Here is a 72,089-nt window from a genome sequence, read left to right on the forward strand (position 1 = left end):
GATGTCAGATTTATGTCCATTTATCCTTTGGTGTAGGGTTTGGCCTGTTTGTCCAATATAGAGGGCACTGCTGGCATTTGATGGCATACACAATGTTAGAAGATGAGCGTTTAAATAAGCCTGAGATGGTATGTTTTTGGGTCCAGTGATGTTTATGGTCCAGTGATGGGTGTATGTGGTAGCAAAGTTGGCATCTGGGTTTACTGCAGGCCAGTGTCCATGTTAAGCCTGGTTGCTGTAATATTGTGGGTGAGGAGTTGTTTAAGATTGGGTGGCTGTCTGTAGGCAATGACAGGTCTTCTTCCCAGAGCTTTTTCTCTTTTGGGTCTGTCTTACAGCAAGTTAAGACAGACTCAAAAGAAAAAAATAACAGAACACCACTAGTAATCATATACAGCTCCCAAGTTAACATCAGAGATTTACAACATCAGAGATTTATAACCTCTCCTAGACAACGAGAGTTCTCTTTCTCAAGCTCTTTTATTGCCTACAGACAGCCACATTCAGATGATCACATTCAACATTTTGATAGCTATGTTCTACATATGGAATTGCTGGGCCTGGCACAATCACATGGAATGCTGGGTCTATGCTGCTTGTGATACATACAGTGTCAGGAAGGAGACCATTGCCCGAGTGTCCTTCTCTAGTCCTATTTGCTGAATGGGTTTTTTGCCTCCAAAATCTCCACTTTCCAAAAATGCATTGCAAACAATATTCTGGTTCTGATGCAGTCTGGGTAAAAAGAAGTTAGCAATGCAAGTTCCTGTATCACTTGCTGCCCCAATGAGGAGAACGGGAAGCAATGTCCGCTGGGATGTGATAAGCGTGTTTTCCTCTGCCATTTCTCAGAGAACCTGCAATTCTGAGTAAGATGTTATCTCCTCTGTAATGATCAAGTTAACCACAATTTTTTCCACTTTATTCTCAAATCTCAGAGGACCTCTGATAACCACAGGAAAACAACTAGCAGGACATAACACAACCATTAATGTAGACTTTTCCATGAACCAGGGCTAGTGAGAATCAGCAGTTTATAAGACAGACTACCCCTGATACTTTTCACTGAATAAGCCTTCACTGCAATAAGTCCAATGGATCTCCATTCAAATCAGACTGTGCTGCTCAAGGACATGTGAATGTTGATATGGAAATAGAGAAAATGACACTCATGAAGACATTTTCATGGGTGAAGATACTCTTCTTTGTGTGGCTATCAGTTTTGCTGCCTCTGTTGTCATGCAATACTCCTGTTAATAAATGCAGCATCAACAACCCTCTCTCTGTTCGTCACAAGTATTATCAGTCAGGAGACCTCATCATTACAGGCATCGTTTCTCAGTTCTACATTTTTTCGGATGAAATAACCTTTGAACGACATCCTTCTGATGAACGCTTTAATGATTATTTGTAAGAATTTCATTTCTTCTTCTTCTTTTTTAAAAAACCAGATATACATCTGTAAAAATAATTCTTTTTTTTACAATTCCACCTTTCCACGGATGCAATCTATGTTCCCAGTATATCAGCTCTGTATTCTCCCTTATGAATGGTCACTGTACCCCCTCCTATTAAAATCAAACAGAAGCATCCAATTTTGATACTTTGTAAGGCAACAAAAGCATTTTAATTGTATTTATATATTTGTAAGAATACTTATAAACTGCCAACTCATAAAAATATAAAAACAGTGTGCATTGATATATTTAAAACATCCTAAAACTATAAAAATATTTATGCTAGTATATGCATTTTTATGCACATTACTCGGATGCAGAAGTACACTGCAAAATTTGGGTATTATCAAAATTCAAATTATGTCGAGTTTTCAGTCCATATACTGTTTTGGAAACTGCAGATTAGGCATATAAATAAGAACAGTATTGAACTCATTCCCCTTCCTTATAAGTGTTTCTTCACCTCTGAACGGTGGCCATATAATATTTTTGTGCAGTACACCAATTAAACGTATTGTTATAGATTTAGGGGGGACCCCCACTAAACCCAAAATTTTTTAAATAGTAGGATTTTTATTATTTGGGATGTGAAGCAAGAAATACAAGCTGCAGAGGAATTCCTAAACCAGCCTATGCAAAACGACCTGGCCAAGTTAGGGTCATTAAGGAACAATACAGGGTCTCTCCGGGTTGATGGTTTTCCGAGATTGATGGAACTATCTCTAGCGGCCGAAACCGGGGAGGGAAGTTGGTGAAAGAAAATTGGGAATTTAAAATGTATATATTATAATTTGTTTCCCCCCTCCCCTTTTATCTTTTAATGAGAGATGGGGAAATCGTGGAATGGAATTTTTTCTGACCCTAGGGGAAACATTTAAGAATAAGCTTAGATATATAAGTTTTAAGAGAAATAAGATTAAATAAAGTAAAAGTGGATGATTAATTGGTGAAAGAAAGAATGGGAAAAGACTATTTACAGAAATACTGCAAAATTAATGAATGTTAGAATGATGTTGGATAGAAATTAAGTGGTTTTTAGCTGTAATATTATAAGGGAATATGAAAAATGGATTATTAATAGGTAAAAATTTAATGTTATAATATTTTAAGATTAAGGACTAGGATAACAAGAGGGGAAGGATTTGCTGAACTAACAAACTGAATTGGAATACAAAAAAGGGAGGTGCGAGGAGGTCTGGGAAACAAGCAAATGAAAGATAAGTAACGGAAAGATTGAATTGTTTTTAACTATTTTTATTTTTATTTTGTATTTTTCTTTTTTCATTTTGTAATATTTTGAAAATCTTAATAAATATCTTTTAAAAAAATAAAAATAAAGAACAATACAGGGTCATTGAGGGTCATTGGCAATACAAGAGAACTTTCCCCATCCCCCCACCCTGAGGTGTGAACAAAGACAGGGTGTGTGTGTTGGAAGGTTGTCCGGGTAACTGGGTGTGAGGTGACAGGAAAAGAGAGCTTTTAGCAAGGTGTGCTGTGAAGAAGAAGGCAGAGAAAAGGACTGGAGTCCATCTTGGGGAGGCTGGCTGAAGGCCGGCTGGGAAAGATGCCTTGGACTCCAGGGCTGCAGTGTTGTGGGGGACAATCCCCTCTGCAAATGACCATGCTGTAAGATCTGGACTCCCTCAATGCACACTGAATGTTTAAATGGGGGGGGAATAAACTATATTTATGAAAGCTATGGCATTCTCCTCCATATTTCAGTTCTCCAAAGGAACACAGACCCTGGGTGAGGGCATGGAACCCCCTTTAATCTTCCTACCGCTTGGCAGAGAAAGAGGGAGACACCCAGCTTTTGTAACAATAAAGAGATATGATACATACTTTTGAATGCCTTATTCTGGAGGAGATGAGCTATGACACACACTTTACCTTTCTTTGCAGAATGTTGCTTCAGAGCTACCAGCACATTGTGGCCTTGGTATTTGCTGTAAAAGAGATTAATGACAATCCACAGCTCTTATCTAATATAACCCTGGGATTCCACGTCTACAATAGCTATTTCAGTGCAAGCTGGACTTATCATGCCTCAATGCAACTTCTTTCTGCACATGGAAAATGCATCCCTAACTTCAAGTGTGACACCCAGTACAATCCCGTAGCAGTCATTGGGGGACCCAGTTTTGATGTTGGTGTTCACATGGCAGCTAATCTGTGCATTTACAAGATTCCCCAGGTAAGATGTGCTCATGGGAGTTTATTAATACATCTCTTTTTGGATATAAAATTGTATTATACAAACATAAAGGCAGAGCTTTCCAAATTTTCCACATTGGAAAGTTCATCATTTTGCAACAAAATAATTCAGTTTTATGAGGAAACCGGAGGTAAAACCAACCCCTTATAAGAGATATGGACATATATCACACAACACACCTATGCAGTGCAGCCAACTCACTAACCTATTGTGACACACAGTTTGGAAGGCTCTGCAGAAAGGCATAACTTGCATGCTGCAGTTAATCATGAAATGTTTATTGATTCATATGATTTTTTATTTAAAAAATATCCTGTATACATATGCTACTGTTTAACAATGGTCAAACAGTTCTGTCTACAACTTCCCCATTCACTGACTTGTTTGGAGGAACCCCTCTTGGTGGCTACATGTTCTGCAATGGTCTATCTTCATGTTCTCCATAGTAGAACCTTTGTTGTGGAATCTATTTCATTAAGGTAAAAACATACGGGTGACTTTTTACACAGTGTATGATATGGAATCATTATTAATATGGGACATGTGCAGCCAACCATAATTTTTTTCTGCTTTCACTGTTATCAAGAAACCATATCTGTATAATTTAATGTGGAAATAAATGCACATGCTCTCCTTCTCAGCCACACTTTTTCTTTTACTTAGCTTACCTATGGTGCTACTCCAGAAATAAATGATGTAACTGAAGCTGTTTTCTTCCACCGGATGTTTCCAAATGAAAACCATCAATATAGGGGAATCCTCCAATTGCTGCTGTTTTTTAGCTGGACGTGGATTGGAGTGATTTGCTCTCAGGATGATGAGACTGGAGAAAGATTTGTAAACGTCATACTTCCCCTCTTTTCCTTGAATGGGATCTGCTTTGACTTCATAGTAAGATTCCCCAACCTATCCTTTTCCAGTGGCATTATAAATATGTCAAAAGAGGTGAACAAGGGTAATCAAGTTATAATGGAAAGCACTGCCAGCGTGTTTATCTTGCATGGTGATGTTAAGAATATTATCATGTTGACAACACTGCTTTACATATTTGAATTGAATATACCAGTGAAGTTAAGTGGTCAAGTCTGCATTATGCTAGCCCAGATGGACTTCTCATCAGTTGGGCATCAAAGTAGATGGAAAGCAAACTTCATTGATGGCTCTTTATCCTTTGGAATTCATTCTCAAGAGTTGTTAGGATTCCAGAAATTCCTTCAGATGAGAAATCCAGTTGTAGATTCAGAAGATGGCTTTATCAGGGATATCTGGCAATATGCATTCAAATGCCTTTTCCCCAACTCTGAGACAGATGGTCAAGATATGCAATTATGCACTGGATATGAGAAGCCGGAGACTCTTTCTGAGCCTCTTTTTGACCCAAACATAAGTGGCAACAGCTATAGCATCTACAATGCTGTCTATGCTTTGGCCCATGCTTTGCATGACATGCATCCATCCCAAGTTAAACACAGACCAATGGTGGGTGGAAGTAACTGGAAGCTTCTGAATAACCATCCATGGCAGGTAACTGTTTGAACAGGTGAAAACAAGAGCACTCACTATTATATTGATAGACCTCAGTATGTCTGTCTTATATGTATCACTCTTCCTCTCTGTTAAATCTGCATGTGATGGCTGAAAACTGTTACCTTTGATTTATCACCCATTTTACAACATTGTGGATTTGATTAGCTGGTCATTCTGGAAGGGTATAACTTAATGGCAAAATTGCATGTTATTACAAACACATGATAACATTTACAATTAGTGTTTGTTTGTTTGTTTGTTTGTTTGTTTGTTTTAAGCAAGTTATCAAAACCTTGGGATCAGGTTGGGAGTTGCAGCATGTGGAGTGGGCTTAATGCTAAATTTGTTCCTAAGTATTTCTTGTCTTCTAAATGCATAAAATGAACTTTGCTGGTGTATGTAGTTCAGCATCCAATATCCTACAATAGCCAATCAGATACCTACTGAAAGCCTGCCAGTAGATCAGCAGTCCACTCCTACTGCTGCCCATGATATTCTGAGGCACTGTGACTCTGAACCCCAAAGTAGTATATAGCTATTATGAGAAGACTTATTTGAAACCTTATGCGCCACAAATTTGTCGTGTCCCCTTTTAAAGCTTTTCCAGTGGTGTCAATAACCAAAAATTATGATTATGAATTCTTTTGTATTTGCAGAGGAAATACTTGTGCTTATCTGTCCTGAATATCACAGCATTCAACTTTATTAGCTGACTCGGGCTTTTAATAATATGAATGAGGAAGGGGGGAAGTATCTCTATCTTTTTTAAAATAAATATTATTACTGTTTCTGTTGTCCGAGATCCTCAATAAAGGTTGATTACAAGTAATAATAAAAATATAAAAAGACAACACAGTTAGTGGTCAAGGTAAACGCAAACCACTTGGATCATAATTATGCATGTGTTTTTTTAAGGTCCACCAGTATCTCAGGAGAGTCTCATTTAATAACAGTGTGAATGAAAAAGTTTATTTTGACCAAAATGGGGAAATAGGAGCTGGATTTGATATTAGAAACTGGATTGTATTCCCCAACCAGTCCTTTCGTAACGTCAAAATTGGAAGGATAGACCCACAGGCTGCTCCTGATAAAGTGTTCAACATTTGTGAAGATTCTATTGTGTGGTCTAAAAGTTTCAACCAGGTAGGGTCTATGTTTCTTTTGGGGTGCATTGGACCATTATTTAAATATTCAATCGGATCTGCTTGTTGTTGTTCTTGTTGTTGCATTTTCAAAACAGAAAGGCAGATACATACTTTCTGAATCCTTAAACATTTATCTCTTTCATCTATGAACAGGCAGTGCCCCTTTCCACATGTAATGACAATTGCCATTTGGGCTATCGTAAGACCAAGAAAGAAGGTGAACAATTTTGCTGCTACGATTGCCTCCCGTGTCCAGAAGGAAAGATCTCCAATGAAAAGGGTAAGAGAAGACTTTTCCAAAGCTTATCAGCTTATAGTCACCTGCCTTCTATCAAAAAGGTTGTTCAGAATCCTAAAGGGGTAGTGTGTGCTGACAAAAGGTTACAATAGGATACACCTAGTGATATGTTCATGCTTAACAAATAGTGGTCAGTTCAACAGCTTGGAGGAAATAATGAAAAATATCATACTCTAACCAAACTAAGTGGAAATTTATCTCTTCAAATCCCTATATGAAATTATCTGACACCTGGTTTCAAACTAATGAACAACTATGCATAGATTCTGGGTGTTAATTTTATTTATTTTATTTGCATATTTATAACTACACTTTCAAAGAAAATATAACAAATCAGTGCGCAACATACAACACATTAATAAACACCAGAAACATATTAATAAGAGATGGTTGGATTGAAAAATAATAATAATAATATAACAATAATAATTTATAAATTATATCCTGCCCATCTGGCTGGGTTTCCCCAGAAACTCTGGGTGGCTTCCACCAAGAGATTAAAAATACATTAAAACAGCAGTCATTAAAAACTTCCCTAAACAAGACTGCCTTCAGATGTCTTCTAAACGTCAGATAGTTGTTTATTTCCTTGACATCTGATGGGAGGGTGTTCCACAGGGTGGGCGCCACTACCAAGAAAGACCTCTGCCTGGTTCCCTGTAACTTTGCTTCTCGCAGTGAGGGAACCGCTAGAAGGTTAGTCTGAGACATATTTGTTGGTGTAAGATAACTCAGTGAGCTTCAAGGCTGATAGGACATTTCTTTTAGGATAGCCACAGTTCTAAACACCTCTAGTCTAACACGTCTACAGTGCATTTGCTCTCCAATAAGAGAGGCAGCTTCAGTGCTTGGTTGAATTTCCTTTGATTGAAGGAGATCTACACCATTGGTTGCTTTTGGAACACACTTGCTTATAGAGCCATATTGAGATGGCACATCTCTCTTGCAGATTTTGACCAACCAGGTTGATTAGTGTAGTAAGCTACAATTTGGGATTCTATGTACAATAAAGATTTCTATCTTTTTCAGACATGGCGGACTGCTTTCTATGTCCAGAAGGACAATATCCAAATATCAACAAAGATTCCTGCATTCCCAAAATTATTAGCTTCTTGTCTTATGAAGAACCTTTGGGGATCAGTTTGGCCATTCTGACACTTTCCTTTTCTTCCATCACAACTTTGGTGCTTTGGGTCTTCATTCAGCATAAGGACACTCCTATAGTCAAAGCCAACAACCGGGACCTCACCTACACTCTCCTCATCTCCCTCCTGCTGTGTTTCCTTTGCCCTCTGTTTTTCATTGGGAAACCTCAGATGGTGATGTGTCTCCTTCGACAAACCATGTTTGGTGTCATCTTCTCAGTTGCTGTCTCTTCCGTTTTGGCCAAAACCATCATAGTGTTTCTGGCTTTCATGGCCACCAAGCCTGGGTCCAGGATGAGGAAGTGGGTGGGCAATAGATTGGCTTTTTCCATTGTTCTTTCCTGCACTCTTAATCAAGCCACAATGTGCAGTTTATGGCTTGCAACCTCTCCTCCATTCCCAGAATCTGACATGAACTCCATGCCTGAAGAAATTATAGTGGAATGCAATGAAGGTTCTGTCACCATGTTTTACTCCGTCCTGGGTTTCATGGGTGTACTTGCCTTTGTCAGCTTCACTGTGGCTTTCCTAGCCAGGAAATTGCCAGACAGTTTCAATGAAGCCAAGTTCATCACCTTCAGCATGTTGGTCTTCTGCAGTGTTTGGCTGTCCTTCATTCCAACCTACTTGAGCACAAAGGGAAAATACATGGTGGCAGTTGAGATCTTCTCCATCTTGACCTCCAGTGCTGGCTTACTGGGCTGCATCTTTTCCCCCAAATGCTATATCATTATCCTGAGGCCTGAGCTGAACAGCAAAGATATGTTAGTAAGAAGAAAGTAGCACACAATAAACAAATTCTAGTAGTTGACCTCGCCTATGATATAAAAACATGCCCAATTTCTTTGTAAGTTTCCCAGAAGCCGAGGGGTGGAAGAGGATTCCACAGAAGGTGGATTCTACAGTGGATTCATCTGATTTAATTGGATCCTGAGTCCACTTCAGAAATCAGAGCCCTGTGGATCTATTTATGAGATATCTGTGGACTGCCACATTACCCCTGCCTTGTAGTGTTTTGTCAGATTTAGTACATCTCCCCCACACAAGACACAGCACACTGGCAGCTTTATTACTTTCAGATTTATTCAGCAATTACAGAGCATCCTTAACTCAGAGCATCCTTAAGTCATCCATCACTGTCAGAGTCAGTTGACTCAGCTACCTTCCGTTTCCTTCCAAGGCAGGGTACTTTCCTCTTGCTACTCCACCTTCTTCCAGTCTAACGCTGTCCTCCTCCTGGTCTTAGGATGGCCAGTCCTGGAGTGGAGTCTACCCCCACCTGTTCTCCTCCAACCAGTTCTGTTATTTTTGTCAGCTCTCTGTTGCTTTGAGAACTGACAGGCAACATTTCAGAGCGAGAGAGGCTTATTTCGCTCTTGCTGTGTGAAAGGCTCAAGTTTCTACTCCCCTCAGCTTGCCCTTCCTTCTCTTTAGAGCCCTCACTGTTTGTCAGAATGGGAACGTCCCTGACATGTTTTTTCTTGTGTGTTTTTTTTTTTTATTTAAAAGATGCCGAAACAGGTCATCTAGACATTCATAGCCTGAATCAGTTAGTGCACAGAGGTCCATGCCTTTATGCCCAGGCCGGAGCAATTTTTCACTGTGGTGAAGAGGACAGAGTGACACCTCTTGTGCTTCCCCACCTGAGGCAAGTGCTTCACCCGGCCTCATGGGCTCTGGTCATCAGCATACTGATGTAATAAAACCCCGTGAGGTACGTTAATTTGATAGGAAGTGGCTCCCCAAAGTCACCCAGTGAGCTTCATGGCTGAATGGGGATTTGAATCCTGAACTCTCCCAGGTTGTGTTCCAAATGTACACTACACTGGCTTTATTAAAATAAAATAAGATAGTTTGATGTGTATGAAAGCTCGCTTCTCTGTCTGTTATATTAGCTTGTGCAGGGATGGTTAACCAGAAAGGCAAACTAAGCTTGCATTGGGTCCCAGGGTGGGGTATCTGTGTTGGGCTTGGGCAGTGCACACCCTTGAGTAGCCCCCCCCCAAAAAAAGCACAGGGGATGGGGATTCTGCCTGCAGTTTTGGATAAAGTGCCTAGGAAATCCAGGGATTAGGTCAAGCCATATAACACTGGTCCTGAGACCTACATTGGCTCCCAGTATGTTTCCGAGCATAATTCAAAGTGTTGGTGCTGGCCTTTAAAGCCCTAAATAGCCTCAGCCCGAAGGAGTGTCTCTACCCTGACACTGAGGTCTTCTGGCGGTTCCCTCACTGCGAGAAGTGAGGTTACAGGGAACCAGGCAGAGGGCCTTCTTGGTAGTGGCGCCCGCCCTGTGGAATGGCCTCCCATCAGATGTCAAGGAAATAAACAACTATCTGACTTTTAGAAGACATCTGAAGGCAGCCCTGTTTAGGGAAGTTTTTAATGTTTGATACTTTATTGTGTTTTTAATATTCTTTTGGAAGCCGCCCAAAGTGGCTGTGGAAACCCAGCCAGATGAGGGAGGAATTATTATTATTATTATTATTATTATTATTATTATTATTATTATTATTTACAGTTGGGTGAAAGCTGCCATCATAAATTAAGAAGTAGGGAAAAATATATCCTAGTTAATTCCGTATTTCTTTATTTGTTATTATTAAACTTTGCATCATATAAGAGCTAAGATGGTTTTTACCTAGGTCATCAAAATAGAGTATGCCATAGATATGCAGATTTAAGCATATACAATTTATTGTGCTCCAGAGTCTGGCCAGATATGTATTTCGGTTTTGGTTAACAAAACTTGTATCTCTACTATTCTATTGACTCCTTCCCACCATATGCTGATTTTCAGAGCTTTCCTATTTTGGGGCCAATAGTGACTCTTCCAGGATGATGGTGATAATTGTTGTTGTTCTTCTACTACTACTACTACTACTACTACTACTACTATTACTACTGCTACTACTGTAACAGAGTTTAATGCTGTGCAGTTCTTGAAATGGCTGTACAGCATGAAAAACTTTCAGTATGACATAGAATCATTGAATTGTAGAGTTGGAAGGGATAAGGAAGATCATCTGTTCCAACCCCCCTGCAATGGAATCTTTTTCCAACCTGGAGCTTTTTCCAGCCTGGAGCTTGAACCCACAACCCTGAGATGCTGTACCATGTGAGCTACCACAGATATCCCATGACAATTAAAATTGATGACTGAATGCAGAAGCATTCTAGATTTGAAAAGCTGAATGACAATCTGGAATGTGGGACCACTGCTGGGTTGTTGTTTTTTAAAATGTACATTCATTTGCTAGTTTTATTAGATTTTTATGTTACCTGATTATATAGTTGTGACCTGCCCTGTGAACCTAAGGTCAAGGGCAGCCAAGAAATTTCATAAATTCATAAATAAATGTTTTACGCCACCCCCAGAAATATAGCTCTTGCACACTGTTTTCTATTTTGGTCTCTCTGCATACTGTTTCTGTTCCTCTAGGTGGAGATCAGAGGAGAATTTTAATGAACTATGAAAAAACATGTTTTCTTTGGCAACGTCTGGACAACTGGGTGGGTCTAGCTGTCATTTTCATTTCCTGCAATCCTCTTACGCAGTGTTTCTCTGAGGCCTTGTAGGTTAAAATGGTGTCCCATGAGATGGGTTGTAACAATGTAGGAGGGTGCCCAACAGTAGGCCCTGCCAGAGGGCTGTTTGCCAAGGAACCTTCCAACCCTACCACACCCTGCCACCAGGGATGAGATCAGCATCCTGTTGAGATATGAGAGGTCTGTGTTGACTGCAATGGCTCATAGAGCATGCTATAGCCAAGAGATGATTATCCTCCCTGTAATTATTCAATCAACTAGGATTGTGCCTAATCTTCTCCTCAGATAATTCCACTAGCAACTAGCAAACTATAAGTAATGAACTGATGCCTAGAGGCAAGATTTTCATGCAAGATGGTGGGGCTTGTGATGGTTGCCTTAGTGCTGATGCCTCAGGTATCATGCAATATTCACCTTGCTAACTGTACCATCAGCAGCCTTTCTATACTTCACAAGTATTATCTGCCAGGAGAGTTCCTCATTGCCGGCATCCTTTCTCAGATCTACATTTTCTCCAATCCAATAAGCTTCACTAAGCATCCCTCTAAGGAACTGCTTGATCAGACTGTGTAAGCACTTATTTTGATTCTTTCACCATGTCATCCTTCCAGATACTATTATCTAGCGAGTGAATACTGGCTTTACTTTCAATGTGATGCAAAATCACTTTAAATGCAACGCTACAGCTCATTGTCCCCTCTTGCCAGAAAAACAGTGCATTATAGCCAACTAAGTCATAGAGCAGAGCATCTGAAACCAATAGAGTGAAGTCTACTCTGATGATGACTAATGTTGGCTATTAACCTATTCCATCCACCCTGAAGCTATATCACTGTTATTATTACAATTGCTGCTAGAAGCAGGAGTACTAGTGCTACCAGAGAAGTGGTGGTGGTAGTAGTAGTAGATTTAGCTAGCATCCTGCAATCATAGATCAATTTACCCCATTGATTCCCTTGAAACCCTGCAGTCCATAGTTACATTTCATGGTAGTTTTCTTGCTCAGTGCAGGTATGAGGTTTCCTATAATAAATGATATATACTGAGTTCTAACTATCACACCAAAACATGCCACACACACACACACACACACACAGCCTTGAATAGTAATATTTATTTATATATTGAATTGAAATGCAGCAAGTAGCATATTCTAAAAGTGATGCAGCCTGCAACTCTTCATTCTAGGATCTTGACGCAGAACTACCAGCACATCTTGGCCTTGTTATTTGCTATAAACGAGATCAATGAAAATCCCTTGATTTTACCAAATGTCACATTAGGCTTGAACATCTTTAATAGCCATTTCAGTCCAAGCTGGACCTATCTTGCCTCACTGGAGCTGCTCTCCGCACAAGACAGGTCAGTCCCAAACTATAAATGTGATGGTCAGGACAATACAATAGCAGTCATTGGTGGACCTGAGGCTGAGATAGGTTTCCACATGGCAACCATCCTGAGCAACTACAAGATCCCCCAGGTAAGATGTGTGCATGAAATGTGGGAGCTGAACAAGCCATTGACTCTTCTCTTTCCTTTTAGTTATGGCTCTGTAACACTGAGCTGGTTAGCTGTGCTGGTTAGCGTGTGATGTTACATGTTCAATCTCATTAGGAGCCAACTGAATCTTAGGGGAAGGATGCCAGCTTAGTATCTGTTTTCAGGCAGAAGGTTTCAGCCATATCCAGGTAGGGATGGAAAAGGACTTATGCCTGAAACCCTGGAGAGTTGCTGTCAGTCAGTGTAGACAATACTGTGTTACATTATTGGGCACTGAGTTGTAAATTAATTCCAAGCAAGCAGCTCTGGTTTTATCTATACTGTCATTTGACATGGATAGTAAGCTTTCTGTACCTTCATTAATTCCCTGTTGTCCATATCACATTCTCCTCCAAATCACTGCCTTCCCACAGTTTCCCTTCCCTACATTCATATTTTCTCATGCCATCTCCTTTTGGAGTATCCCTTGTGTGAGAAAATATGGACTAAAGGAGGGGAATGTGTTGTGATGAGAAAGAAACAGCAGAGGTTTATTGGAGGTACAGGAAGTTTGCTATCCACAATAAATGACAGTATGGATGAGCCCTCAGTGGTGTTAGGAAATTATTTTGACTTTGTGTCTGTGGAAATCTGGCTGAAGAAGTTCCATGATGATATAGGATTCAATCCCCTTGGGTCTGTACCATCTCATCAAGCAGACCCTGAATGCAAGTATTCTCAGAATCTCCTACTGTAAACTTGTAAGAACCACACGGAGATTTTATGAAAGGCAGTACAGAAATGTTTTAAGATAAATAAAATAGTCAGTCAACACCTGGTGAGCACTGATTTGGGGATGACTGTTTATGGAGTAAAGGACATATTTGCCAAAACTGTAGTTTTCGGATCTCATCACAATAAGAGAGATGAAGAAATGTTTGAATTCTCCTTATTACATAAGTTGTTATTAGCCCAAAGAAAATATAGCCACGTTCCTTGCTGTGGCCATCAAAACAAGGGAACAATTACTGAAGGCAGTATGAGTGCTGAATCAAAATAGTATGCACTTCTTAACTATGGTTGTTCATGGATTTTCTTATAATCCCATTTTAAAAGGCACAATTTGTGTGCTTGTACCTTATATTTTTTCCTCTGCTGTGTTAATTGAAATGTGGATTGGAGCTTTGTTGGCGTGTGGGGACAAACATTGCATTACTGTTTGGCCATTTTATTGGTTAGTATGCATTCACAGAGAAACTTCAGTATGGAAATAAGCTTGTCATCTTTCCCACCCTCTGTTATTTTCTATAGTTCACATACGGTTCTGCTCCTGCGTTAAATGACCAGAATCAAGGAGCTTTCTTTCACTGGATGTTTCCAGATGGGTCCTATCAATATCGGGGCATTCTTCAGTTACTGCAGCATTTCCAATGGACATGGGTTGGAGTGCTTTTTCAGGATGATGACAATGGAAATAAGTTTGTACAAAATGTGCTTCCAGTGTTTTCTCAGAGTGGTATATGCTTTGACTTTATAGAAAGATTCCCAGCAATACCTTTTTACTGTGATTTTTATCAATTGGTAGATGAAACAGTTGGAACACTTAAGGTCATCATGGGAGCAACAGCCAATGTATTAGTCTTACACAGTGAAATCCAGGGCATGATGACTTTGAGGATGTTGCTCCAGTTTTTAGAATATGAAGGGCTGCCAACAAAGACCAAAGTCTGGATCATGACAGCCCCAGTGGATTTCACATCAGTCAACATACAAAGACTGTGGAATATAGACTTCCTCCATGGTGCTATGTCCTTTGCAGTTCACTCAAATGAGGTGTTGGGCTTCCAGAAATTTATTCAAAACCAAAGCCCTACCTCAAGAAAGCAAGATGGATTTATCCAAATCTTCTGGGAGCAGACATTTAGCTGTTTGTTCCCCGACTCGAAGACAGATAAGCAGTTTGAGAAAAATTGCACTGGGGAGGAGCAGCTGGAAACTCTTCCTGCATCGGTTTTTGAAATAGGCATGACTGTCCACAGCTATGGTAACTACAATGCTGCCTATGCTCTGGCTCACGCTTTTCATGCCATGCAGTTATCCGAATTTAAACATAGAAGACAAGGAAAGCAAAAGCTTCTGAATCAACAGCTGTGGCAGGTAACATCATGGACAGATGAATGCAAAAGAGCTCATAATGTTTGTGGGTTCATGGACAGTCAAAGCCAAAGTAGTGCCCTGAAGGTGTGGTGGAACTCTAGCTTCCATCAGCCCCAGTCAGCATGTCCAATAGCCAGGGATGGTATGTTTGAGTCCAACACCATCTGGAGGGGCACAACATTGGCTATCTTTGTCTTGTAATGTTGTCTACCAAAATGTACTTTTGTCATGAGATCCCTTTCTCATCAGTTTATTGGCATTCCTCTTCACAGTAAGATGACAGTGATGATCATGGTTGTTTTGGTTATCGTCCCTAATCAGTATATGCCAATATTTTAAAACTCACGATTTTGGGAAGATTTCAACATTGTGCTATGCTGATTGTTCTGTCCGGGCAATCATTTTGGCTTGCCAAATGGGACTATCATCCATCTCCTCTCCCCTTGCACTGCTCTGAGGGTTCTCCTGCCCTCTAGAGCTAATTTGGGGACATGGAGGAGGAAAGCCCTGTTACGCAAGCAAAAGTCCTTGTGTCAGCTTCTGATGATGGAACTCATTAGTTGAATCCCACCCATTATTTATTGGTAAGAGATATAACATTATGTGATTAGTTAATGAATATGTATTGCATGAAGGGAATCACACTGTTCTTACAACTCACTAAAAGTGGTCTCAATGGTAGAGCATCTGCTGGTGAAGATTTAAGATTCAATGCCCAGCATCTCCAGGTAGGGTTGGGAGATACCCAAATCTGAAACTTTGGAAAGCCATTGCAAGTCAGTGTAAAAAATGCTGAACTAGATGGAGCAATGCTCTGACACAGGCAGCTTCCTGTGTTCTTATATGCTCAGCTCCTGAGCCTCCATTCATTTCTATATTGCTTCTTTTTGATGAGAGAAAGAATTCTGTGCATCTTTACTATGACTCTGGATTTACTGATTTTTTTTTAAAAAAAGAACTCTCTCTGTGTGTTTAAGTATAGAAGCCAGCTTTTTTAGGATAGCCGTGCCATGTTTTATCCTTTGAAGCCATTTTTTTATGCTATGGCAGCCCTTTAATTCAAAAATGGAACCCCACTACTTCAAAGATCAAATTGTTCTTCTAGTGTGCTAAAGAGTGTGCAGGTGTGTATGTTATGTCATTGTTGTATATTGAAATTGAGTATGTAACTATTACTAGTAGTAGTAGCCTACATATAACTTTTAAAGAGATCAGAAATAAATGTATTCTCTCTAATTTTGTGTCCTGCTCCCATGGCAGCCATTTTGTGACTGGCACTCATAGTACATCCTCAAAATTAGACATGTGTGCTAGTCCGAAAAAAGGTTGGTTGAGAAAAGTTGCTGAATTGAATTAAGCACCATTTTTAAAAACCTAATATATTGCAGAAGCAAACCTAAAAGTGTAAGCCTGAGCATTTTCTTGTTATGGCAATGGTTTACACACACACACACACACACACACACACACACACACAGGCTTCTCCTTTCAAGAAACCCGTTCGGTATTCTGCCTTTTCTACTTCTGTTCTTTAAGAAGTGAGCTTAGTTGGAAAAGCTATTTCCCCTCATTCATTCTGCTATGCTAAGGGTAGCCAGTGTCAAGCCCTGCAGATACTGTTGAACTTCAACTTCTGTCTGCCCCTGTCAGTATGATGGTGTTCATGAATAATGGGAGTAGTAGTCATCAATATCTGGAAAGCACCTTGGCTGCCTCTATTATACCATTGGAATATATTCAGTCATTTATTTTCAGTAACAATAGTAGCTGAAAAGGAGCTGTTGCTAACTTCAACTCTTCCATATATTATTCAAAAAGATATGTATTGGAAGGTTTCTGGCAATATACACACATACTGTAGATTCATTTTAAAAAGTGTTAGCTACTATCTAAATTAGAACTTATGGAAACTTTCCTTAAGTATTTCCAGAATTACATTTTCAAAATATTGTTATATCACCAGTGCCAGGGACAGAAGTGGCTTGTCAGGTGGGGTGGAGCTGCTACTCTAGATTCCCAGCAAATAGGTCACTGCTGCTTACCATGTGAGAGGGTGAGGAGGTTGGTGTGGTTCAAACACATCAGCAGGAACAGTTTGTACCATAATGACCTCTCTGCTGCCTTCTCTCCCCACCTCCTGCTGAGCAAGTGTCTTCACCTGCCAGGAAGCAGGTAGAAGCTCTGTCCCAGCTGATGAGTCAATTCCAGGTTAAGTAGATTTGAACAGAACTGAAGTTTATCCACTACCAATTGGTAGGCTATCAGGTGATCATAGGTACTTATTTGACATGTTATCTAAGGAGCAGATAGGACTAAAATATGTGGTGCAATAGCACAATCGTATAGTGAAATGTATTTTATGTATTTATTTATTTTTTATCATAGAACATCATGAAATTGAGAACTGTGTAATACTCTTTTTCTTTTTTAGCTCCACCGCTTTCTGAAAGGTGTCTCATTTAACAACAGTGCAGGGGAAACGGTGTCCTTCAACCAAAAAGGGGAATTAGTAGCGGGATTTGATGTTATAAACTGGATCACTTTCATAAATGAGTCTTTCCTTAGAGTGAAAGTGGGTAGAATAGACCCGAAGGCTCCCCCTGCCAAAGTCCTCTTTCTTCAAGATGATGACATTGTATGGCCCAGTAGCTTTAATCAGGTAATGACTGTGTATATTTCAACTTGAAAATATGTTTTCAGTAATAGAGCTCAACTGCCTATTGCCTGCTAAATGCTTTCAAGCATTATACCATTACAGGAATTAGGAACCTATAAACCTCCAACTTCCTGGGGCTGTTGGTAGTTGAAATTCAGAAATATCTGGACACTGATAGGTTCCCAATCCACAGCGCCCACCTATTTTTAATCAATCAATTAATTTTGTGAACTTCATCCAAAGATCATTGGGAGGTTCACAACATGAAAAATACAAAACGAAAAGTCAAAATACATAATAAAACAAAGCACAAGCAAAATAAACCATTAACCCCACTAACCACTAACATTTAAAAGTCCATTGAATGATAATCAGCCAAAGGCCTGGTTAAAGAGGAACGTTCTCAACTGGTGTCTAAAGATATGTAATGAAGGCACCAGGCGAGCATCCCTGGTGAGAGCATTCCACAAATGGGGAGCCACTGTAGAAAAGCCCTGTTTCTCTCTGTTGCTATTCTCTGGACCTCTTGTGGAAGAGACACACAAATAAGGGCCTTAGGTGATGATTGCAGGGTCCAGGTTGGTTTATATGGGGAGACGTATTGTAGTCCTAAGATGTTTAAGACTTTATAGGTCAAAGCCAGTATGAATGGGGCCTGGAAACTAATTGGCAGTCAATACAGTCAGGCCAGGATCAGTGTAATATGCTCAAAGCACTTTGCGTGTCAAGGCCCCCCAGCCACCCCAGGAGAATAAAGACACAAGGACACATAATTTTAGGTTAAATGCTAATGGGCAAAATTTAGGCCACAACTTTATTGGTTACAGAATGTGAGTGGTATTGGCTTAGGCATTGGCATCCTGCCCAACTTGCAGGAAGTCTGGAAGGGTAAACCACCAGCAGGGGGAGCCCTGCCAATGCGGATCGACTCGAGCCCCCCTGGGTTCCTGCTGGGGTCGTGGCATGGCCCTAGCCCCTCCCCGGGCTTCGGATGAGATCAACACACCCCGGATTCCTTTAACAGAATACCCTTAATCAACCCCAATTGAATGGATCTAGAAAATTAGTTTCCTCCTAGTGCCTGATTCTGGTCTGCAAACACCTGCTCAAGAACCCTGCCCAAGAAGGGGAGATTGGCAACTGGCTGTAGTTACCTTATTGGCCCGAATATAAGCCGCCCTCTTTTTTTTTCCAAATTCCGATTGTGAAATGTTAAAGTGTAGCTTATATTCGCAACCTTACGCCACTGGCAAAGTGGTGCTGCTCCCCCCAGAAAACAGCCCTGGAGCATGGGACAACAGCACCCATCCCGTCCAGGGCTCCCAAGCCTCCCCCAAGCCACCAAATTTTAAAGGTGCGGCTTATTGGTGGGTGCAGCTTATATTTGGGCCAATACAGTACTTATATTTTCTGAATCCAAAGATGATTTCGATGATTTCTTGAGGAGTGGTTTAGATATTGCAATGCAAACCCCATAGAAGTATTGGATTATAAATTACTCTCTCCTCTTTTATGGACAGACACGGCCGCTTTCTTTGTGTAATGACAATTGTCGTTCAGGTTACAGAAGAAAAAAGAAGGAAGGGAAACAATTTTGCTGCTATGATTGTATTCCATGCGCTGAAGGGAAGATCTCAAACAAGAAGGGTAAGATTAGTCATGTATAAAGCTTTTGAACTTTGTTGGCAGTGATCCTACATGTGCGTATTGCACATCATGCTGTACTGCAACTTTCCCCAAGCTGGTGTCCTCAATATATTTTGTACTACAACTTCCTTCAGTCACCTCTCAGTCTCCCAGCTCTCACCCAGGACTCCTCCCACTGAACCTGGCTTTCACTCAGGGCCCAAACAAATTCAGATATAATCCCCAGAGTTCACAGTGACAGGCAACAGGGTTGATGGAGCTCCCTCAGAATGCCCACATCTGAATCCACATCTGAATCCCATTCAGCTTCTCTGCACACACCCTCTTTCAAAGTACAGCAAGTTTAGACTGGCAGGGTTCCCAGGGGGTCGAACAGATGGCAAACAGGACACGCCTCAACTCATATTGCCCTCGTAATTTCCTGTTCTTTGTCAGGCTAGATGCACAGCTACCTACACGCCCGTACCTAATCAACAAGATGGGGAACAGGAACTACACATTCCAACCAGATGGCCCCATGTTAGAATTCCCAGTTAGTGATAGTGAGCAGAAAACATATTTCTTCAGTTATGGGATTCTGTGTCCTATAGTCACTGTGGTCTAAAATGTCAGTTTTCTCCTGGGCCATTAATATGGCTTCTTTGAAATACAACTGAATGTGAATGACTCAATAACATATTTCAGATTTTAACCGGGAGAACAGTAATTCAGGGCTTTCAAATAAGAATCCTTGATTATGCTTGTTTAAGAATTGTACAATATACAAGGCTGCAGAGAAATGTTTTTTCAGATATGGATGACTGCATACTGTGCCATGGTGGACAATACCCAAATAATGACCGGGATTTATGCCTTCCAAAAGATATAAGCTTCTTGTCTTACGAAGAACCATTAGGGATGAGCACCTCCATTTTTGCTCTTATCTTTTCTTCCATCACAGTCTCGGTGCTTGGAATTTTCATAAAGCACAAAGACACTCCTATAGTCAAAGCCAACAACATAGACCTCACCTACACCCTCCTCATCTCTCTCCTGTTCTCCTTCCTTTGTGTATTCCTATTCATTGGCCAGCCAGAGAAGCTGACCTGTCTTCTTCGACAACCTGCTTTTGGCATAATCTTCTCCATGGCTGTTTCTTGTATTTTGGCCAAAACTATCACTGTGGTGCTGGCTTTCATGGCCACAAAGCCGGGATCCAGTATGAGGAAATGGGTGGGGAAAGGATTGGCCATCTCCATTGTTCTGTGCTGCTTCATGATTCAAGCCACTATCTGCACTGTGTGGCTGGCAACTTCTCCTCCATTTCCAGATTCGGACATGCACTCAATGGCTAAAGAAATTATACTGGAATGTAATGAAGGCTCAGCCACCATGTTTTACTATGTTCTTGGTTTTATGGGTTTACTTGCCTTCGTCAGCTTCACAGTGGCTTTCCTGGCCAAGAAGTTACCCGACAGTTTTAATGAAGCCAAATTTATCACCTTCAGCATGTTGGTCTTCTGCAGTGTTTGGTTGTCCTTTGTTCCAACTTACTTGAGCACAAAAGGAAAATACATGGTGGCTGTGGAGATCTTCTCCATATTGGCCTCTAGTGCTGGATTACTAGGTTGCATCTTTTTCCCCAAATGCTACATCATAGTTGTGAGGCCTGATCTGAACAGCAAGGCACAGCTCATTAGAATAAAGCATTAAGGAACATAAAGGTCCGTGATCCTAAACTAGATAAAGTTATCTGTGACTATGTTGTTCCCCATATTGTTGGTGAGGGGGTCCCCTAACCCCTATGAATAATGGGGCATTTGGTAATGTTTATATTAGTTACATGTCTTGGTAGAGAATTGGTATGATGCAGCCACACCTCCTCTAAATCTGGCATTTCAAGATTGCAAAACTCTGCCCATCCATTTTTGCCCTAGCTGTGCAAATAGGGTTGTTGTTGTTGTCATTCCTAAATTTGCCAGTGGAAGGGAGATTGTTCACACATTCTGAAGCATCATAGTGGTTAATGCAGAATTAGCCAAGCCAAAGTCTCAGTGATTTTTTCATCCAAGGTGAAGCAGAACAGAGAGTCTCCCACTCCTTTAGCCTTAACAGTCTCAATGGCTGTTAAGTTTAACAGCTGAAGAGTTTATGGAACTGACAGGGCCCCTCTGTACACTGTTCATGAGAGCAAACATGGTGCACATAGTTAATTTTAGGCACTTTATGTATTGAACTTAAACACACCCACCCCTTTAGATGTTAATCTATTGTATACTACTTTACCCATTTCAAATACCAACTGTATCTGAAGGCTGTTTGCTTATTTGGCTGCGTGGGGGAGATATTATCATGAGTTTGGGTGATTGACTTCAGCTAGTTAAGCATGTTACAGATGTAAATAAATAAATATTATGGCTCATAGTTCAACCCATTCATTGTCTCATGTCTTCATTTTGCTGGTGTGTGTGTGTGTGTGTGAGAGAGAGAGAGAGAGAGCGCACAATAAACCCCAGGAGAAAACTAGACTCTACAGAGATAGAGTGGGAGATCCCATTGTAAATGTTGGGAGTTCATTATTAAGCATAACTTGTTCCATGGTTTTAAGTGAATTGAGCCATGCCTCACTTGTGCCTAACAGAAGCTTGCTTTACGGTGTGGGTTTATATTTTCAAATGCCATGAAACAGCACACTGATGCTAGGAGAGAACCCAACTTAACACAGCAGAGTTACATTCATGTCTTCTCACCAAAATAAAACCTATGGAACAAGGCTTCTGTGGCCATTTTCCAAAGCAAACCTATCCATTCCATTACTCAGCTCTTTATTACTTAGGCATGAAATCATACAGTAATACATGTAAATTGGTGCACCACTCAAATATAACTTACAACAACAATAACTATAAATCAACACTAACAACAGAGTCAATTCAAAATAAAAAAAATCCTTCCAGTAGCACCTTTAAGACCAACTAAGTTAGTTCTTGGTATGAGCTTTCGTGTGCAAGCACACTTCTTCACAGAGTCAATTGTCTTCTGTATTGCAAATATTATTTGGGTATTAATCTCTGTCAGTAACTGAAAAAAAATTCAAGGTATGCTTTGTATGTTTTTGAGGAGGGGCTTTGGCCTCTTTAGGCCAAATATTTAAAACATTGATTGCATACTTTTACAAACCCTGGGGTGGCTTTGAGCATGATACCTCTCTCTTGTTTATCAGTGGCCCTGTTTTCATTACAGTCCTATTGGCCGTCACAACTGAGTTTTGATAGCAGAAGTTCATAACTTATGCAAGACTTCATGCCACTTTTGAAAAGGCAGACCTTGCAAACTACTTTTCTGTTAGTATTCATTTTTGAATACATTACTTCAAGTTGGTTATTCCTTACTGTCAGGGCTGCCTCAAGTCTCAGCTCACAAAAGACCAACGCCTTTCTTTTCTTATATACAAAAGTGTTTATTGCAGTTCATTGTTTGCTTCAGATCCGAGGCGCGCAGCCCTACGTCTGCTAGGCTTAGACCGCTGAAGTCCCTTCTGAATCCGTCCCTCCCCTGCACCAGTTTAAGAGGCTTGCGCTGCTCCACCTCTTTCTCTCTTTCCTTTTCCGCAGGGTCTTTCTGCCCGCTGGGGTTTCGCCCCTCCTGGATTCCTCCGACGCGGAATCAGACTGCTCTTGCCCCCTCCTGCGGGCTTTGGGACCTGGCCCCTCCTCCGGGCTCCCTGTACTTCCGCGCGCCTCTACATTTGAACTTGGCACGCGCGCCCAACCTCTAACTTTCCTTTTGACAGCTACGCTACTCCCTTCACTACTCCCCTCCCCTTCCGGGAGGGTGGCTTGCTCCGACCTCCCTCCTTTCTCTACTGCCGGAGCCGCCTCCCCTGATACACTGGAACCTCCACCCCCTTCGCTGCACTCTGGCGGGGAGGCTGGTCCTGACGCCCAGCTGCCACTTTGGGATCCCCCGCTGGCCCCCTGCTCCTGACACGTCCCCCCTGGGGCTCCCCTGGCCTTGACCACCGGCGGCCCCTTCTGGGAATCCTCTGATTCGCTGGAAAGACTCATGGAATCTCTAGAGTCATTGTCATCCTCTTCCTCGCTGTCCTGGGATTCATCCCCATCGCTCTCCATCTCCTGCCTACCCTGTGCCTCTGTCCCTGAACCCCTGACACTTACTATGGGTCATTACAAACCAGCTGGGTCCCACTGAGCATGTCCAAAGGAGACTCCTCTCCAGTTGTGTTAAATAATTTTTCTTCTGCAATATCTCACAGAACCAAACTGAGCTGGTTCCACTGAACAGGACTGGGGGAGACTTCTCTCAAGTTGTGATAAACATGTTTTCTGCTGCTATGTCACACAGATCCAGCAATGCTACATAGGCGACTGTCTCCCTTGTAATCTGTCAAATTATTCCATTCACAGTCAATGAACCTCTCCAAGAATTTCTGTCTCTGACACCCCGTTCCCAGGTTAGAGACGGTGGAAACTTATCTTTCTTCACTCTCTCCTGCAGGCGTTAAACAAAGTCCCCCCCCCCTTTTCTCCTGCTTCCAAGGGTTTTCAGTAATTATAAATGAAGGAAATTTAAACTTTTCTAACGACTTTCCATACTTTAGCTTACAAGGGTTTTGCTTCAGTCTATGTACAAAAAGTGGAAGGTGGACTTCCTGTTTTGAACCTTCCTGCTTTGGTGCCAAATTAAGATATTTCTTGATCCAATTTTCCGTTTCTACTCACGGGTACTTGTTTTAAATCCAATTGTCCAGAGGAAAAAGTCAGCGCTCTCCGGCAATGGCTGTGCGGCTTCACTCCGTGAAAGTAGCAATCAGTTCGCAGCACCGCGCCGCTCACCCCACTTCACTCCGGAGCCCCAAAATGGGGTTCCCGGTGCGTGGGGGGGCGCTCCTGGTGCCCTGCCGAACCCCACGTTCCCAGGCTTCCTCCGTCTGGGATTTCTAGCGGGTCCCCACCTTCGCCGCGGCGGGAAGACCCAGTTTCCACGGAGCCAGTTCCTCCGGTCGGAGGAACTCCGCCATTCGCCGATGGCGCTAACCCGGAAGTCCTTAAGACCAACACCTTCTTTACCTTTCCATTAGAGCCTTGGTGGGGGAATACATATCCTGGGTTCAAATGCAGCCCTCATAGGCTCTCCACCTGTTCATTGGGAAACTCCCCACACTGCAACCCCTCTCTGCCACATCCCCTCTCCCCAGAGTGCACCTCTCACAAACCCTGCTTCCCATCCTTTCCCTGTAGCTGGAATATGTTCTGATAATGTATTTTGCCTCATAGAGGATAGAGACTTCAGTGCATGTGAAATTAGCTTATTACATACGCTTATTACATACGGGTTACATACGCTTCAGGTTACAGACTCCGCTAACCCAGAAATATTACCTCGGGTTAAGAACTTTGCTTCAGGATGAGAACAGAAATTGTGCTCCAGTGGCACAGCAGCAGGAGGAGGCCCCATTAGCTAAAGTGGTGCTTCAGGTTAAGAATGGACCTCTGGAATGAATTAAGTACTTAACACGAGGTACCACTGTAGTATAAAGCTTAAAGGTACATTTCTTGCCCACCCCACTTTGCCTAAGGCACCACCCACTACTGTCATGTGTCCCCCAGGCTAAGGAAGTCTCCCTATCACTTACCTAGAACAAAACTACATGCGTAAGGAATTTCTAAATAGTCTAAATATTCTAGACTGAAAGGTATGATGTATCTTTCCAGAACTAAAAACAACCTAATTTTGCTTTGAAACAAAAAACAAAACAAAACTTGGTGAACATGGCACACACAAAAATATAGTAATAACCAGCAAGCTTGTCAAAATATTTATTAAAGTATTTATTCAAATAGCAATAAAAACATGCATCATCTCTAATTTCATACAATAAAATGAACATATATATTTTAAGCAGTAATTCAAACTCACACCTACTCACTGAGTTTCCACTAAACTTACTGTTAATGAGACCATATTTCCAATAGCAAAGGCACAGTGTTTCATAAGCACACAATGCTTGAAACCACAATATCTCATTAAAATCTATGGAGCACGTCAGCAGTTAGATGTTCACTTCCAATTGTTTTCACTCAATATGCACAGTGCTAAACTTAGATTTACTTTACCATCCATTTGTAACTTCTTTATCTCTTTTTTCCCATCAGCTGTTCTCTGCTGTTCAGTTCAGGCCTCAGTAAAATAACATAGCATTTGGGGGAAAAGATGCATCCTAATAAAGCAGCAGTGGAGCCTAAAATGGAGAAGATCTCCACAGCCACCATGTATTTGCCCTTGGTACTCAAGTAAGTTGGAACAAATGACAACCACACACTGCAAAAGACCAGCATGCTGAAGGTGATAAACTTGGCTTCATTAAAGCTGTCAGGCAACTTCCTGGCTAAGAAGGCCACAGTGAAGCTGACAATGGCCAGGAAACCCATATAGCCCAGGACGCAATAAAACATACTGACTGACCCTTGATTACATTCCAGTACAATTTCTTTACTCATAGAGTGCATGTCCAAATCTGGGAATGGGGGGAAGGTTGAGAGCCACACAATGCAAAGAGTGGTTTGAATCATGGAGCAGGAAAGAACAATGGAGGTGGCCAGTTGTTTCCCCATCCATTTTCTCATGCTGGATCCTGGTTTGGTAGCCATGAAAGCTAGGACCACTATTGTTGTTTTGGACAACACACAAGAAACTGCAATGGAGAAAATGACACCAAAAACAGATTGTCGAAGGAGACATACTACTTTTTCAGGTTGACCTATGAATAATAAAGTACAAAGGAAAGAGAGCAAGAGGGAGAAAAGGAGAGTATAAGTGAGGCTCCGGTTGTTGGCTTTGACTATGGGAGTGTCCTGGTGCTTAATGAAAATCAGAAGTACCCAAACTGTGATGGAAGCAAAAGAGAGAGCAGCAATTGTCAAACTGATCCCCAATGGTTCTTCATAGGACAAATAACTTATGTATTTCAGAATGCATGAATCCTGGAGGTTATTTGGATACTGGTCTTCTGGGCATTGTAAACAGTCATTCATATCTGTAAAAGAAACATCTTTTAAATGTCTTTCATATTTAATAACAAGGGTGCACATTGGCTGTATGTGGGGGCCAAATAATGAAGAAAGGTTGTGTTCCCCCTTTTAAATCAAATGTAATGTCAATACCCCACCCCAAATGCACCCTGGCCCTTATCATCTTTTGGTTCTCCTAATTGCCTATATTTCACTAGATCCATGGGTTTTGCTAGAAAACAAAAACAACAAAATCCTCCTCATCCTATTTGTCTGCAAACTGACAGGCTAAATGCACTCTGAAGGGGCTGCTGTGCCTGTATCCACTTTGGCAAAATAGGGGGAAGGTATAGCTATTTTTATCTCCTCCATTATCATGAATGGGAAACCACAGATATGCTTTTTAAACAAAACAGCTCAGAACTCAAATCACAGATCAAATTGAAGAGAGCAGAGAATGGCTCAGGAACAGACTGGAGAAAATGCACACACTTGCAGAAAACCATATGGAGGAAGCAATTCATCTCCTAGAAAACCATTTCAATCACGACTTCCGGGTTGGTGCCTCCGGCAATGGCTGAATTCCTCTTATCGGGAGGAATTTGCCCCGTGGGAATTTGGGTCTGTACCGCCACGGCGAAGGCGGAGACCCGTAAAAATCACAGGCGGGAGAAGCCTGTGAACGTGGGATTCGGCGGGCACCTTTTGCGCCTCCCCTACTCGCGGGGAAACCCAGTTTCGGGGATCCGGAGCGATGTGGGGTGAGTGGCGCGGTGCTTCGAATCGTCTGCTTCTTCCACGGAGCGAAGCCGCATAGCTGTTGTCGGAGAGCATTGACTTTTTCCTGTGGACAATTTGATTCTAAAGTAATTACCCGTGAATAGAGCTGAATCGGGAAGAATTGGATTTTTAAACGTCTAATCTGGCATCGAAACGGGGAGGTTCAATACAGGAAGTCCCTCCCCCTTTTGTAGATAAACTAAAGCAAGGAGGCTGCAATCTAAAGTCTTGGAAAGCCTTTTGTAAAAGACTAAATTTCCATCGGTAAAGAACTAAACCCCCTCTTTTTGGATACAGGAGAAGAGGGGGGGGAGTGGTGGACTGAATATGCCTGTAGGGGAGAGTTAAGAGAGTTAAAATACCGCCGCTCTGACCCTGGAAACGGGCTGCTAGCAGGATTGATGTTTTTTGGAACGTCCATTGACAGCGTTTAGAACGTTCATTGACAGGTAGCTAAATAAGAGAATACATTGTTTCTACTGTCTCCGGTTGTTTTCAATAAAAGGAGGAAAGTAACTGAAAATTGAAACTAACTTTGGATTATTGAAACTGTGTTTAAAAGATGACATACTGACCGATACAAATAGAAACTGTTTTCCCCTAATGGAAGCTTTTGAAATTGGTTATTTTACAGGAGCTGGGCTAGGGGAATTTCCAGCTGCATGATAAGAAAGTGTGAGACTTTGGAATTGACCTTGAATCTCTTAAGTGTTATGGCAAGTGGAAAGGAAAAAACAGACAGGATGTCGACAGAAGAGGCCTTAGTGGCTGCATTACTGAAAATAAACGATTCGCTGGAACAACTTCACAAGAAAACAGATGTGATAAATGTGAAAATGGATGCTGCAAATACTGAAATTGACTCAATCGTAGAAAGTTTAAATAATTTGGGACAAAAGGTGAATACCAATTCAGAAACCACCCAGAAACTGACACAGGAATCTACCCTGATATGGCAAACTGCAGATGAAGCCAGGGAAAAATCCCTTGCTGCTGAATCTAATGCAAGACAACTGGAGAGGAGAGCCCCATCCATACAAAGACAACCTGATGAATATATGCTGACATTCGTTATGATTGAACTTAAAGAAGATCAGATGAATTTGAGGACCAGAGCCCTATCTGAACTGGAAAAGGAAAGCTTGACAGAGTTTCAGGAGGCGACAGGACTAACATTGGTTGAGAAAGAGAGGTATTTGGGGGTTAGTATGACCGCCAAAAATGTGAATCTGTTTAAGGATAACGGTGAAGGATGTTGGATTGAAGAGAAGGGGGATTTGGAAATATGGACAAATCAGAAGTTGTTACTGTTGGGCTGAGTTACTGTGGTGGGGATGAGGGCTGCTGTGTTGCTGGGGATGTTGCTTTTGTTTCAAACATTGCAAGCTTTGGATGGGATGGAGTGTTTCAGGAGGTGGCAGAAGGATGTTTCTAGAGTTGTCTGGCAGGGCAGGAAGCCTCGAGTAAAACTTAAGATATTGATGGATGCCAAAGAAGGAGGTGGACCTGCCCTGCCAGACCATTAAATTTCGTTGTGAACCATCTGCTGTTTGCTGGTTGAGAGAATGGTTGCTTCTTGAAAGCACTGAAGTGTTGGACAATGGCAGATGAAGTTGATGGACTATATGGAATTGGCGGAAATGACTGGCAAGATCTGAGACCAGGGAGAAGAGTCAGTGGAAGAAGATTGGAAAAAGTTTAAAGACTATTTATAGAAATATTGTAAAATTAAGGAATGTTAGAAAAATGTTGGAATGAAGTTATATGGCTTTAGTAGAAATGTCATAAGGAATTAAGTATAAATAGATTAATAGAAAATTAAAGGGAAAATAAGGCAAGAATGTGTTAAGATAATTATAGGATAGAAAACAGAGTAAGATGGAAAGGAATTGCTGAAACAATTAATAGAAGTGGAATGCAAAAAGGGAGGTGTGAGGAGGTCACTGGAAATAAGGGAATGGAATATAAGATATTGAAAATGTTTGAGGTGGTTTTTTAAAAATTGTTTTTGTTTGTTTTTGCTTTGTTTTGTTAGTCTATGTAGTGATTTTGTATTGTATTTGTATTTTTTTTCTCTTTTCTTTCTTTTTTGTTTGTAGTGTTGTGTTGGAAATGTTGAAAAAGTAATAAATATCATTTAAAAAAAAGAAAGAAAACCATTTCAATCACAACCACATCCTTGGAGTTGTTGTCTCTCCAAGAATTTACAAACATACACAAACAAAGTACTGATGAGACCCTCCTAAGCTTTTTCTTGAGAACTGTCCAAAATATTTGATTGCCCTGGCAGGTGCATTATGTGACCCATAAGAGCAGCAAAATAACCAAACTGTACAATGGTGATAGGATAAAACCAGGCCAAATATTTATTGACAGCAGCAGGCAGGGCATGGGCTGGCATGGCATTGGGTCCCAGGATCAGTTCATCATTCCACAAGCCCCATGTTGATGGAATAGATCCGCCAGGTTTCGATTGCTCCAAACCGGTACGACAGGAGTCAGCAATTGTTGACCCTTGCTGTAGTGTAAGCCAAGCAAGCAAAGTCTCACTGGGGGACCAGGGTGCAGATTCCAACCAGGCAGATGCCAAACCCACGCTTGGGTTTGCTTTGGTCAATCCTCCCCTCCTGCCCTTTATGCCACCCCATACTATGTTGATCCTGACCAATGCCATTTCTGTCCTCATACAATGTTCTTCTGCCTAACAAAGGAAAGCCATAATTTCACTGAGGGAAAGGCAAACACACACACACACACACACACAAAACAATGAAGTGCCAGTCAGGTTGAGGGGGAGGAGAAATCCTTTCCAGCCCTGTCAACCAATGACCCAAAATTGCTTAGTGAATGCTCTGTGGAGGTGGGCGAATTGGAAACTCTCAAAACAAAATGGCTGTGAGCTCCAAGGGAAGCAGTCTTATATAGGCTTTCCCCTCCCCTCTTCAGCAAGGGCTCATGGGACAGCTTTTTCCCCATGAGCCCATCACACAGAGAAGATACTGGGCAAAACCTTGCCCTCTATTTTGCTGCAATCTATGGGTCACAGTGCCACCGGGCAAAGGCGTCCCATGCTTATTTGGCATGGAACAGGGCTAAATGCTATGTCCTGCATTTCTTACCTGACTGGTTTGAAATTTTCCCAGCTGGACAGGGAAAGCAATCATAGCAGCAAAATGGCTCCCCTTCCTTCATTGCTTTACTATAACCCAAATGACATTTGTCATTACACAGAGAAATGGGAAGTGCCTGTGCATAAATAGAAGACGCAGAACATTAAGTCTTTGGACTTTGTATATTACTAGTGAGCTAAAAAATAATAATGGGTTGTTGGTATCACAGCATAAAATATAATTGTTTCTAGAGCAGTACAGTGGTACCTCGGGTTAAGAACTTAATTCGTTCTAGAGGTCCATTCTTAACCTGAAACTGTTCTTAACCTGAGGTACAACTTTAGCTAAAGGGACCTCCTACTGTCACTGCACCGCCACCACGCAATTTCTGTTCTCATCCTGAAGCAAAATTCTTAACCCGAGGTACTATTTCTGGGTTTAGGTAAAGAGTAAAGGGACTCCTGACTATTAGGTCCAGTCGCAGACGCCTCTGGGGTTGCTGCGCTCATCTTGCTTTACTGGCCACGGGAGCCGGCATACAACTTCTGGGTCATGTGACCAGTATGACTAAGCCGCTTCTGGCGAACCAGAGCAGCTCATGGAAATGCCGTTTACCTTCCTGCCGGAGCGGTACCTATTTATCTACTTGCACTTCATGCTTTCGAACTGCTAGGTTGGCAGGTTAGCAGAGTCTGTAACCTGAAGCATCTGTAACCCGAGGTACCACTGTATTCTTCAACTCTGGGTCTCCAGATGTTTTTGAGTTGCACTTCCCCTCATCACTGACCATTGGCTCAGTTGGCTGTGGATGATATCTGGGGGCTCAAGGTTAAATGATACTATTCTAGAGAACACCTTCTTTCAGTGGACTTTTGGAACAGCTCCCACCCACAAGAAGAGTCATGTATTGCAGGAGGTTGGACTGGATGTCCCTCAGGGACCCTTCTATTATTCTATGTATCAGCAGGTTTAGGAAAAGGCCAACAATTGCAGAAGTACCAAAAAGTACCCTTTTCTGAAGGGAGGAGGGAGAGTTGAACCTCGGGAATAAAATTATGAGTTCCAAGACAACAGTATTTTAAAGATAGCTTTTATAGCATTTCTAACATGTAGTTAAACTTCAAGTAATTACATACTGACTTTTTAAACTGCAATAGCAGATGTCCTACGTGGAATCATTGGCATTTTGTTCCCTTTGAAACCTATGGGACCTGAGGACCATTAACTTTATGCACTTTGTTAGATTGTGGAAGAATTGTTGAAGAATTATCTGCCAGTATCAAGGCATATCATGAAGACTGGAATAACTTTTCATTAAACTGAAACAGAAATATTAATCAAAAATGGTTCAGAAGATGAACCAATTATTCTGTGATTAACATATTTGCTTCCTTGGATCCATGGGACATTTATTTCTTTTTTGGTCTATTGAAATGTTATTTGTTTATTTGTTTATTGTTTCTTATATGAAATCTTAACTGCAACTGATTACTTACATTGAATTCCCATGCAAATCCAAGGTTAGTTCAACTGAAAGAAAGGGATGCAAAGTTTATAGGATTCTAGTATTCTGAGATCTGAGATCTTGATACTGAAAATTGTAGTCTGAATTGCTTTTACCAGAGATAAAAACAATTTGGGCCTCTGAGCACTGAACCCTTTCTCAACTAATGTTTATACCACCATCTGTGTGCCCAAGAACTTACCTGATTGAATGTGCTGGGCCACACAATCACATCTTCATGGATGGTGAATACTTTATCTGGGAGAGTCTTTCCAACCTTGACTCTGTGGAAGGACTGGTTTGGGAATGTGACCCAGTTGATAATATCAAATCCAGCTTCTAAATTCCCATCTTGGTCAAAAGAAACCTTTTCTCCAGCGCCGTTGTTAAAAGAGACAGATCTCAGAAAGGAATGGAGCTGAAGAGGCAGAGAATGATAAGGATGCAACTAAACGAAAGGATGGTGATATTTTTCACTACAGGAATGTAGTTAACAGCTTTGCTAGAAGCTATTGGAAGGCTTATCTGTCTAGACAAATGGTGGCCAAACTTGGCCCTCCAGTTGTTTTTGGACTACAACTCCCATCATCCCTAGATAACAGGACCAGTGGTCAGGAATGATGGGAATTGTAGTCCCAAAACAGCTGGAGGGGCAAGTTTGGCCACCACTGGTCTAGACAGAAGATGTAGTTGAAAGAGCATTAGCTGTGATAATGAAGCACCTAAAGATTATACAAAGTCTATGAGGGAAATGAAACTACTGAGTCTGGGGTTCCTCTGCTGTTCTTAACTGTAATATGTAGGGAAGGTGACAATCTTTCAAATATTGGAGGATTACATCATTTAGAGGTTTAAACACTAACACGGACACTTTAAACCAGGTCCAGAGATGAACTAGAGATCCATTCATTTTTTGAAACGGGTTATATGAGTTCTAAATGCAACTAGACAATGCATTAGGTAATGGTTCAAAATATGGAAATTTTAAAAGAACTAGAACTGAGATGGAATGGATGGCCTTAATAGAGGATTAGACAAATCAATGGAAAATAAGCTGTCAGTGGCTGCTAAACAAGATGACTGTTCTACCACTGTCAGAGGCAGCCTTTTAAATGTTATTAGAATGATATTAGATATATCGTTCTATAATGTTTAACATGCAGTTTCCCTATTGTCCTATTGCTGCTCTGCAGAACCCTTTGTTGTCACATTTTAATGATGCATTATTAACGTTATAAACTACAAGTGTAGATCTGCCCTCTGTCTCTTAATACCAGTGAGATTGCCATATAACCTGATCCAGCAGAGCCCTTCTTATGTGAAACCCAGATCCTGGGCATGGTATAAACCGAATTTTGAGGTGGTATTTGGACTGTTGGTGAGCCTTAATCTGTATTAGTCTGTTCCAGACATTACCTTCCATGGCTTTTGAGTCAGGAGCATCCACTTCGTTTTATCTGCCCTTGCTCCATGTTTGTATTTGGATGTGTACATGTTATGTAAAGCATGTGCCACAACATATACTGAAGTGTACATGTTGTAACTGTGACCAGTCATGCTCATTTCAAAGACAGAAGAAGGAAGAGTCTCCAGTTTCTCCTCCCCAGTGCAGATTTGCCCATCCATTATTTCTATATCGGATGTGGGGAAGAAGCAGCCAAATGCATGTCCCCAGAAATGCCTGACAAAGCCATCTCCTTTTTCTGAGAGGTGGTTTCTGATCCGAAGAAATGTCTGGAATGCCAATATGTCCCTTGAATGAACAGCAAAGGATAAAGAGCCGTGAATGAAATCTATGCCCCACCCTGCTTGAAAGGGAAGAGATGAGAAATCCATTTGGGCTGTCATAATCCAGACTTTTCTTTTGACTGGTATATCTTCAAATTGCGGTAGCTGGATCAAGCTTCTCAAACTGATCATCGTGTGGATTTCACCATATACGACCACAGCAGTTACGCTGCTTCCCATAATGCGATGAGACACTGGAAACCAGTCTGAGAGTACTTCACCAGTGTCAGCAGAAAAAGCTTTTTTGGAACATCTTTCTATGAACTCAAAGCAGATACCATTCTGGGAATAACTGGGAAGCACATTCTGTACAAACAACTCTCCATTTTCATCTTCTAGGGAAATGACCCCAATCCAGATCCAACTGAAATGCAACAGCAGCTTGAGGATGCCCATATACTGATGATTGCTATGAGGGAACAACTGGTGGAAGAAAACATCTTCGTTGTTGTGTTTCATCATTGAATGTGAACCATATCTGAGCTATAGAAAATAAATGAAAAGGGAGACATGACATTGCCATGATAAATCTCTGGACACTATTTTCCTTGTACCACTGTTCTAATAATTTGTTCATAACATTCTCTGAAATTCATCAGGTTATTGGCAAATAAGGTCTACTTGTCTTCTGTCCTGCCCCCTAGCACAGTTATTATATGGGGCTCAGATTTCAGCAGGCACTCACCTTGGATCTATGGAAGCTGTCCAATCAAAGTTTTTAGGCAAATGTTCTCGGTACCTCCCTGTGTCCCAAACGCATCATTGCACCTAGAGGCTAATCTTTTCTCAGTAGAATTACAGATCTGGCATAGGACACTTAACTACTGGCTTCACCTTCATGCCAAAACAGCAAAGCACATCTTATAGGAAAGAAACTTTTGAAGAGCTTCTTAATGTTACAGATGCAACTCTTACCTGCGGGATCTTGTAGGTGGACAGAGTAGCTGCCATATGCAAGCAAGTTTCAGAGTCTGGACCCCCAATGACTGCTACTGGGTTGTTCTTGTTGCCACATTTATAGTTAGGGGTGAATCTACCTTGTGTGGAGAGAAGCTCCATTGAAGCAAGGTAAGTCCATCGTGCCCTGAACTCACTATTATAGATGTCGAAGCCCAGGCTGACATTGGGCAATATCCAGGGATTTGCATTGATCTCCTTTACAGCAAATACCAAAGCCAGGATGTGCTGGTAGCCCTGTGTCAGTACCCTGTAGTGAAATCATCATGCAGTGTCACAGTGCATTAGTTCAGAATATTTTATTCGCAAAAGCCCTCCTCAAACATTCAGCCTGAACACACAAGGGCACAAAGTGTGCAACTGGGGAGAGTGGCATCTCCAACACCCACAAGAACCACACATGACTCCTCCGCTCCTAGTTTTCATGGCTGTACTATAATGGTCTGAGTGATGTTTCTAAATGCATGTGGCCGAACATGCTTAGCTTTGGAGTCAGGAACTCTGCCTCATCACCAAACACACTTAGAAGTTAACCCTCCTACTCTGTACACACAGAGTTGCTGGGGTGGGAGCATACAGTCCCTGGTTTGCTACAGAGTTTTCACCTTCACCTCTTCCGGCTGAATATGATATTCACAAAGAAATTTAATCTTCACCAGACCCCTCTTCAGATGTTCAACGTGATCATTATGAATTAGGTTTAGATAGCCCACTTTAAGACATGTTTGAGAAAGAATGCACCAAACAGACCGTACAACTCCCATCTCAGAAACTCTTAAGCAACTATCAATGGTCAAATAGGTAATCTTAACTAGCCCTCTCTCTCTCTCTCTCTCTCTCTCTCTCTCTCTCACACACACACACACACACACACACCATACATGGCATTCAGAATGAAGCATACATTGATGTATTTACATTGGCTTGATGGTTAGGGACATGTAACTTGTATTGCATTTATGTATTGGAAAATGAGGAATAAGAAGCAGAAAATGTGTTATCTGCAGTGCTTTCTTCCTAAAAAAAATGTTTAGGGGTGTTCTCATTTTCCTACTCATATTGAAGCCAAACTTAGATTCACAAAATGTTTAGGGGTATGCATCTCCCTGCGTCCCCCAAGAAAAAAAAAGCACTGATTATCTTCATATTAGAAAACAGTAAAGAAAGAGAATTATTTACTACCGGTGATCTGCTTGATAACATTATCTGTAGTGAGATACAGTTGTTGTTTTTTAAAAAAACCACACAAAATCTATTTACAGGAGATCATCAACGTCTTCATCAGATGGTTGTTTCTGAAAGGATAAAGAACTTGAAAGGATGTAGATCTGAGGAAGGATGCCGGCAGTGATGAGGTCTCCTGGCTGATGGTACCTGTGAAGATGATGAACACATTCCCTGGCAGTGCACTGAGGAAAAGGAGCACTGCACTCCATCTGAAGGGCCACTAAGAGCACCATAATGAGAACCATATTCCATGGAGATCTTTCTATCAGCAACCAGCTCATTTCTTCCAAAATAAAGATTTGAATTAAATGGAGACTCATAAGACATATTCAAAGACAGGAGTGTACAATGTAAAGAAACAGCACTCTGAATGCTCTTGCTCTCTACTTTTAATGGCACATGGAATATAAACGCTATGCTTCAGGCTTGGTTCATTGTTTTAGTGGTCACTGGAATTCCCTAAAGACTATATGAAGAGACAGAAATAATTCTATTTCATTTGGTAATTAGAGAGGAGATAATCACCTACTCAGAGATAAAAGTACCCTGAGACATTTCTGGAAGGAGGAAAAATAGCATGTTTTTCCCTATCTCAGCAGAAATCTTATTTGGCCATCCTCGACAGGCATGTACACAGTGCCAAACGGCTTTTAAAAAAACTAGGCCTTAAGAATAAGACAAAAGAAGAATCACATTTTAAGTTATTTATCTCTAGAGGGGGAATGCAATTTAATATCTTTATATCCAACAAAATATCATATACAGTGCCATTCACCAGACACACTTGAAACTTTTGAATAATGTTTTCCAATATCTTTATTATTCCTATTATTATTTATTATATTTGTTTACCACCCTTCATCCAAAGATCCTAGGGCGGTTCACAAAAGAAAAGTACAAAATTTGAATACAAAATACATAATAAAGCACAAACCAAACCAAACAAACCAATAACCACCCCTCCAACAAACACATTAAAAAGTCATAGAGTGTTAATTGGCCAAAAGTCTAATTGAAGGCAAACATTTTCTCCTGGTGCCTAAATATATCTTCTTCTTTGGTGATCCTTCATAGCCGATTAAGATTGTCTTCCATAAACATGAAGACATGAGTTTGTAAGTGACTGTGGAGGCCCATTCTGGATCCACACGTCTTTCCACAGTGGGGACATTGGTTCTTGGGCGGGAGTTGATCACGGTGTGGATTTACCAAGTGTGCCTTCCTCTTAGCACGTTTCTCCCATGTGTTCTGATTGTCTTCAAAGTCCATGACACCTGGAGAACATCCTAAATATATATAATGAACGTGTCAGGTGGGCCTCCACAACTGGGTAGCACCACAGAAGAGGCCCATTCTTGTGGAACTCTCATGGAGGAAGCACTCAAAGAAGGGTCTCAGATGATGATTGTCAGATCCAGGTCATTTCATATACAGTAGAGAGAGGCAGTCCTTGATGCATTGTGGTCCTGACCTGTTTAAGGCAATATAGGTCAAGACTAGCACTTTCAACTGGGCCCAGAACATAATTGGCAGCCAGTGCAGTCAGGCTAGTATAGGTGCAATATGCTCAAATCATCTTGCCCCAGTGAGCAACCTGGGCACTGAATTCTGCATCATCTTCAGAACTGAATTCAGAGACAACCCTGTGTATAATGCATTTGTCACCTACGTTCCTTCACTGACAAGGAATGAGAACGCTGGCATATAGAGAGAGCAGATAAGAATGGAATGCGGAGGGGAGGGAGAAGCAGTAGGGAGCAGCCATAACTTGATCTCTGGGCACAGGGATAATGGAAGGGAGAGCCAGAGTGAAAGAATGCAGCTTGTCAGCCCAGACATTGACTCAGACCCAGGAATACCGGCAGTGCCCTCTCCAAAATCTTGTACAATCACGAGACTTTATGAGAAGCCCCTTTTCCTGTTGGGGGAAAAGGGGACCGAGCATAGTTCCGACAACTGTGCTACCTGAGAATGAAGAAGATTAGATGAGCTCCGACCGGGGCTTGTTATTTGGCTAATAAATCCAAAATAATTAACCGACGGAGTTGTCTTGCGTGTGTGGGAGAGACCCAAGCCATTACACCATTACAGTAATCTAACATATAGGTTGCCAGAACACAGGCAATCTTAGTTAGGCTATCTCTGTCCAGAAAGAGGAGCAACTTCCCACCAACCTAAGTTTATGTAAGGCACTCTGTGCCATTAAGGCCACCTGAGCAAAGGATCCAGAAGTACCCCCAAGCTACATATTCTCTCGTTCTTATGGAGTGTAACCCCATCAAGAGCATGTAACCTCCCAAAAATCTAGTCTAGGGACACACTCACTAGCAGTTCCTCAGTTTTATCTGGATTGCGTTTATTGGATCTCATCCAGTCCATTACTCAAACACGACTTTGGTCCAGCACTTCCCCTGCCTCACCTGCAGATGTAAAGGAAAAGAAGAGTTGTGGGTCATCAGCATATTTCTGACAATGTACTCCAAAACTCTGGATGACTCCACTCAGTGGTTTCATTTAGATGTTAAACAGTCTGGGAAATAAAATTGAACCCCGAGGAACCCCACATGGAAGGCTCCAAAGGGCTGAAGAGTACTCCTCAAGCATTAACCAATGGAAATGACCCTCCAAGTAGGCCCAGAACAACTGCAAAGTGGCACCTCCTGCTCCTAACTCGGACAGCTGCTCCAGAAGGATACCAAGGTCACTGTTATCAGAAGCTACTAAGAGGTCAAGGGGTATTAACAGGGACACATTTTCCCTGTCTGTCTCTGGACAGAGGTCATCAAGCAGGGCAACCAAAGATGTTTCTGTGACAAAATCAGAGATTGATCTGGAAAACCAGTTTCCTCCAAGTCACCTGGATCTGCTCCATGACACCTACTAAAGAACCTTGCCCAAGAAATGGAGATTGGCAACTGGCTGGTAGTTACTTAGATTTTCTAACTCCATGGCCACAGGTTGTATACCCCTGGCCTGGAAATATGCCCTGCAATCCTGTACCTCACTATGCCCTGAAATAAGTACCATCAGGCTGTGACCTAAACCAGTCAATGGATATACTTTTCTTTTCTTTTATTAAATCCCAAACCTTATTCAGATCCACCTGGAGGAGGAAGAGGAGGAGTTTGGATTTGATACCCTGGTTTATCACTACCCTGAGGAATCTCAAAGCGGCTAACAATCTCCTTTTCCCTTCCTCCCCCACAACAAACACTCTGTGAGGTGAGTGAGGCTGAGAGACTTCAAAGAAGTGTGACTAGCCCAAGGTCGCCCAGCAGCTGCATGTGGAGAAGCAGGGAATCAAACCCAGGTCAGCAGATTACGAGTCCTCTGCTCTTAACCACTACACCACACTGGAGAGTTCCTTGACCAAACAAAAACTATTTGACATAAGTCCCTCTTCTCTGATTCATGCAGATCAATTGAAGAAGATTATTAATCCCTCTCCATTCATCAAATGACTGACCAGATGACTGGGGAAGGAGAAGCTGTGTGCATCCCAGGGTTGTCTTATTTAAGCTGGTGTCAAAATGGTGGGTTCTTGGAAGGGGGGGGGGATTAAAACACTGTGGGCTGGGTAGGCAGGTACTGAGCTAACAATGAAAGAAAGATCAGGAAGAAAGGGCCATGCTTGTAAGCCACTCTGATCATCACCCTCTTCTCCCGTATTATGAGCTCCCAGGACCAGTTCGTCTATGAGGCACTGTGAGGTGGTTGCCTCAGGGCAGCAGGCTCCCAAATATGCCAGGTGCTTTGTTCCTCTGCTAGTGCAGTGGTGCCCCCCTACCATGGCCATGGTCTTCCATTGCCCATTGCAGCTTGCCTGTTGCTTGCCTGTTGCCTGTAGCAAATTGGCGATGGCAGGCAGGCCATGGTGCAGCCTGCAGGAGTGATAGGGCCTAGAAGCAGTGGGTGTGGGGCTCCACAATGGCCAAAGAGCAGAAAGAGGTGTCAAGCACTAGGTAGAGGCAAAGACCCACTAGTGGTGGGTGTTGGAGACTCAGAAGCAGGTGTCTGGTGGAGGCAAGGAAGCAGACGTGGCAGCAGAATCAGGGGTTGGGGGCACTGCCACAAGTTTTGTCTCAAGTGGCAAAATGCCCCTGCCTGACTCTGCATACTCCTATACAAGGGGATAGCTGCCCCTGCTCCATGACAATTGAAGTTCCCATTTGGATTTGGATTCTTTCTCACTTTTTAAATTCAGCCCAAGTTTGAAAAAACTAACGATCTAACAATTCTTTCCCTCCCTTCCTTCTTGCCTTATTTTTCTGTTGGCCACATCTTGCTCTTTCTTAGCTCACCTGCCTCTTGCAGTCCCATAGATGACCACAGGTGGCTTCTATTGAGCTGTAATAACTACATTTTCCTCTGTACTAGCCCAGAGAAACTACAACAGTATTGACTCATGCGGCCCATAATCATCAAAATTGCCATGGTTAATGCTACTTCTTCTCAAGTCCCTATAGGTTTCCTGTGAACACGGAAAAACAATGAAGTCTGAATAATGTTGTTAATATTTCTTGCTCACTTTGGAGCTGGGTCTTGAGACAGATTTATAGCCTTCCACCCACCTGATTTTTTTCACAGACAGGGCTTCCAAGCCAACCTATGGTGTGATTGTTCCTGCCACTTCAGTAATCATGTTAGAAGAATCAAATTGGTGGCTGGAAGGTAGATTTTCATTCAATGTGGTACTGTTTGTGCTCTCATTATTTGTGTTCCTGCCCGATTTGGTATGTGACACTCCTATTGCCACATGCACTGTTGGTACTCCTCTTTCTATTACGCACAAGTATTATCATTCTGGAGATCTCATCATTGCTGGAATTATTTCTCAGATCTACATGACATTTGATGAAATGGGTTTCATAAGACATCCATCTGAGACACTGATTGCTGCTCTCTTGTATGAAGTAGCTGTTTTTAACCCTATTGTAATATCCACAGGCATGGTGATCTGATGTCTTTGGGCTTATATGGGTGGGAAGTGATTGTTGAAAAGACAGCCGATCTGCTCTTAGAGTCTTGTTGGATGAGGCTGTATCTCAGTTTTTTATGTTAGCTCTTTCCATGCAATTTCATTGTAGGGCTCAGGATTTCCATGCCACATGTTATAGTTGATGGAGGTTGACTGGAATGATACATTAGTGAGGTGTAGATAGGCAAAACTTTGATCAGATTTTATTGCTGTTTGAAGTATTTAATTTAACAATGGAATTCTGTTGTTGTTGTTGTTAAATTAATTTATACACCGCCCTATACCCAGAGGTATTAGTAGTAGTAGTAATAGGAGTAGCAGTAGTTCAGCAGCAGCAACAGCTGATATAATATTCAATTTGATAGCAAAATCAAAAGCAAAAATTCTTACTAGCCATCTACCCTTACCCCAAGGCTCTTCCCAGCACAGGAACTCTGACGGTTCATCATTCCATTACCAATGACAGTTTTCTTGCTTTCTGCTGGAGTGCTGTCCTTTGCTACACAATACGCTATAAATCCTTCTCAAACTTTTATAAAAATCTGGATGCAATAAGCTACCCTTGTACCAAATTAAATATTTGAAGTAAAAAAAAGTACAGGTGCTAGCGAATTAAAATTATTAAAACATTACCTGTTCCAGTAAACTGGAAATTTCAGGCTTGTTTGCATTTGACCCAATATTATTCACAGAGGCCTAAAGAGTGTACTGTGTTCCTTATATTTAATGAATTGTGTGATATACAGCACATGTAAACCCTATATGTACAGTAGGTAGGCAACTATATAAATATATATGTATATATGCATAGCACTTTCTAAAATTACAGCAAGATGAATCTCCAATACAGGATTGATTACAAATGGTATCTTCACAATTCTCTTCACTGGAAATATATTATCTTTGTTTGTGTTTCTTTGTGTCTGAACATGCAAGCAATGTTATTAGCAAGCATATATTGAAATTGAATGTTACACGTTTCATATTCAGAAGCAGACACACTTTGACACAGAATACCAATCTCATTGCAGACCCTTCTTCCAAAACTATCAGCATATCATGGCTTTGGTATATGCTGTAAAGGAGATCAATGAAAATCCACAAATGTTGCCTAATGTTACCCTGGGCACGCACATCTATAATAGCTATTTCAGAGCAAGCTGGACCTACCTTGCTTCCATGGACCTTCTCTCCACCCAGGGAAGATTTATCCCTAACTTCAAGTGTGATGCCCAGGACAATGCAATAGCTGTTATCGCAGGACCAAATTCTCACATCTGTCATTTCATGGCGCACATTCTTAGCATCTACAAGATGCCACAGGTATGATATGCATATAAAACTAGGATTTATGAATAATTTACTCCTCAGTGCTCTTGTACATGAATTTTTGTGTTTGGAGATAGAAAGCACCAGGATTGAAGGGAACAAAGACATAACCTTGAAATATGCTCATAGGTCAAAATGAATGTAATCAAGGAGAATGATTCTTCTCATTATTTCATTGGGGTGTGTGTGTGTGTGTTGATATTATAATTGATGAATATTTATTCCGCTTGATTAGATAGTTCCTAACCAGCTCCAGACACTCGTGGATATGATTAATTTTCTAGATCTTAGTTAAGGGTTCAGATGCAGTTGTGATACTGAAATTGTATATTAGACACAAACACTCCTATCTCCCAATTTTCTTTATTGTTCTAAGCTTGTATATGGCTCTGCTCCAATGACCAATGGCAACCCTGAAGCTGTTTTCTTCAACCGGATGTTCCCAAATGAGGACCATCAAACCTGGGGAATTCTTCAGTTGCTGTTGCATTTTAAGTGGACATGGATTGGGGTGGCTTATATAAGCACTGACAGTGGAGAGAAATTTATACAGAGTGTGCTCCCCGTGTTTTCACAAAGAGGTATATGCTTTGATTTCATAGAAGAACTGCCAAAAGAATCCTTTTCCAGTAAGTTTGATGAAATAATGAATGGCTTTTCTCGAGTACTCAGAATTATGCTGAGGAGCAGTGCCAGCATTGTAATCGCACATGGTGATGTTCAGCTCATAGTAATTCTTAGACCAAGTCTAATGTTTGCTGAATGTGAAGGTATACAAATGAATAGTAAAGGTAAAGTGTGGATTATGACAGCCCAGATGGAATTCACATCAGTTCCCTTTCAAAAAACGATGGGTTTAGAGGCCTTCCATGGAGCTTTATCCTTTGCAGTTCCTTCCAAGCAGGTAATAGGATTCCTGGAATATCTTCAGATGAAAAACCCTACCTTGGAAAAGGAAGATGGTTTTATCAGGGTCTTTTGGGAAAATGCATTTGAATGTTCTTTCCCCATGAATGACACCACAGATGAAGAAATGTGTACTGGAGAAGAGAAGTTGGAGACTCTTCCTACCTCTGTTTTTGAAATGAGCATGACTGGGCATAGCTACAGTGTCTACAGTGCTGTCTATGCTGTGGCGCATGCTTTGCAAGCCATGCATTCATCCAAATTTGGACACAGAGCAATGGCATATGATGGGAGAGGGATTCTTCTGAAGCAGCAGTTGGGGCAGGTAATATTCTGAGAGCCTTTCAGTGTTGTTCCCCAACACCACAATATTTGTTTAAAAAATACAGAAGTCAGCACTGAGAAGGTTAAGCTTGAGAATCGGCATACTGTTTGAAATGAGGGTGACTGGGCAAAGCCACAATGTCAGTAATGTTGTCTACACCCTGGCGTATGATTTGTCAGCCATACCTTTATTTATCAAAATTCTAAAGAACAGTAATGGATGGGAAGAGGTGGATACTTCTGACTCTACAGCCATGGCAGCTAATGTCCTGAGTACATTACTACAGAGGAATCCATCATAAATCCATCTTCAAAAGAAGGCCATTAAATGTCTATCTGTGTCTTAAAGCTAGAGTGTTGACATCTAAATGCTATTTTTTATGCCATAGTTTTCCTTCTGAGCCAATTTGATACTGCTTCCCTGCATTCAGTTCCTAGTGAAGACTATGAAACCAATCACCATTGTCAGACTTATAATCTTATTTGCCAGTGATGTGTAAAAGAGAGCTGTATTTTCCATTCTTCCAATTCACTTTGCTTGTTCCTTAGATTTGTTTTCTATTGCCAAGACCACTAACCATAGTTTCCAAAAGGTCATCTGTCATCAGTATATTTGCCTATCATTGTGCATTCTTGATGGTGTTCCTGTGCTTCCATTTAGATCCACCACTATCTGAGAAGTGCCTCGTTTAACAACAGTGCCGGGGAACAAGTTACTTTTGATCAAAGTGGACAAGCTGTCGCTGGGTTTGATATTGTAAACTGGATCACATTCCCAAACCAGTCCTTTCTCAGAGTCAAAGTTGGAAAAGTAGACTCATTGTCTGCCAAGGACAAAGGGTTCACAATTTCTGCAGATGACATTGTTTGGCCAAGCATGTTTAACCAGGTACGTCAGAAACATTTCCTCAACCTGGGGGGAAAGAACCAGGATCACTTTTTTGGGGGGGAAATACATGGGTCTAACTGTGGCTTTAACAGTGGAGTCAAAGCACAGGAATCACTGCTAGCTTTATCCTCCATTAATTTGTCTTATCCTCTTTTAAAGCCATCATTGTGTCCTGTACAAATGAGTGTCACATGTTTAGCTAGCAGTGCAGATAGACAGACTTCCTTCTCTGTGTCCTGAATGTTTCAACATTCAGCTCCATTGAATATTCCTGAGCTCTAGTGTTATGAGAGCAATGGATTTGAAAATTATTTGAAATGGTAATTTGTTATTTTATTTATACAACTCTCTTGCTTTTATTATAGATCCAGTTGTTCTTGATCTGTTTTTATAGTATAGCAACTTTCTCCATGAAGCCTCATGAGAAACAATTCATAAATAAAAAAGATAAATAAATAATGACAATTCATTGTGTCTTTATCTGCACTGGTGCGTATTAAGAGGTGTTAGCTGTCCTGGGATGAGAAATAGTGAGAAACAGGATGCAGAACTTCTTTAGTAAAGCAAATCAGTAATAAAATATTTGGTCAAACCATTTGTAACTGTGAAGAAACCACCGAAATATAAAACTCCCAAAATAGAATTTCTGGACGTGAGAACATTTCTGCTTTTATTTATTGACAGGCACAACCCCTTTCTGTGTGTAATGACAATTGCCATCCAGGGTATAGTAAGATAAAGTTGGAAGGGAAGCCATTTTGCTGCTATGGTTGCCTCCCATGTCCTGAAGGGAAGATTTCAAATCAGAGTGGTAAGAAATGCAATGTAGAGCATTTGTTCAAATGTAATGGGCAGTATCCAACTATTTAGATGTGCCAGGACAATGACTTTTAACCTAACCCTGCCTCGTCTCTCCATTATTATTATTATTATTATTATTATTATTATTATTATTTCTATACTGCCCTATACCCGTAGATCTGTTCAAGAACAGGCCTGGAACCTCCTAAATCTACTCTCTGCTCCAGAGCAGGTAAGAGGTAGATGTGGCGAGAACACACAGAGAGAAGAGATCCTTGCATTTCATTGCACAACTAGAAATTCTTGTGCCGCTGCATCTAATTTGATGCTGACTGCCCATTGGAATTAATCCAAAATATTGATGTATATATCAGGCTCCTTTGGCGTTGATTGATTGATTATTTATTTATTTATTTATTTATTTTTGCTAATTCAAAGGTGATATAACCATTGCTGATATAACAAGTCACGGCACTGTATCTTTTTCTAACAATTTTTGTAAGGGCTTTATGTGGGTGGTTTTTTTTTTTTTTAAAAAAGTTGTTAACTTTTAAAAACGTTTTTAAATGTAGTACTTTATTTAGTTGTATGGCACCTGAAACATAGGGGGAAGAGTTGGTAATAAAGTGAAATAAAACTAATCAAATCTAATATACCACATGATTTTAGATAAATATGGTGGATTTAATCATATCCAATCTGGTGACTGAGGGCATTCCTGGATCACTGCTAAATTGAGGTTTTTGGTAGACATAATTCTGGGTAATGCGATCATCCATAACTCAGTGTTATGGCAACTGATCTGCATACAGAAGGTTCCAGATTCAATCCCAGCATCATCTGTCTGAAATGCTGGAGAGCCATGGACAGTCTGCAGAGAGAATTATGAGCCAGAGAGATCAATAGTCTAATCTGGTGTAAGGCAGCCTCCTGTGTTCCTTTGAGAAGATTTCCCCAATATAAAGACACTTTCTTAGTATAAGGAAGATGCTTCTTCCACCAAATGAAACAGCTTCCTCCAAGGTAGATAGTGGGGCTGTTTGGAGGAAACTCCACTCAATGTAACACTTAATTGTTTTGAAGAAAAAAGCATGGCTTTTAGATTTATATGAGCTTCCTTGATTCAGGATTTATACTATTACTGCTTAAATACTTTAGTGCACTATGTATTGCCATTTTTATTTTAAAGAAAACCATGTTTTCCTTTCCAGACTTGGATGAGTGTTTCCAATGTCCAGAAGACCAGTATCCAAATGACCAACGTGATTCCTGCATTCCAAAATATATAAGTTACTTATCTTATGAAGAACCTTTGGGAATATGTTTTGCTGTTTCTGCTCATTCTTTATCTGTTATCACGTTCTTTGTACTCAGAGTCTTCATTAAGTACTGGCACACTCCCATAGTCAAAGCCAACAACAGGGACCTCACCTTCGCACTCCTAATATCCCTCCTGCTCTCTTTCCTTTGCGCTTTGTTCTTCATTGGCAAGCCTAATAAGGTGACCTGCCTCCTTCGGCAAATTACTTTTGGTCTCATCTTCTCAGTGGCGGTTTCTTGCATATTGGCCAAAACCACCATAGTGATCTTAGCTTTCATGGCTACCAGGCCAGAGTCCAGTATCAGGAGATGGGTGGGGAATAAATTGGCCATTACCGTTGTTCTTTCCTGCTCCCTAATTCAGGCCAGTCTTTGTTGTGTGTGGCTGGCAACATCTCCCCCATTCCCAGATCTAGACATGCACACGATGACTGAAGAGATTGTGCTTGTATGCAACGAAGGTTCAGTCACCATGTTCTACTGTGTCCTGGGCTTCATGGGCTTCCAGGCCATAATCTGCTTCATTGTGGCTTTCCTGGCTAGGAGGTTGCCTGACACATTCAATGAAGCCAAGTTCATCACCTTCAGCATGTTGGTCTTCTGCAGTGTATGGTTGACCTTTATCCCAACCTACCTGAGCACAAAAGGGAAATACATGGTGGCTGTGGAGATCTTCTCTATTTTGACTTCTGGTGCTGGGTTACTGATCTGCATCTTTTCCCCCAAATGCTACATTATTCTGATGAGGCCTGACTTGAACAAAAGAGAACAGCTGATAAAGAGGCCAAACTGAAGGAACTTATTTTTTCTTATTCTTTACTTTGCTCATTCCAAACCTTTTTCTCCATCTACCTCTGCAAAATACTTAATTATGTTTAGTTGATAACCCCATCTGGGACATGTTGAATAGTCAGGCATCTTCACCATCTTGAGTTCGATGACCAGTAAACAATGTTTTGTATCCTGAAGCCTACTCAGACATGGAATTTTAAGGTTTTATGTTTATTCTAAAAACACTGTTTTTGTTCATATCTTGATAAATTTCCTGTCAATTGGCTTTTATGGTGGTTTTTTTGGTGTAGTTTTTAATGCAAATTTTATATTATATGCAAACTGCTTATAAATGTTAGTGAACAATCAATAAATACATTTTTGCTAAATGAATGGGTTACTGATTGATTGGTAGCATCTGAACTCTAATGATAAAGGGTACTTATTCATACCATAGTCCTAGTGTGTGTTTTTTCAGAGGATCGGGTATTTTCATTCTGCAGTGGTAGCCTCAATACAAGAATGTTTTACCAAGATATGCAGCAGCAGAATGCTCTTCAGTGAATATTGTCACCAAACTTTAGTTGGGTGTATATTTTCCCTGACCCAAGAGCAGGGAGTTACTGCTGCACAAGACGTGTCATACAATAAGCAATGGACTCATGAAAGTGGGTTGCCAGGAAAAGACTCCCCCCCCCCTTTGTCTGGTGCCAAACAGGGAGAAGATCTGGCCAAACAGAATGAACCCCTCAGCATGAACCCCTCCACCCCTGTTAATGAATTTACAGCAACCAGATAAAGTGGATACATTATTTTTACAAGTGGTGAAATTTATTGCTTCTAGGTATGAGAGTGTTAATCCAGAATGCGGCAGCTAGATGGATGACTGGGAGTGGCCACCAAGACCATATAACAACCTTCCTGACAGACCTACATTGGCTCCCAGTATGTTTCCAAGCACAAATCAAAGTCTTGGTGATGACCTTTAAAGCCCTAAACAGCCTCAGCTCAGTATACCTGAAGGAGCATCTCCACTCACATTGTTCAGCCTAGACATTGAGGTCCAGCGCCGAGGGCCTTCTGACGGTTCCCTCCCTATGAGAAGTGAGGTTAAAGGGAACCAGGCAGAGGGCCCTCTTGGTAGTGGTGCCCACCGTGTGGAACACCTTCCCATCAGATATCAAGAAATAAACAACTATCTGACTTTTAGAAGACATCTGAAGGCAGCCCTGTTTAGGGCAGTTTTTAATATTTGATGTTTTTGTGTTTTTTATATTCTGTTGGGAGCCACTCAGAGTGGCTGGGGGAACCCAGCCAGATGAGCGGGGTATAAATAAATTTATTTTTATTTTTATTTTTAATTAGACTACAGAGGATAAAAAAGCAAGTACAGAGTTTACGGGGGGGGGCATTTTAAGAGAAAGAACTGCAATGGTTGGAGTCAAAAAGGGAAAGAAACAGCTCCCTAAACTATCTTTCACTTGATGTCAACTCCTTTGAGATTTATGTGGCAGCTAGCTTTCTTTATATCCAAAAATGCTGAATTATCCTGATAGCATATGACAACTCCATGAAATTCATATTTAGCTTTGATTACCCCTTTGCAACTGAAGTTTTCATTTGGATTGTGAAGTATTCTAGCTTCAGGAAAAACAACACCTATTCCCCTTTTAGAAGTTGTGCAAAAATATATTCCACCTCTACAAGCCTTTGGCTAATTAAGCTATCTAAGGCCTTTAAACTGGGGCAGGGGGTATTGTTTTTGCTTACTACTATGTTATGTATTTTGGTGTTTTTATATTGTAAACTGGCCTCTGCGGTGTATAAATTTAATAATAAAAATAATAATGGAACATCAAAACTTTTCTGTTCTTTTCTGAGAGGTGTGTATTTAAAAGAAGGTAGCAATATGAAACACATGTTTTTTCCCTTTTGAAGTGTTGCTGAAAACTTAAACCCAAAGCAGTCAATTATCTCACATGTAATTACCAAATTAACCGCAATCTCTTCTGCTTCTGCTTCTCATCCTTGGGGGTGGGCAGTGTTCCAGAAGGGGCCACTTGCAAAATGATGAACCAAGTTTGGAAGATGTTGTTAACATCCTGTGTAATATTCAGAGCTTCGGCTATAGATAACAGAGAACTCTGCCCATCTGATCAACAATTCCTTTTGCATTACAAATCTGGTGTTGAATGAGTTGTCATTCAGGGTAGGCTGTGGAAATTAGGAATTCTTGAATGGCAATGTTTGAAGATATGAACTGTGGTCTGAACTTTAGAATTTCCTGCAAGATGGCAGTATTTGCAATGTTGGTATTAGTGCTGTTGCCCTGGACTGTATGCAAGGTTCCTATTGCTCAATGTTCCATCAGAGACCCTCTTCCCTTTCTTCACAAATATGATCGGTCAGGAGACGTCATCATTGCTGGCATTATGTCACAGGTGTATATAACTTCTAATATACTAACTTTCCATAGACTTCCCTCTTCTGACCTCTTTGGAGAAATTCTGTAAGGAGCTGTATTTCTTTGAATCATAATGTGCATCTGTACTGAATGTATAGCTATATTTGGTGTATCATCGTCACCATCACCCTTTACCTTCTCAAAATTCTCTTTTTCTAGGGGAGCAGATCTAATCCTGAAACCCATTTCTCTGTCTTCTAAGTCATTGTTTTCTATTGCCCCTTGTTCAAAGAGACATTAGCAGCATTTTTGTTTGTTTTCGCATTATTATTATTATTATTCCACTGTTCTTCTTTCAAGTCGATATGTTTATGGGGGACTGGGAGATCTGATGACTTACATTGCTTTCTGAAGGGAGTGTCATTTATACTATCAGTATTTATTGTTATAAGGTATGGTGTATTCCATGGTTTTCAGTTAAATTTAATATTTAATAATTACATTTAACGATTTTCCATTTAGCACATCCATTTTCAGTTTCTTTTGCTTCAGAATATTTTATCAACTCCTGTAGCTCATAGTAACAAGTATTATACAATATGCATGACTTGAGATTCTAGCAACAGTTTAAGCAGGATGTTCATATTCAATCCCAGTTCTCCGGAAGTTATATATGAGAAAGTAGATGTTTCAGACTTCTGTTCATAGGAAAAAAAAGTCTGATCTACTGCCAGTGACTGGTCTTTCCATTGTAGTTTTAATCAGCATTAAACCAACTTATAATCATGACAAAACCATTATGAGGCAAAGTAAGATTGCAAAATAATAATAATTCACAATTAATAAATCACAATTAATAAATGGCCACGGGGGGCAGGGGGTGGTTTCTGTTAAACTCATCATTATAAAAGTAGAATAGCATGGATTTTTTTCCCTTTGTAAGAAAATAACAATTTTCCTACCATTATTGACAATTCTGTTTCCTATATGGTAGACACCATATTGATATCTAGCAACATATATCTAAAGCCACAGGCGCATCACTTTGTATCGGTAGCTCTCTTCTGCTCTTAAACCAAAATGCCATGCACTTAGTACAGCTGGGATTGTGTAGCAAACTTTTAAACTAGAGAGCTGAGTGTTGCATTCAAGTAAATTTAAATTGAATGCTACTAAATATTGCATACAGGAATCTATGCATATAATAACTACCTTATTGTTTCTTAGATTTGTTTTTCCACAAGAATTGTTTTTTGCTTTTGATTTCTCTTTGATAAACTAAAATGTTTCACTTGTCTTATACCGATGTATTTAAAATAAATATATCCAATTGATTGTAGTCTCTTGGGTCTTATCTATCACTGGAATCTCAACCACTGGAAGAAATTAGGAGCCTCAACTTTACATGGAACTTCTATATACATTGTACATGTATCTGTGCGTAAATGGTATTAGTTAATAACATCATTCAGAACCAGGGCAGGAATTGACTCTTTAAGGAAGACAAATGCCCAGGTTTGTGTGACAATATGCACACATTTCCCTGGACTCTGGGCATACAATCTATTTTTTATGAAGGTGCACTATTATCTAACATATAACTCTCTTTGCAGGCCAATGACACAACTCTACCAGCATATCCTGGCCATGGCATTTGCTGTAAAGGAGATAAATGAAAACCCCCAAATCTTACCCAATGTCACTCTGGGATTCCACATCTATAATAGCCATTTCAATGCAAGATGGACCTACCAAGCCTCCATGGAACTTCTCTCCAGGAGAGGCAGATTCATTCCAAATTACAAGTGTGGTGTCAAGAACATTCCAACAGCAGTCATTGGGGGACCAAACTCTGGTTTATGTCTCGACATGGCAACAATCCTGTGCATATACAAGATGCCACAAGTAAGACACATGCCTGAAGCCTGGATGATTATGAAAATATTTACATTTGTTTTGGAATACAGGGTCTCCCCACTTACATGGGGGTTGTGTTCTGTGGCCCCGTGTGTATAAGTAAAAGGGTGTAAAGTGGGGAAAACACCACTTTAGAGGGAGGGCATGTGGAGGGGAGAGAGAGAGGGAGAGGGAGAGGGAGAGGGAGAGAGAGAGAGAGAGAGAGAGAGAGAGAGAGAGAGAGAGAGAGAGAGAGAGAGAGAGAGAGAGAGAGATGGCACTAGAGTAGGGTGCGCAACTCTCCCCCAGAGTGTGGAGAAGCAGTGGTGGGGTGGGGGATGTGAGGTGGACCAGGCAAGTGTCAGGGGGACAAGGCTGGTCTAGGCAGGTTGACCTTTCTGCCCTCACTTTCCATCCTCCCCCTTCCCAAGCCCAAACCCAAGCAAGGTCTGGGAGAGGCAGAGCCATGGTGTCCAACTGCAAGCAAGTGCCTGTATATCCATTCAGGCTGAGAATTGGTGCTTGAATATTGGTGTATTTCACCATCTTTAAGAACTGGAGGAGCATGGAACATGGGTGATTAACAAGCCATTTGCTTGCCTTTGACTCTCTCTCTCTCTTTTTTTCCAACAGAGAAAAGTTGGCAGGAGAAGCTTAGGAGAGCAATGGCGGGTATATACTTATAATAAATGTCCCTAAGTGACAAAACTTTTTTTATTTATTTCTCATGTAAAAGGACAAACTATTTTTTATCAGATAATGTATTTTAAATGAATATAAATGGCAAAATATTCCCATTCGCTGAAAACATAAACCAGGCTTCAGATAATGTTATTGCCCCTCCCCATATAGTCAAATCAGTTCCACATCTCAGAATCCACTAAATTTAATGTAAAAAACAAACAAAAACTGTGACAACTATTATTTGATCAAATAGAAATTTGAGGTAAGATTAGACTGTTTCTTTTGTATGTGTCCAGCACATTTGTGTATTTCTAACTGACTCTCTGGAGGATGGGAAACATGTTGAACTGTATGGATTCTTGTTGATTCACTAGACTTGTTTGGTCCTATGGAGCATCAACAACACAGGATCTGATATACACACAGGTGCATGGTCCCCTCTTGATGGTTGTTGGCATCCATCTGTCTTGAGAGACAAAGGGGGTGAAGTCAAACTGCATTGTTTTTGCTGTGTTAGCAGCAACAAAGTGACCGCTCTGGGGCACAAACCTGGGCAGTGTACGTGGAAATCCTGGGTTGCCCAGGTGACAAGACCTCTCAGCCTCACTGCTATGGTCCAAAGGAAAGCAGAGCAATATATCTGGCACCAGTTGGGTTGGATTTGTGTAGGGTTTACTCCTTAGCCTTTTCTTCTCTTGGTTTATATATATATATTAGTAACTGTATTGGTGTAACAGTTTTTTACATAACTGTATTTTTTGTAATATTTTAAGTTGTGTTTCGTTGCTTCAGTTTTTTGCATGTCACTTAGAGATAGTTTTAATATCCTAAGCAGTGCTGGATTTATGTATAAACTAAACAAACTATAGCTTAGGGCCCCACTCTCTTGGGGGTCCCCCAAAATATACTTCTTCTTTATTGTATCTGATTATTAATATACTTCTTCTTAACTGTATTTCAGTTCAACAATTACTTTGATAAAATACATATTTTGTTATGTGCAAATGGCTTTAGATACCTATTAGGTCCATTAATTACCATATAGCATATATTCAACACAAAAAACAATGACAATTTGTTGTTGACAAAGGACAGCTGGACGTATAAATGGGCTCCATTACCTTTAGTAGCTTAGAGCCTCATCAAACCTAAATCCGACCCTGATCCTAAGCGATATTAAAATTAACTAATAATTCAATCCATCAATCAATCAAATCCTGATCTGAGTTTAACTGTTGTTCAAAATCAGTAAAGGGATTCCGTTTTTCCTCTTCCTTTTTTTGTAAATTATTACCCGCAGCTTGTCTTTGGCTCTTCTCCCATGCTGAATATAAATATGCAAGCTGTTTTCATTCACCGAATGTTCCCAGACCAGGCTCAGCAATATGAGGGGATTCTTCAATTACTGCAGCATTTCAATTGGATATGGATTGGGGTGATTTGTCAGGATGACAACAATTCAGAGAGATTCGTACATAATATTCTACCCATGTTTGAGCAGAAGGGTATCTGCTTTGATTTTGTAAAGAGATTCACTAAATTGAATGTTTTTCGAGGGATCGCTGCAATGATGGCTGCAGGACTTGAAATAATCGATGTTATTGTGCGAAGCACGGCCAATGTTGTGATTGTGCATGGTGAAATTCATACGATAACGGAAATGAGAGTGTACTTCAAGATGCAAGGGACACAGGATATGCCAAGGCAAATCCTAGGAAAGGTTTGGATTATTACAGCCCAGATGGATTTCACTTCATATCCCTTTCAAAGCTGTTGGGACATAGGTTTCCTCCATGGTGCTCTGTCTTTTGCCATTTACTCAGAGGGTATCATAGGATTCCAGAAATTTATTCAGAATAGACGCCCTGCCTCAGAAAAAGAAGATGGCTTCATCAGAGTTTTCTGGGAAGAGGCATTTAACTGTTCTTTTCACAAATCATCTTTAGATAAGAGACATGAGGAATCCTGCACTGGGGAGGAGAGGGTTGACACGCTTCCTGCGTCTGTTTTTGAAATGAGCATGACTGCCCACAGCTATAGCATCTACAACGCTCTATATGCTGTGGCACATGCTGTGCATTCCATGCATTCCTCCAAATTCAAACATGGGACTATGGAAGATAGAATAAGATCAGCCTACGTGGACCAACAGCCATGGCAGGTAACGTTCTAATCCAGGCACGTTCGACTCCCAAGAGACTGTGATCTACTCCCTGTATAAAAAAACTGGCAGTGATCTACCCATTGTCGTTGGAGGGAGGAGGAGCGTGTGTGGGGTGGGTCGGTGGGTGGAAGGGGAGAATTCCCCAGAGTTGTTTGAGCTCTAATGCAGAAGTTTGCAGTAAACTCTGAAACTGAGTGAAAGGGGAATAGCTCCTGACAACATAGGGAAAAAACACCTTTCTTCTTTGATTGATTTTTTGGAGGAAATATGATTATCCAGTGGGGTTCAGAGCAGGGGAGATCACAAAACAGCAAATTAAAATAAACGGTGGATCATAGTCAGAGAAGCATCTACAAAACAGTCTTAAATTTCTCTAGGCCTTTGGCTGATTCAGATTCTATGTCCTTTTAAATGTGTTTGTGGGAAGGGGATTACTGATTTGTTTTTGTTTTGTTTTTTAAAAGATATTTATTAGAGTTTTTAAGAATTACAAAAAAAAGAAATACAAGCAGTGAACAGTTACAAAACCTCAAAGACAAAAAAATACAATAGAACAAAACAACAACAGTACATCAAAACATTAAAAAAGAAAAAACAGAAACATTTAAAAAACACAGACCTTTAAAAGAATAGAGGGGGGGGGGATTCATGTCCTTATCTTTCATGTCCTTATTTCCTCGACTTCCTCACACCTCCTTTTTTGTATTCTAGTTCAATTAATTATTCCAGCAAGTCCTTTCCCTCTTTCTCAAATTTAGTTCCATAATTTATCTTAACACAATTTAACCTTAAGTTTTGCACCTTTGCCCATTGTCAATCTATTCATACTTAATTCTTTATAACATTTCTGCTAAAGTCATATAACTTCTTTCCAGCATCCTTCTAACATTCATTAATTTTACAATATTTCTGTAAATATACTTTAAATTTTTTCCAGTCTTCTTCCACCAACTCTTCTCCCTGGTCTCGGATTCTGCCAGTCATTTCCGCCAGTTCCATGTAGTCCATCAGCTTCATCTGCCATTCTTCCCTGGTGGGTAGATCTTGTGTCTTCCAGTGCTTTGCGATAAGTATTCTTGCTGCTGTTGTGGCATACATGAAAAAAATTCTATCCTTCTTTGGCACCAATTGGCCAACCATGCCCAGGAGAAAGGCCTCTGGTTTCTTTAGAAAGGTATATTTAAATACCTTTTTCATTTCATTATAGATCATCTCCCAGAATGCCTTAATCTTTGGGCATGTCCACCAAAGGTGAAAGAATGTACCTTCAGTTTCATTACATTTCCAACATTTATTATCGGGCAATTGGTAAATTTTTGCAAGCTTGACTGGTGTTATGTACCACCTGTAAATCATTTTCATTAAATTCTCTTTTAAGGCATTACATGCCGTAAACTTCATACCAGTGGTCCATAACTGTTCTCAGTCAGCCATCATAATATTATGTCCAACATCTTGTGCCCATTTAATCATAGCAGATTTCACCATTTCATCTTGAGTATTCCATTTCAGCAGCAAATTATACATTCTTGACAAATTCTTAACTTTAGGGTCTAACAATTCTGTTTCCAATTTTGATTTTTCCACCTGGAAGCCTAATTTTTTGTCTAAATTGTATGCCTCCATTATTTGATAGTAATGGAGCCAATCTCGTACTCTGTTTTTTAATTTTTCAAAGCTCTGTAATTTTAATCTGTCTCCCTCTTGTTCCAAGATTTCCCAATACTTTGGCCATTTGGCCTCCATATTGAGTTTTTTCTGAGCCTTTGCTTCCATTGGTGACGGCCATCTTGGGGTTTTGCTTTCTAACAAATCCTTATATCTTACCCAAACATTAAACAGTGCTTTTCTAACAATATGGTTTTTAAACGCTTTATGTGCTTTAACCTTGTCATACCACAGATATGCATGCCAACCAAATACATTATTGAAACCTTCCAAATCCAACACATCCGTATTTTCAAGAAGCATCCATTCTCTCAGCCAACAAAATGCGGCTGATTCATAGTAAAGTTTAAGGTCTGGCAGGGCAAATCCACCTCTTTCTTTAACATCTGTTAATATTTTAAATTTTATACGAGGCTTCTTGCCCTGCCAGACAAATCTAGAGATATCTCTCTGCCACTTCTTGAAACAATCCATCTTGTCCAAAATTTGCAATGTTTGAAACAAAAATAATATTCTTGGCAATACATTCATTTTAATCACAGCAATTCGACCTAGCAATGATAGCTTCAAATTTGACCATATTTCTAAATCCTTTTTCACTTCCGTCCAACATTTTTCATAGTTATCCTTAAATAAAATCACATTCTTAGCAGTCATATTTACCCCTTAATATTTCACTTTCTTAACCAATGTCAATCCTGTCTCCTTCTGGAACTTGTCTCTCTCAATCTCATTTAGATTTTTCTCCAAAACTTTAGTTTTCATCTTATTCAACTTAAAACCTGCTACCTGGCCAAATTCTTGAATCAATTCTGATACTCTTTTAGTGCTTGATTCTGGCTCCTGTAAAGTCAATACCAATTCATCGGCAAATGCTTTCAACTTATACTGTTTGGTTCCCACTTGGATACCTTTTACCAATTGGTCCCTTCTAATCATATTTAGTAAAACCTCCAGGACCGATATAAAAAGCAATGGAGAGATTGGGCAACCTTGTCGTGTTCCTTTCTCAATCTTAAATTCTTCCGTCACTACATTATTCACAATTAATTTAGCCTTTTGTTCTGAGTAGATTGCACCTATACCATTTCCAAAACCTTTACCAACCCCCATCCCCAATAGATTCTTCTTCATAAAACTCCAAGAAATATTGTCAAAGGCTTTCTCCGCGTCCACAAAAATCAGAACTGCTTTAGTATTAATCTTCACTTGTAACTTTTCTAAAATGTTAATTATATTCCTCGTTTATTATATTATCAGACAAATGTCTGCCCGGGAGAAAACCCGCTTGGTCTTTATGAATTTCTTCTGCTAACACCTTTTTTAATCTTTTAGCCAAAATGTCTGCAAAAAGTTTATAATCCACATTAAGCAGTGATATGGGATGGTAGTTCTTAAGTTGCGTCTTTTCAGACTCTGATTTTGGTATAAGTGTAATGTATGCTTCCTTCCACGACTCAGGTGCCCTTTTCCCTTCCAATATTTCATTACAGAATTCCTTTAAAGGATAAGCCTTGAGGAAATTCCCACCGAAAGTTGATTTTGTTCCTTCTCAACAGTTCAACCAGATCTCTGAAGTTAAATCTCAAATCTAAGAGATATTTAGGGATATCTTTAAATATTTCCACTCTAAATTGGTGTATTGCCAAGGCCTCCTCGTAATGCCAACTCAAGATTTTATCCCTCTCTTCTTTGGATCGGAGTGTAATCAAACAGTCTCTTATTCTGTTCTTCTCCTTCTTCCCTCCTCTTCCAAGTCTAAAGGCTCTCACAATTTTAAACTCCTCTTTTTGCAGATCCCGGTTCCAATAGGCTGCAAATTCCTCTGTAAGATAGTCTATCAAAGAGTCTTTTTCTAGTTCAGGTACTCCCCGAATTCTCAAATTTGTCTGTTTCTCCTTGAGCTCAAACATAGAAAGCATCAGCTTCTGGTCTTGGTTTCCACACATCTGGGACCTCTATTTCCAGTTGTGCTACCTTCGCTTCAACAGTAACAATCTTTTCCTTAGCTTCCTCTGCAGTCTGTCTAGTTGAGTTAGACTCCTTAACTAATGTCTCTATAGCTTCTGTATTTGAGTTAACTTTTTGTTCCAAACTTTTTATGCTTTGTGTATTTTGGTCCAATTTTTGTGAGTTTTGGTCCAATTTTTTATTCATTTGTCCCAAGGAATTGTTGATTTTGCTCAAAACAAGTGCCCAATCTTCTTCCGAAGGCATTCCTCCTTTTGGTTTAGTATACATTGACACTGCTGCAGAGGAAGCAGGAGGGCCAGATGTAGAAGCTCTCCGAAAAGACCTCCCAGACCTTGTTGTCTTTTCTTGTAAAGAAGGATCTATTTTTTCTTTCCCATCTGCCATAACACTCAAGGCCCTCAAGGTCAGGTACAGTCCCAGAGTTTTATCTTTAAGACTGGAAAATTCCACTCCTTGTAGCAGTTTCAAAGTCCTCCTCTAGAGGGAAATAGTTATTGTTTATCTTGTATTAGTCCAAAGTATCCTTTTTCTTTTTATTTATTTTTTTGAATTACAATAGCAAGTTGCGCCAATATAATTAGTATCAAGCCTTAACTTTAGTTCAGAAAGAAATAGTTGAAACTTTTAAACCAGGAGAAAATAGTTGAAACAATGTTTCACTCACTGACAGTCAAATAGTCTATTCACAGTCAATGCGGAGCTCCACAGTGCAGCGATTTTAATGGCTACCGTTCCCAGGTTCCGAGTGGTGAAAAGTTAACTGTTCCCTCTTTTTCTGCAGGCAGATAATGTCCAAGAGTCCTCCCCCTTTTCCCCTGCTTCCAAGGGGGGGGGGGGTTCGCTATTTTTATGCTGGAAATTGAAACATTAAACACAGTCTTTCAGGCTTTAGTTTAAACCTCTTTGCTTCCAACTATTTACAAAAAGAGGAAGGCGGACTTCCTGTTTTGCGCCTCCCCCGTTCGTAGCCTAATTCAGTTTTTAAAGATCCAATTTCTTCACTTTACTCACAGGTAATTACTTTAAATCCGAATGTCCACAGGAAAAAGTCAGCGCTCCCCGGCAATGGCTGTGCGGCTTCACTCCGTGAAAGTAGCAGTCAGTTCGCAGCACCGCGCCGCTCACCCCACTTCGCTCCGGAGCCCCTAAGTGGGATTCCCCGTGAGTAGGGGGGGCGCTCCTGGTGCCCTGCCGAACCCCCACGTTCCCAGGCTTCCCAAGAGATATGTTTTTATTATGTCTTTTGTGTTCTCATTTCAAATTTTGTATAATTATTTTGATAATAATAATAATAATAATAATAATAATAATAATAATAATAATGTAATAGCAGAGCAGGCAGCAACAGCAGCAGGAGTAGGTATGTTGTGGTGGCAGAGCTGGCAGTGGCAGCAGCAGCAGCAACAGGACACGGTAGCATTCTCATTTCTCCTCAAACAGCAAAATGGGATGTGCCACCCCTGGCAAGAACCATGCTGACTTCCTGCCCTTTTCTCACGTGAGCCACTCCACCAGCACCAGCCATCTCACTAGTGCAACTTGAACGCCACTAAAGGACTTTAACCTACTGTGACATTCTCCATAAGTATTAAAAGCAACACTTCCTCACTATGATACACTATCATCCTGTCCCATACTTGCATTTCTTTATTCATCCTGAGGGGAAAAGATAATATTTGGTTCTACCCAGTACCTAATTCAAAAAGTACAAAAATAAAACTTCATACTGTTATGAAGGAGTGATTCTGTAAGCAAGTATCGCTGGGTAAGGCCCCTCAGACAGGTGTTAATTAGTCCTCAAAGTGGGAGCAAGTGATCAAGCTGACAGCATTTCTCAGCCCCTATAAATCTTTGAGTTAACCTGCTAAGAGGGGGAGAGAACATGCCATATATTAGATTGCTGTTTGACGTCTGTAGCTGGTGCCAGAGAAGATGCCAATAAAGCCTGATAGCCTGTTCAGTGCTTACGTGTGAGTTATTAGAAGCTTGGAGGGAGGACTTTGGAAAGTGACCTCCTCCTTGGCACATACTGCTTTTAAGTACCGTAGGTGATAATCCAAAACCTTCAAATGTAACCAACAACCACCATTTTGTAATTTTTCAATTCTTTGGATACTATATTAATTCCTTCCCTCCTCCCACAATTTAGCTCCATGAATTTCTGAGAAGGGTCTCCTTTAACAATAGTGCTGGGAAAGAGGTTTCATTTGACCAGAATGGGGAATTAAAAACTGAATTTGATATTATCAACTGGGTCACCTTCCCAAATGAGTCATTTCTTAGAGTCAAAGTTGGAATGATGGACCCACTGGCTCCTCTCAAAAAAGGGTTGACCATTTATGATAATGCCATTGTGTGGCCTAGCAGGTTCAACCAGGTAAGGTCTGCTTCATGTGAACTTCAGACGTGTATGCAAAACTGCTTCAGTGAGATAGATAGATAGATAGATAGATGATAGATAGATAGATAGATATCGATATATATAGATATATATATATGATGTGAAAGGTGTGATCCCAGGCCTGCCTTGATGTAGATCAAAAGAAGCTATTTCTTTCGGTGATGGGAACATATAGGGGCAAATATTCAGTTATAGTCAACTAAGGTGGTAGAAGATTTAGACTGGGTAAAAGGTAACATTCAAAAAAGTTCTATAGATCAGCTATTAGTTCATCTTAAGAAATAAAGAAGAGTACAGTAGATCCATACACTCATTTCTGGTACAGTGGAACCTCGGTTTTCGACCATAATACGTTCCAGAAGACTGTTCGACTTCTGAAATGTTGAAAAACTGAGGAGCAATGGGTGGTTGGCAAAATCCATTGAGAAAAAAGAAAAACATGCAGTGGAAGCTGTTTGACTTCCGAGGCGCGTTCGAAAATGGATGTAATTACTTTCAGGTTTTCGGCATTCAGCTTCCGAAACGTTCGGCTTCCAAGATGCTCGAAAACCCAGGTTCCACTGTATTATGGAAAGGGTGCAAGCAACATTGTTTCCCACTGTTTTGGTCTCTGAACTAATAACATTCTAAGTCGATAATATCAGGACCCCTAGTTGCAAACTAATATGTTGAGAAACTGACCAAGCAAAGGTCGTAGCTGAAAATAAAACTAAATTGAAAAAAATAAAGATAGTAAAGCAGAGGCTAATTCTGCAAGGATGCAATATGGAGAGATTGCATGAAAGGCAGAGAATTTTGGAAAATATCATTCAGATGTGATTGATAATACACGGTGGTAGCTTTGAGGGAGTTGTTGTATAATCAATATGATTATGATAAAGGTTTTTATGAAGGCACAGTTGCTGGAGAAATGACAAAGATTCCAATACGGCAGCTTTTACTGGAGGTGAAAGGGATCACAGGGCAGTCTACAACAAAACACACAACACAATAACAAACAAAAGCAATAACTCAATCTCCACAGTATCAACCAATAAACTGTAGTTATCTAAAGATGGGTCAGTGAGTGACACACTTCAACATTATTTCCTCTTTCATTTATGGACAGGTACAACCCCTTTCTGTGTGTAATGAGAATTGCCTTTTAGGCTATAGTCGGACCAAAAAGGAAGGAGAGCCATTTTGCTGCTATGGTTGCCTTCCATGTCCAGAAGGGAGAATTTCTAACCAGAAGGGTAAGATTTGTTGTGTACACTATTTATAAATTATGCCAGATATGATCTAGTAAATTTACACCAGAAACTAGTTTCCTTGATGTTTTAAGTGTAAGAACAGGGGAGATAAGATGTTGTTGTCTCATATTACTGTTGATGTGGGTCCACTTTGGTGCAGAAGTTTTCAATTTCATGATAGGTCTGGGGGAAGGATTTCAGCAAAACTAGAGATGAGAAAGGAATTGATACCTTTTGTTTAGTTATATCTTGGGAAAGAATCTTTATTGTAAGACCAGTTGGTCTCAATAGGTGCATTACTGTAAGGGCTGCAGCTTGTTAAGGTTCTCTTGAACACAACGTCCTGAGAAGAAATCAGTCATGTATTTCAATAGCACCATAGAAGCAGTCATTTAAAGCTGTCATAATGTTATGCTTGCTTTTAACCAGAGTTTCCGTGCATAAAAATGACTCTTTTCTTTTCCAGATATAGATGACTGTTTTGAATGCCCTGAAGATCAGTATCCAAACAATGGCCAGTATGAATGCATTGTGAAAGCAATAACCTTCTTGTCTTATGGAGAACCTTTGGGGGTTAGTTTGGCTGTTTGTACTCTACTCTTGTCATTCGTCACTGCTTGGGTGCTCTGGATCTTCATTAAGCACAAAGAAACTCCCATAGTCAAAGCCAATAACCGGAACCTCACCCATACTCTCCTCATCTCACTCCTGCTCTCATTCCTTTGCCCTTTGCTTTTCATAGGCCAGCCTGAGAAGTTTACATGCCTCTTTCGACAAATTGCTTTTGGCATGATCTTCTCAGTGGCCGTTTCTTCTATTCTGGCCAAAACCACCACAGTGGTTCTAGCTTTCATGGCCAACAAACCAGGATCTAGGGTAAGGAAATTGGTGGGAAAACGATTGGCTACCTCCATTGTTCTTTCCTGCTCCCTTATTCAAGCTACAATTTGTAGCGTGTGGCTGACAACCTCTCCCCCGTTTCCAGTCCTTGACATGCACTCGATGACTGAAGAAATTGTGCTTGAATGTAATGAGGGTTCAACTATCATGTTTTACTGTGTCTTGGGATTTATGGGAGTCCTTGCCGCTGTCAGTTTCACAGTGGCCTTTTTAGCTAGGAAGCTGCCGGACAGTTTTAATGAAGCCAAGTTCATCACCTTCAGCATGTTGGTCTTTTGCAGTGTGTGGTTATCCTTTGTTCCAACCTACTTGAGCACAAAGGGAAAATACATGGTGGCAGTGGAGATCTTCTCCATCTTCTCCTCCAGTTTTGGGTTACTGGGCTGCATATTTTGTCCTAAATGCTATGTCATTTTGATGAGACCTGAGTTGAACAATAAGGGGCAGCTAATTAGAAGAAATGACTAGAGAATCAATGGGTCCAATGTTAACTAAATATTTTTCCACTCAAAAGTATGCAATTAATAATGAAAATAAAAAATTCCTTCCAGTAGCACCTTAAAGACCAACTAAGTTAGTTCTTGGTATGAGCTTTCGTGTGCATGCACACTTCTTCAGATACACTGAAACAGAAGTTGCCAGATCCTTCTATATAGTGAGAAGGTGGGGAGGGGTATTACTCAGAAGGGTAGTGGGGATGGGTGATTGGCAGATAGCTGAGATGAGCCTGTTGATGACTCTTAACGACTGCAATAGGTCTTACAGGAAAAGGCAAGGGGTGAGAAGGTGAAAAATGGCTTAGTCATGTATAATGAGATAAGAATCCAATGTCTGGCTCTGTTGATCTGTTGTCTAACTTCATTTTATAACTAAAATACCCAACAGATGAAGTTAGACAACAGATCAACAGAGCCAGACTTATACCCAGAGAGAACTTGCTGCAAGACAGACCCAAAAAAGAAAATAACAGAACACCTCTAGTCATCACATACAGCTCCCAAGTTAAAACAGTACAACACATCATCAGAGATCTACAACCTCTCCTGGACAATGACAGTTCTCTTTCTCAAGCTCTGGGAGGAAGACCTTTCATTGCCTACAGACAGCCACCCAATCTTAAACAACTCCTAACCCACAATAATACCGCAACCAGACTCAACACGGACACTGGCACCAGAGCCTGCAATAAACCCAGATGCCAAATTTGCTGCCACATACACCTGGACAACACCATTACTGGCCCCAACAACATCACACATACCATCTCGGGACTATTTAATTGCTCATCGTCTAACATTGTGTATGCCATCAAATGCCAACAGTGTCCTTCAGCTCTCTATATTGGACAAACAGGCCAAACCTTACGCCAAAGAATAAACGGACATAAATCTGACATCAAGAATCACAAAACAGAGAAACCAGTAGGAGAACACTTCAATCTCCCAGGACATTCTATACAAGATCTCAAAGTAGCTGTTTTACTACAAAGGAATTTCAGAAATAGACTGGAAAGAGAAGCTGCTAAATTGCAACTCATTACCAAACTTAAAACCATGGAGAAACCTGGTCTGAACAGAGACATTGGATTCTTATCTCATTATACATGACTAAGCCATTTTTCACCTTCTCACCCCTTGCCTTTTCCTGTAAGACCTATTGCAGTCGTTAAGAGTCATCAACAGGCTCATCTCAGCTATCAGTGTATCTGAAGAAGTGTGTATGCACACGAAAGCTCATACCAAGAACTAACTTAGTTGGTCTTTAAGGTGCTACTGGAAGGAATTTTTTATTTTGACTATGGCAGACCAACACGGCTACCTATCTGTAATTAATAATGAGTGATACATATAAGGAGATCACACACATACTGTTCTGTAGAAAATAAACAATTTATCATTAAATAAATAAATAAATAAATAATCATAAAAGCTTGTCTGTCCATTTATGTCAACATCCTCCCCGAAAGTATTATATTCTCTCTGATTACAAGCCTAACCTGTGGGCTACATTGCAGTTTTCCTACCCTGGCGTTTTCTATATTTTCTCCAATATGAGAAGCAATATGTCCTCCTTGAGGGCTTTTGAGGAGCAACTGGTTGGCCACTCTGAAAACAAAATGTTGGACAACATAGGCTCTTGGTCTTATCCAGCAGCACTTCCCTTCCCTTCCCTTCCCTTCCCTTCCCTTCCCTTCCCTTCCCTTCCCTTCCCTTCCCTTCCCTTCCTTCAAAACACTTGGAGATTATTTTGGGTTTTATCAGGGTATTCTAGAGCTGGCCAATAGACTTTTAATTTAGTATTGTCCATTGATCATCAGTGGGTCTGATCTGTGAATGACTTAGGATACATCTTATCTTTAATGAAAAACAGATTGCTCACCCAAAAGCTTTTCTCTTAAAGTTTGATTATCCCCTGAAAGTTGCTGATATTCTTCTATAAATACTTTATTGGGGGAAAGATGATCCAAGCAACGCAGGGGAGCAGAACTGAGTCATTAACATCAAATATGGAGAAATGTATATTAGTATCCTAGCCAATACTTGGCTTGACTGTGGTATCAAATAAATTTTGGGGGTGGGGTAAAAAAAGTCATTGAAGTTTAATGATTCCTGTGAGCTTAAAATGCATTAGAAAACTTTTATGTTCACTCTTCACTGAGCTGCCCCCAGTGGCGTAGCGTGGGGGGTGCAGGGGGGGAGCCGGCCGCACCGGGCGCAACATCTGGGGGTTAGGGTTAGGGGGCGCAAATCCACGGGTTAGGGGGCGCAAATCCACGGGTTAGGGGGGCGCAAATCCACGGGTTAGGGGGCTCTAATTACTTGCCTTGCCCCGGGTGCTGACAACCCACGCTACGCCCCTGGCTGCCCCTATTGTGCTCATTTTTGAGAGTTTTTATTTTTCTGGACTGAAACTTTTGTGATGGATATGTAAAAATAATTACAATTATTTTACTATATTAAAAAAACAGGACACAGAAAACAATGAATTTCTGAAACTGTAGCTTACTGGGAAACTGATTACTTGCAGACAATAGAAGTTTTCATTTGAATAGCTGATGTATTTTCAGTCTTGATAAACTGGCAATGTTCATAAGTTGCACACAAGTTTTTACATCAATAGTTACCAGCGAAGTTGCTATTCTATAATTTATATTTCCTTTCTAAGATATCAGCTTTCTGAGTTATTTTCTAGTTTGTGTGCTGATGCTCATTAGAGCTTTCTCCATACTTAGGAGGACCAGCTGAAACTTTTGCCGGGATGTGACAAATATTTTTCTCTTGCCATGTTATAGGGAGTAATTACTAGGAATTATATTTTCTGTAATCATCAAATTAATCACAATCACTACTTCTCTGTATCTCTAGAGGGTTCCAGTACCAACATGGAAAACTATGAGCTAAGACTGGAAGATTAATATGCCCTGTGATATTCAAGCTTAGGCAGACAGACACTCAGTGCTTCGTCAGTCTGATCAATGAGTCTTTACACTCAGGAGATCTGGCTTTTGTGGCCATTCTAGTGACTTGTTACTGCTCAAGAACACTCAAATGGCAGTGTGCAAAGAGATGAATTATTTCCTCCCAAAATCCTGCAAGCTGGTACTCTATGCAGTATTGAAATTAATGCTATTTTCTCTAAATGAGGGCAACATTCCGATTGCTCAATGTTCCATCAGGCATCCTCTTCCTATTCTTCATGAATATTATCAGTCCGGAGACATCGTTATTGCTGGCATTATTTCTCAAATCTATATAACTTCAAGTGTAGCCTTCAATATACCACCCTCTCCTGAATTCCTTGAGGACATTATGTAAGGAATTGTTTGTGTGAACATGTGAGCATGTGAGTTTAAAACCATAGGATCTTTCTGTAATGAATATATATCTGCATTCGCCATATGATGAGGGTGATGATCATTATGATAATTGCCAGGAGTCTTTTCCTTCAGTCCTGATTTTTATGAAGGGTGGGGGTGGAATTTAGGCAGGGTCGGTTCATCTTAGTTTAAGAATTTCTGGTTATAATGAGATCTAAAACTAGCATTTCATCATCATTAAATGATCATGAGGCAGAAAAAATCATAGCACCCACATCCAGTTTCTTAAGGCTTTCTTGTGATTTGCCGTGGTAATATTTGTATTTCTAGATTTCACACTTAACTTTTATCATTGCAAAGCGATTAACCACTCAAACCTGGAGGTGATTTCATGATCAGCTTTGAACAATACTCAGAAGACTGGATAATCTGACACTTTCTACTCATTTCAAAAATCTGATATTAGTAGTAATGGCCGCAAATATAATAGCAGCAGTACTGTCAACAACTGCTTACATTTTGCAAAGAGGAGCACAAAATAGGGGTATATGGCAAATTCAGTTGTGTGATAAATCTGTGGAACTTCTAGTCACCAACATAATATCTCAGTGGCTTATTTGCCTTCTAATTTGATCATGATAATTATAGTGTCCCTTACACCTATGAAATATTCCAAAGAATCAGGCACAGATTCTTCCATCAAAGGAATCTTCCCTGGCTACAACCTAAGTTTATTTTGAGGTTCAACCTGTAAAAAAATACATTCCCCTTTCTGAGTTTTCTGGAAGCTGATAGTGAGGGATGGTTCTAGTTATCAGAATTAAAAGTAATGCCATGAGCTGGCTATTCAGGAAAGCAAAATGTGCAGGTTTGTGTTTCAATATATTCTCACATACTTCCCTGTACTATGGACAAATAATAGGGTGTTGTTGCTGATAATGCCAAAGTGGCAGGTTTGATCCCTTTATACGACAGCTGCATATTCCTGCATTGCAGGGGGTGGGGCTAAATGAGTGGTTCTCAGACAATGGTCTCCATCTGTTTTGGGGCTACAACACCCACCATCCCTAGCTAGCAGGACCAGTTTTCAGGGATGATGGGAATTGTAGTTCAGAAACAGATGGAGACTCAAGTTTGAGAAGCACTGGGCTAAATGATTCTCAGGGTCCCTTCCAACTCTACAATTCTACGATTCATGAAGATGCGCTGTTGTTTAATATGTAGTTCTCATTACAGGCCAATGACACATCTCTACCAGCATATCCTGGCCATGGCATTTGCTGTAAAAGAGATCAGTGGAAATCCCCAAATCTTACCCAACGTCACTCTAGGATTTCACATTTATAATAGCCATTTCAGTGCAAGCTGGACCTATCAAGCCTCCATGGAACTTCTCTCTAGACAAGGACGACTCATCCCTAACTACAAGTGCGATGTGGTGAACACCCCAGTTGCAGTCATTGGAGGATCAAACTCTGAAGTAGGCCTTGACATGGCAACAATCCTCTGCATCTACAAGATGCCACAAGTAAGACGTGTACTTGGGTTTATTACTGATGGGTCATAAGCAAGCCAATTACAAATATAATCAGACTGAATGTGGGTACTTGAATGAATGAGTGATTCACCATGTTTGAGATTTAGACGACCGGCAAATGAAGGCACAGTCAAATCTCAGTTGTCAAACATAACCCATTCTGGAAGCCCATTCAGCTTCTGAAACCTTTGAAAGCCGAGGCGCAGCTTCCAATTGGTTGCAAGAGAAATTGGCAAAAGTCAGAGTACAGGCAAAAAATAGGCAGTGGGAGATTTTTCTTACTTGGCTCCATAAATTATTGAAGGACATTGAAATACTGAAGCATCCCCATGTAGACACAACATATGGAATCATTCCTCACTGAACATTATAATGAAGAATCATATGAACTGTGGAGACATTATATGGACTAAACATGTAGATCTAGCATGAAACAAACCACAATGGTTTGCCGTTACAGGCACATAACAGTTGTGGCAGCTCCAGGGAGAGCCACAAGAATGGACACAGTAGACTGGTATTGGGTTGCATTAGGCCACAGCTTTATTGATTCCAGGACAGAGTAGGTTTGGCCAAGGCATTGGGCGTGTGTCCAGCATCAGGCAGTCCACCTGCTACCTGATATGAATCTGGTGGCATTGACCTTGTGTTAGAGAGTCGATTGCAACGTGGATTAGGTGCCACAACCCCACACAGACTGCCATTGGGAGAGGTGTATTGGCCCATCAGTCTCCCAGTGGACTCCCGGACAGAGTCACCACTCCTAGACCCCTCTAATGGGGTATCCCTGTGACTAAGAATCCAGCCCAGTGCCTTCTCTGCCAAAGTTGTGATGATTGTTATGAAGTAGGTGAAATCCTGCAAGCTGGCCAATTTGCTGGCAGGGGGAAATTCCTCCATAGCCTTCAATATGGTGATTGAGTAAACCATAGCAAGGTCCATATACAACTCTCCTGCTCACCCACACAGTGAACCCCTAACAGACTAGGTAGGTGAAAAATCCAGAGACGATCAGCCAAGAGGGTGCCCTACATCTGGCTGCTCCCTTAAATAGGCCAGGGGCGGGCTGGGTGCAGCTCCTAAGCCCCTGCCACTGATTGGCCGTGTGGGCACTGCCCACCCATATTGGCAGAACTGTTGCGGCCAGCAGTGGGGTGGCACTGTGGAGTTTGGAACTGACAGGGTTAAAACTCACTGGTGTCCTGTATCTGGAGCTGGGAGGAGCTCGATGCAGAGAAGTGCGTCACAGGATGTTGTTCTGACGCTCTTCAGATCTGTCTCTGCAACGGACAGAGAAGCAGCTCAACTTAGAGGCTGCTGTGAGAGTGCTTTTGGAAAGCACAAAGATGCCGGAATGCTCCGATGGTGTCTGATGGAATTTATTGCTCTGTAAATAAAGCTACTAGAGATAACAACGGACTGTCTCTGGACTGATTTATCCCTTTATCTCACACGGAAGCAGGACCGCTGCTACTCTGCAATTTCTTTGGCCAGGTCAGGGTGAGAGCAGAGCCTACGCCAAGGAAGCGCTGCCTGGACCAAAAGATTTATTTCTCCAAAGGCACCAGGTGACCAACCCCTCCCATGGACATGCCAGAAGATGGTGGCCTCTCTGAACCCACCATGGCTGTGCCATGCTGCCATCACCCACCCAGAGCCCCAGATATGAAATTTTGATGTTGTCCCATTAAATTCCATATAGCAACCTGTTTTTATTTATTCTTGCAAATTCATTCATCTATATCCAGTGCTTTTTTTCTGGGAGGACACAGGTGTATGCATGTCCCTAAACATTTTGTGAATCTAATGGGAGAAGAAATTGTTGTTGTTGTTGTTGTTATTTTAAAAAAGTTAGTTTCTTCTCTAATACGTTGAATCATCAGTTCCGTTGCTACCCCCAATGGTGGCATCTTTTCCTGTCATGGTATTTCCTGAGTCTCAGATGAAATTGAGAGTTTAATATGTGAAGTGGGAGTTGTAAGTAGGGCAGATGTTAGTGCACACAACCTCTTGCCAATGTGGAAGTTACTGTCAGCTGTGTAACATGAGGTGATGCATGTTCTTTATACTTTTGCCCATTAACAGTATTTATTTCCCCCAATTTGAACTATAAAATGGTGATTTTCTTGAGTCAAAATGAGAGTACCCCTAAACATTTATTAAGAAATAAAGCACTGTCTATATCTGCAGATTCCAAATCAACATAAATAAATAACAAATTGAATAGCCCCTGTCAATCGATACTCATTAACTGAAAGTTGAAATCTTGTTTTGAGTTTATTTGGTATTTGGATCTCAACATTTGGTATCTCCTTTCCCTATCTCTTTATAAAAATGATCGTCTTTAGCTCATCTATGGCTCTTCTCCTATTTTGAATAAAGACATGCAAGCGGTTTTCTTCCATAAAATATTTCCAGATGGGGTTCAACAATATGAGGGGATCGTCCGGCTACTGCTGCATTTCAGTTGGATGTGGATTGGCGTGCTTTTTCTCTACGATGACACTGGAGACAGATTTGTACAAAACGTTCTTCCCATGTTTGCCAAGAAGGGCATCTGCTTTGATTTTATAGAAAATTTTCCTAAAGTATCTTTTTCTGATGATTTGGATGACCTGGTGGAGGAAGGTTCTAAAACAATCAGCATTATTGTGGGAAGCACCACAAATGTTGTAGTTGTGAATGGTGAAATTCATACAATTATGGTAATGAGAATGATGCCCAGTCTTGCAGAAGCAAATGGCATAAAAATAGAAGACAAGGCAAAAGTCTGGATTATGACAGCTCAGATGGACTTCACATCCTTTCCCATTCAAAGAGGTTGGGACATAGCTTTCCTCCACGGTGCTCTAGCCTTTGCAGTTCATTCTAGGGATCTTCTAAGATTCCAGAAATTTATTCAGATGAGAAACCCAATCTTGGAAAAAGAAGATGGCTTTGTCAGGCTTTTCTGGGAAGAGGCATTTCATTGTCATTTTACTGATCCTACTTTGGAGGAGGAAGACGAACAGATCTGCACTGGGGAGGAGAATATCGAGAGCCTTCCTGGGTCTGTTTTTGAAATGAGCATGACAGCCCACAGCTACAGCATCTACAATTCTGTATATGTTGTGGCACATGCTTTGCACAACATGCTTTCCACCAAATTAAAATACAGAGGAATGGCAGGTACAGTAAGGTGGGAACTTTTGAATCAACAGCCATGGCAGGTAAAGTTCTATTCCAAATAATACAGATGTTTGTTGCTAAATCTGGCTAGTTATAGGGTACCGTGATATCATAATTCATATGAAGTCAGCCCTGGTTTCTTGAAAACAATCCAGGAAAGTGAAGAAGCCCTAAATATTGTGCTAAAGGATTATTATTATTATTATTATTATTATTATTATTATTAATTAAAATTGCCAACAACTCTATCAAGCTCAAGGCAACCCAAAGCAACTTACAACCAAACAAATATCCAATAAACCCCACATAGACACATTAAAACCAAGAGGAAAAAGAAATACATTAAAAATATCTCACCCACTTCTAAAAGGCCACAGATAGTTCAAGGCCCAATGTGTGGTTACAGAGCACAGTTTTCTGCTGGCTCCTAAAGATATATAGTGATGGTGCCAGGTGAGCAAAACTGGGGAGAGAGTTCCATAGACAGGGAATGCTGCAGAAAACTCCTGTTCTTCTGTTGCCACCCTCTGGACCTCTCATAGAGTGGGCACAAGAAGTAGGGTCTCCCATGATGAGTGCAGGGTCTGGGTTGGTTCATATGTGAAGAGGCGGTCCTTGAGATATTGAGATCTCTGAACCATTTACAGCTTTATAGGAAACTAATGCAGTGGTACCTTGTTTCTCGAACTTAATCTATTCCAGGAGTCTGTTCGACTCCCAAAACTGTTCAAAAACCAAGGTGTGGCTTCCATTTGGCTGCAGGAGCTTCCTGCACTCAAGCTGTCGGATGTTCGGCTTCCGAAAAATATTCACAAACATTTTACTTACTTCTGGTCATATCCAGAGAGTAGCACCCTAAAAAGCTTAGGGTCCATCTATCTGAAAGAATGTCCTGTTTGACCTTTGAGGTTCATTTGGGAAACAAAAACAAATGAACATTCAAGTAGATCATATTGCTTAAAAGAATCAGCACTATCACCCTTTTTATATGCCCATAAATATCTCCCCCTCTTTCAGCAACCTCAATTATCTAAGAAGGGCCTCATTAAGAGAGAGAGGGGGCAGCTTTTAAACAGACCACAAACCATTATATCAATCATGAAATATAACCACAATGTTATTGTGTTTGGGCACATATTCGTGAATTCTCTCCCACTTCCTATATAGCTCCACCACTTTCTGAGAAGTGTATCGTTTAATAATAGTGCTGGGGAAGAAGTTTCATTTGACCAAAACGGACAATTAGTATCTGGATTTGATATTATCAACTGG

At 40.8% G+C, this 72,089-nt stretch overlaps 2 protein-coding genes across 2 annotated transcripts; one reads left to right on the forward strand and one right to left on the reverse strand.

Annotated features, from left to right (window-relative positions):
• Positions 1 to 25,331: 25,331 nt before the first annotated feature.
• Positions 25,332 to 35,935, reverse strand: LOC308460912 (vomeronasal type-2 receptor 26-like; the record flags this gene model as incomplete). The annotated part of the gene is made up of 6 exons (XM_080977446.1): positions 25,332 to 26,314; positions 30,188 to 30,314; positions 31,885 to 32,100; positions 33,099 to 33,953; positions 34,386 to 34,677; positions 35,688 to 35,935. The coding sequence occupies 6 exons, from the start codon at positions 35,933 to 35,935 to the stop codon at positions 25,413 to 25,415; spliced, it is 2,640 nt and encodes an 879-aa protein (XP_080833572.1). The 3' UTR covers positions 25,332 to 25,412.
• A 5,756-nt stretch (positions 35,936 to 41,691) lies between these two features.
• Positions 41,692 to 46,994, forward strand: LOC308460913 (vomeronasal type-2 receptor 26-like; the record flags this gene model as incomplete). The annotated part of the gene is made up of 5 exons (XM_080977447.1): positions 41,692 to 41,955; positions 42,338 to 43,192; positions 43,853 to 44,080; positions 44,765 to 44,891; positions 46,093 to 46,994. The coding sequence occupies 5 exons, from the start codon at positions 41,692 to 41,694 to the stop codon at positions 46,992 to 46,994; spliced, it is 2,376 nt and encodes a 791-aa protein (XP_080833573.1).
• Positions 46,995 to 72,089: the final 25,095 nt, after the last annotated feature.

Source organism: Podarcis pityusensis (assembly GCF_964106645.2).
Source record: "Podarcis pityusensis genome assembly, chromosome: 13".
NCBI classification, from domain to species: domain Eukaryota; kingdom Metazoa; phylum Chordata; class Lepidosauria; order Squamata; family Lacertidae; genus Podarcis; species Podarcis pityusensis.